The sequence below is a fragment of the Hyperolius riggenbachi genome, chromosome 3 (genome assembly GCF_040937935.1).
Source record: "Hyperolius riggenbachi isolate aHypRig1 chromosome 3, aHypRig1.pri, whole genome shotgun sequence".
Taxonomy (NCBI): domain Eukaryota; kingdom Metazoa; phylum Chordata; class Amphibia; order Anura; family Hyperoliidae; genus Hyperolius; species Hyperolius riggenbachi.
In genome coordinates this window covers 289,001,600-289,073,688 of record NC_090648.1, presented here as the reverse complement: position 1 = coordinate 289,073,688, position 72,089 = coordinate 289,001,600, and the positions used below count along the sequence as shown (strand labels likewise).

General features: G+C 44.0%; 1 long non-coding RNA gene across 1 annotated transcript; it reads left to right on the top strand.

Moving 5' to 3' along the window:
* Positions 1-29,901: 29,901 nt before the first annotated feature.
* LOC137561426 (uncharacterized) lies at positions 29,902-58,225 on the top strand. Its single transcript, XR_011030006.1, has 4 exons — positions 29,902-30,087; positions 31,887-32,030; positions 35,957-36,087; positions 58,031-58,225. It is a non-coding gene; the product is annotated as an uncharacterized lncRNA (long non-coding RNA).
* Positions 58,226-72,089: the final 13,864 nt, after the last annotated feature.

Here is a 72,089-nt window from a genome sequence, read left to right as displayed (position 1 = left end):
GCCATTAGCAATTCCCCCTTTGCTGGACACCATCTACTCCACCAGTTTGCCGGATTCTGTCCCGGCAATATGAAAGGAAGGGAGGGGTTCCTCCAATAAATGTAAAATATTTTATATTTCTCATCATGCAGTGTGAAAAAGGCTGCTATTTATTATTATAAGTTAGAAAATAGATTTCTGAAATCTTGAATTTTTTGGGTTCACTTTAATGGTAAGGGTGGATGACAGTTGGGCAGAAAACTATATTTTGCAATTAAGTGATGGGTAATAATAGCAAGCGCAAACTCTCCTAACACTCAAATTTTCCCCTACTCAAGTTGGGAGTGAAATAGAGCCAGCAGCCTGCAATTAATTAGCTAGCAGCTGGGTAATTAACTGGCAGCAAGAGGCCTTAATTAAATAAATGTAATATACTCCTTGGGTCAGTGCAGATTTGCCTGTTGGAAGAATTTTTCCTAATCCTTAATAATAACATTGCTGCATATTCTTAGTGTCCTCAGGGAAGTGCTTGCACAAAAAAATCCCTGTGTAGTTTCATATATATACTTTTAACATTAGAAACCTGGCTTTATTTGATTAGGTTTACAAAATTGAGATAAGGCTAATCTCAATATCTTAATATTTCCTGCTGTCTTCTGATCCTGACGAACTGCTTCACTTACCCCTAAACTCACTTCCTGTCCTGCACTCAAACTAAACCTTTCTTTTCTTCCTTGCCACCATCCACTCCTCCAATTGCCTCAACTATATAGCAAACCTGAAGTAAGAGAAATATGGAGGCTGCTATCTTCATTCCCTTATAAACAATAGCAATTGTCTGGCTGTCATGTTGAGCTTTTGGCTTTAGTTGTTTTTGAGTTACATACCTGCAGCAAGCATTCAACCAGCAGAGTCAAACCAGAATCAAATGATCTAATCTGCATTTTATAAGCTGGGAGGATTCGCCCCAGGGTGTATATGGCTCTTGTAAGCCATAGAAAACAATAAGTGGTCTTATCTGGGGTGAGGAATGGAGTGGCTGGATAGTGTAATGGTTAAGGGCTCTGCCTCTGACACAGGAGACCTGGGTTCGAATCTCGGCTCTGCCTGTTCAGTAAGCCTGCACGTATTCAGTAGGAGATCTTGGGCAAGTCTCCCTAACACTGCTACTGCCTATAGAGCGCGTCTCTAGTGGCTGCAGCTCTGGCGCTTTGAGTCCGCCAGGAGAAAAGCGCGATATAAATGTTCTGTGTTTGTTTGTGTGTGTTAAGAATATATTTATTGGGCACAAATGACGATGCATTTCATGACTATTACCAGCTTTCTCAGGTCAAATATAACAGTGTCTTTTCAGAGAAGCATGATGGACTAGGAGCGCCTGCATTAAAGCTCTACTACAGATGCTTCTAGTCCAGCATGTTTTTTTGAAAAGACATTGTTATATTGACCTGAGGGAGCACGTAAGACTCGTGATGAAATGTGTCTTCATTTGGGGGGGTTTGTTTTGTTTTGATTGGAGAGTGAACAACCACCTTGTAGAGAAGAGTCCAGAACTATTCACGTGGAGACAGTATTCTTCACAGGCTTTTGATTTTGGTTGCCCTTAGCAACCCACCTTTGTAAGTAATATTCTTGTTGCTCCTTATTCCGGCATCAAATAATACTACACTCCATTGCAGCACCTGGTTTTCTGTTCTTTTTTTTTACTTTCTGGATCTGGAGATCATCTGCGGGAGCTCCTCACCGGACATATTGACTACATCTGATCTGCATGCTCATTCTGTGTCAGTGACTTAAATTATTAGAGGCAGCGAAATTGAAAAAAATGAATATAGCTGCCTCCATATTCCTCTCATTTCAAGTGACCTTTAATACCTTGCTTCCTAAATGCTTACCACTTACTTAAAGGGGTTCTTTCGCGAAAAAAGTAGGCAGTTAAAAAATGTGACAGATGACAGGTTTTGGGCCAGTCCATCTTTTTAAGGGAGATTCTCAGGGCTTTCTTTGTTTTCAACAGCATTTCCTGAACAACAGTTTAACTGCCAAAATAGCAAGATACCAGCCGGCCTCCCTAATCACTTGCACACTATTATGTCAGTTAGATTTTGCAACTGTTGTTTAGGAAATGCTGTTGAAAACAAAGAAAGCCATGAGAATCCCCCTTAAAAAGATGGACTGGCCCAAAACCTGTCTTCTGTCACATTTTCTTAACTGCCTACTTTTTTCGCGAAAGAACCCCTTTAAAGGAACACTATCAATACCGAAGTGTTCTAAAATGCCAATCCTATGTAATAATCCCTAATTGTCCCTGCGTAATCCTCCTCATGGTTGTGTGTCCCTGGGCTTTTTGCACTGGGCATGTGCACAGCACAGACAACCGTTGGGACAGGAGCCAGTGAGCCGGGCAGGCATGGGTGCGGCGGGTGGGTGTGCCTACGTGCACTAACATGCAGTGGTGGTGGCAGTGGTATCGCTACCTAGAGCTCATTTTAAATGGGCTTAGTTAGACTAGTGTACAAATAATGTCTAAGTAGCTGTGTAAAAATGTTCCTACTTTCATGTTAAATATCAGAGGCAAAAGCTTGAATTTGTTGTGTGTAGGTTGTAGCTGTATTTGTAAGAATTCATTAGCAAAGGTGAGTCTGTGCTGTGTGAGGTATGTGACACAGTCAGTGTTGTTCTTGCATGTCAGACTACAGAGTTCTGAAAAGCTGCGGTGTCAGGTTTCACACACAATTACAAATATTTATGCTGCACTTAAACAAGATACATTTCCTCTATGCAGACAGCTCAGTCAGAGACACAAGCAGCTGCAGTTCAGCTAGTGAGACATATCTCACACACAGGGTTAACAGATGTAGTTTGAGGGAATCTCCCTCCCCTCATGGTTCACTGGTCCATCAGATTTGGCCAGATTTGGAATCAGTTACGAGTGAGAGGAATTTGATACAGTAAACAAAAGAGATAAGCAAGTTAAATGTATACATCATTATCTAGGAGCACTTCAGGAACTCTCTCAATCCCAGGTTTGAAAAAATGTGAATCGATAGTGTGTGTTCCTTTAACCTTTCAACTTTACCTAACCTTATCCTTTTAAATTGTCTCTAACCAGCACTTGGAGTACTTTTTAACCCTTGCTTTTTTCTGACTCTGATTCTCAATCCTAGCATAATACTACCCTAAACCTTACATTAACAATTTTATATTACCTCCAATCCCAACCCAACCTTCTTTGACTAACAAAATGCATGACTCTAGTGGTAAATGGACAGAGAGCTCTGATCATTGCTTCTGATACAGTTTGCATTTAGAAAGCAAGAAATGCTACTACAAATTGTAGTATGATGTGTATAGGTCAGCTCTGGCAGTTCTTCATATCATAGAAAAGATACCAAGAGTGTTCTAAGAAGGAAAAATAAAGTGTGTACAGATGTTTAAATAGCCTTCATAGGTGCATACACAGCGCATGGTTCTTTCTGCTATTCTCTGTTGCCAATAGTAGAGAATTGGACCGTGTTAGCCATGAGCTGAGGCACAAAGTTTTGAATTAAAAAAAATAGAATTTATTGGCTAACTTAAAAAGATTTACTATATACTGAAAGCTTATTCTCAAATCTTTTAAAGTTGGGCAATAGATTGTATAATCCTAATTCAAAACTTTCTGCCTTAGCTTCCACCACTAGAAGATACTTTGTTTCAATTCCTCTAAACTGATCTGCATTGATCTCTTTCCTAGGTTATGTGAATCTTGGCAAACGAGCTTTAAGATATCATAGGAAACAAAAGAGACCCTGGTTCTTAAGGATGGAAGACAGCCTTGCCAAACTGAAGCACCCCATTGCACTATCACAGCAGTACAATAAAACCCATTGAACTCCACTGCGAGTGAAATAAGTATGTATTCTGTAAGTCAGAATATGACAGCTTCCCACAGAGCCGTTTCACACAAGTGTGTTGCTTTCCGACCCCGTATCTCACAGTTAGGAAGTTGCTCATATTTATTTAATTATGACATGTGGTCCATCTTAATTAATTTTCCTATGCTTTTATATATAACTGCTGCTGTTATTACAACTTTATTTTACAGCCTTTATCTTAAACCGCTGAAGAAAGTAAAACTGACAAGTCATACAAAGTTACACTGCCAGAAATTTAAACACTCGCCTTTTGCAATAATCAAACAAATTACTGAACAGATTTAATTCCACTTATATCCAGATTTGAGGTGCAGAAAGGTAGTCATTTTTTATGAAACAATACATGACCTGCAAGACTGACAGACTGAAAATAATAATAATAATAATAGTAAAATCTCATGGTTATGCATTTGGTATAGTGGTCCCTTAGTGCCAGTAAGCTGAGATTTACAGAATTGCCTCTGAGAACTAATGAGAAGAATTTCTCAGGGGAATCTTTATCCAGAGCTCTTGGAGTGCACCTTGGGGACTCATTCCATGTCTGTCACCTTTCTTGTCTCATTGACACTCTGTTTCTCCACCACCATTACACTGTGCAACCTTTCACTTTACACCTCACGATTAGAATATTAAAACGAGAGAATACCACACTAGCCGGCCTTTATATTAGACTTGTTTTTGACACTTACCATACAAATTGCCACTAGAATATCACAGAAAGGAATTTCTCCATTTGAGGAGCACATTTTATTTTACTGCTAATGAAATTCTATCAAAAAAACATTCTCCATGCCCGTGATTCATTTAGAGGAAAGTATTTTGAAGTAATAACTCTTGATGAATATGCCTTAGTAACCACTGAACTCTTTCTGGGCTATAACACAATTTACATTTCCTTTGATTCACTAATCTTACTCTCATGGTAAATGAATGGTGATATTTAATAATTGCAGACAATTAATCTCCTTTATACCAGAGGGGTAGAAAAGTGTATTGTAATAAAGCAATGTGTTCCAAGTCTTTTAAAATCAAACAGGTGAGTCTCTAGTGATGATTATTATTAAAAATAAAATAACCTTTTCCCTTTTAAAGGAATATTATGAAACATAGAATTAATGTATTATCTTTCAAGCATGCCATTCTGTCTTTTTTTCAATGAGTATACTAAGTTAAGGCAAGTTTACATTCCCATGCTGTACTCAGTGCTCAGTAATGTTGTTCAGATTGCTCAGACTGAACTTAGACATACATTGTATTTGACTGATATGAGTTGATGGAGAACTGCCTGAAATCATCCATTCTATCCAATAACTGCTTTCAGTGAACTTGAGTTCTTTGGATTGCTTCCAAATTAAAAATAACTTGCTTCCACTAATCTGCAACATTAGGTTTTGCTGCCGAATCTTAAACGCTCCCCTACAACTTAAACCAATTTGGGATGGCAGGCTCTGGCCCCTTTAAGGACAGGAGCCTTTATTACAAATCAGTATTTCCTGATCACTGTAATTGGCTCACAGTGATCAGGAGGTCAGGAGACAATGAAAATGGCCCCAGGCCAATGTACAGAACTCAGCTTTCTTTAGACAACCGAGGTCTGTGCCGACGGGCATGCGATTGCGTCCCATGCATGAGAGCCACCAGTGTTAAAACTGTGCCGCACCAGGCTTAGGCAGCCACAAGTGTGGCATAGTTCTAACATGCAGCAGTCCCAAACCAGTTAAAAGAATTAATATTTTTCAGTTTCATGTTCAGTTTTACTGAGAACAAGTAGAGGTGGCCAGACTATCCCTCACTGGTCTTCATTCGTGCCATGCATCTCTCATTTCCATGTGACCTCCCGCCACTCACCCTACTCTTATAGCAGCAAGCCATTTACAAAGATATCACATGATCTGAAGCTTGTCATTAAACATTTCTGCTATAATAGTGATTAGATTGTGCCCCTCTGAGGGACTGTCAGTGACATAACTCAGGAACGATGCATTGCACTGATGCGTAGCATAGTGCAAATGAAAGTCAAGACTCTTGACTTTCCAATTATATGATTTTCAAAGGGGAGTAAATATCTATGAAACAGGGAGCAGTCAAATTTGGTAGATAGTATAATACATACAGGGGCTGGACAAAATAATGGAAACACCTTTAAAATCAACAAAATATATTTTAATATGGTGTAGGTTCACCTTTTGCGGCAATTACAGCCTCAATTCTCAGAGGTATTGATACATACAAATTGTGAATTGTTTCCAAAGGAATTTTAGCCCATTCTTTAGTGAAAACACACTCCAGTTCTTTTAGAAACAATGGCAGTGGAAATCGACTTCTTACTTGAATCTCTAATAACGACCATAAATGCTCAATAATGTTGAGGTCTGGGGAATGTGGTGGCCAAATGAGAAGGCTCAACTTCATTAGAATTTTCCTCGTGCCATTCTTTAACATTTCTAGCTGTATGGATTGGGGCATTATCATCTTGAAAGATGGCTGTTAATTCTTCCATGAAGGAAAATCATTGGCCTGGTGGATTTCCAAGAAATAGCACCCCAGATCATCACAGAACTCCCGCCATGTTTTACGGTTGGGAGAAGACAGTCTGGATGAAATGCTTCTTTCGGCTGTCTCCAAACGTACACTCAGCCAGAGGTTGGAAATAAGGTAAACGATGATTCGTCAGAGAAAATCACATTTTTCCACTGCTCGAGGGACCAATTCTGGTGGTTTCTACACCACTCTAAATGGCCACAACTGTGCATTACTGAGGACGTTTTTCCTTCTCTTTTAAAGGCATTCATTACTTTTGAGACAGTACCTCTTGAAATGCCAAGCATTCGGGCAGTTTCTGTAACAGCAGTACCTGCCATACGAGCACCAACAATTTGGCCTCTTTGAAAGTCTGAGAGATCTGGCATTTTTATAAATTATAACCAACTCTGGTTTAAATATCTGTAAAACACTATTATTTTAATTAAACATATAAGATAACAAAAATAATAAACAAAAAAAATTTAACATATGTCAAGTTTTGATTGTTTAAAACATGTTCAACGATTATGATGCCAAAATGTTAGGCGTTTCCATTATTTTGTCCATCCCCTGTAAGTACCATTGTAAGTTGTGATGTCGTTACTGCAGAGTGCTGCTTTTCTTTTCCGATAAGGTAGAAGCTCATAGTGAACTGGAATACAATAGTAATGGAATGGCAAACTGAGGTCTAAGTTGGTTCACACAATTAATTTCCACTGTAATGTTTAGTTAAAGTATCTATTAGTTCTTTTGTAGCTGTTAACTGTATTCAAAATGTCCAATCTATTAACCTCTTACTGTTTCTGGACGTACCCTCGTATGTCCAGATCTGTGCCTCTCTGTTTTCCTGGACTTACAAGGTAAGTGCAGTGCAGAATGCTGCAGTTCATGCGCTCCCACTTGTGCACTAGAGATGGGCCGAACTATACGGAAAATTTTTATGGCGAACAAGGGGTGTCCGTGTTCGCCCGCTCAGGTGAATACACAGCGTCTTTGCGGTTGTTTGCAAAGTACGGTGCGTTAAACAAGGCGTTTTGTCTGTCAGTGTGAAGCGGGCGTAACCCTTACACTACCTGATGGACTTGTACACACGCCGGACGTCCTAAAGCACTTTATTCCACCTATTTAGCAATGTAATGTGATTTCTTGCTGCACAAGAGAAAGGGATGTGTGCTCTGATCAGTCAACTCCTGACTTAAATACCGGCTGCCTCAAGTCTATTGACTAATTAAAATGGCAAAGTGTTTGCATATTGCATTCGCCCACCAGAATATGCAGGATCTAAACTATCCACCTGCGCTTCCTGCAGGAGTTGGCCCACGCAATATACATTGCATCTCAACAGGGGTGCCACGTGTAGGCCTCCTTGTACTCCCAAGAAATGAAGGGCAGCGCAGACACCCCCACAAAGCATCCATTGCCTGGGAGCGCTGCAACTGCCTCTCAGGGAGGGGGGAGCGAGAGAACATGGCTGGTACACCCCCTGTACATGGCCGATGCCCGGGGGGACCTCCCATGCTGCCCCCCAAAGAATAAATTTCCTACCTTTGGGAATTTACTTACCTGTGGTGCAAATTGCATGTCCTGGGAGCAAACACACCGATAGTGGGGCGAGGGGGGGGGGCAGGGCACAGACAAGCCCCCCAGACGCTGTCACCACTGGGTGAGCCCATTTCCACCCCCCCAACACACACACACAATACCCCAGGAAGAAAGAAACACAATTGTATGCTGCACAAGAGAAAGAGATGTGTGCTATGACCAGTCAACTCCTGACTTAAATACTGGCTGCCTCAAGTCTATTGACTAATTAAAAAGGCAAAGTGTTTGCATATTGCATTCACCCACCAGAGTATGCAGGATCTAAACTATCCACCTGCACTTCCTGCAGGAGTTGGCCCACGTAATATACATTGCATCTCAACAGGGGTGCCGCGTGTAGGCCTCCTTGTACTCCCAAGAAATGAAGGGCAGCGCAGACACCCCCACAAGGCATCTATTGCCTGGGAGCGCTGCAACTGCCTCTCAGGGAGGGGGGAGCGAGAGAACATGGCCGGTACACCCCCTGTACATGGCCGATGCCCGGGGGGGCCACCCATGCTGTCCCCCAAAGGAAAGATTCCCTACCTTTGCGAATTTACTTACCTGTGGTGCAAATTGCATGTCCTGGGAGCATACACACCGATAGTGAGGTAAGGGGGGGGGAGGGAGAAGACAAGCCCCCCAGACGCTGCCACCGCTGGGCGAGCCCATTCGCACCCCGCTGTAATGCGATTTCTGCTCTTTAGAGATTTAAACACGACTCTACGTCGACTATGTAATTTTTGGTGGGACTTTTGCCATGGATCCCCCTCTGGCATGTCCCCATCCAGGTGTTAGGCCCCTTGAAACAACTTTTCCATTATTTTTGTGGCCAGAAACAGTGCTTGTAGGTTTAAGACTTCGCCTGTCCATTGAAGTTTATGGAGATTCGCCAGATTTGCCTGTCTGCAAACTTTTGCGGAAATTCGCGTTTGCCATCTTAAATTTGATATTCAGCCCATCTCTAATGTGCATGTGGGTGCTCCTCTCACATGTGCATTTGCTACCAGTAATCATTTACATAAAGTTAGGTGAGTAAAAAAAATATGTTTTCTTTTTTTTTTTTTTATAAAGTAACAGTGAGACCATTAAAAAAATAAAGTGTTTTTTTTTTTTTTTTATTTTATCCCCTACCAGACTAAAAAAACCTCTTCTGTCACCTATACTTGGCCTTAAGAGTCATGGATGCCTGTAATGGCTGACACCCATAGCGATCGTATGCGATCACTATGGCAACAGCTTGGGGACCCAGTGCTGTTTAGATGCATCAAAATGTTGTTGCCTAGCAATGCATCTATACGGTACTGGGGTCCCCAAACTGTGAACCCTAGCAATTGCATGCAATCACTACAGATGCACAGGCTAGCGATAATGATACATTACATGCCCAACTAGTGAAGAAATATGGCATGTAACATACTGTTTTAACTGGGACGAGCCAAGTAATGTATTTTGGGCTTTTATTAATAACTGTGGCACTTGTCATGTAAAAATTAGGGGAAACATGAAAACATGCATAATGTTTACATTTATGCCTAATTTTCTTTGATAAAGTACCCATGAAATAAATAAAAAAATACTCTGAAAAAAATATTACCAAAAGAACACCTAGTTTGTCCTGAAAAAAAAACAGTGGCCTCAATTCACTAAGATCATGCTGGAGATAATAAGGCAAGAGAAAACTTGTCACCACACAGTGAGAAAGTTATCTCATCTCTTCATTCCTTAACCACTTCCCAACTGAGGGGTTTTACCCCCTGACCACCAGAGCAATTTTCACCTTTCAGCGCTCCTTCCATTCATTCGTCTATAATTTTATTATTACTTATCGCAATGAAATGAACTATATCTTGTTTTTTTCGCCACCAATTAGGCTTTCTTTAGGTGGGACATTATGCCAAGAATAATTTTATTCTAAATGTGTTTTAATAGGAAAATAGGAAAAAATGTGGGAAAAAAATTATTATTTTTCAGTTTTCGGCCTTTATAGTTTTTAAATAATGCATGCTACTGTAATTAAAACCCATTAAATGTATATGCCTATTTATCCCGGTTATAAAACCGTTTAAATTATGTCCCTATCACAATGTTTGCCGCCAATATTTTAGTTGGAAATAAAGGTGCATTTTTTTCAGTTTTGCGTCCATCCCTAATTACAAGCCCATAGTTTATAAAGTAACAGTGTTATACCCTCTTGACATAAATATTTAAAAAGTTCAATCCCTAAGGTAACTATTTATGTATTTTTTTTTAATTGTAAATTTTTTTTTTTTTTTTTAATTACAAAAAAAAAAAAAATTGGGGAGTGTGGGAGGTAAGGAGTTAATTTTTTGTGTAAAACAAGTTTATTTGTGTGTAAAAAATGGTTAGGATGTAGTTTTACTATTTGGCCACAAGATGGCACCATTACCAATTTGTTTCATACGACCTGCAAGCGTCCTTCTGGACTCTTGCAGGAAGTAGAAAGAGGCTGGGACTTTGTTATTTTTTCACAATGATCGGGCTGCTCAGCCGAGCGGCAGCAGATCATTGCGGGGCTGAGATCAACGAACGGGAATGGATTTTCCCGTTCATTGATCTCCGGGCGAGCGGGCGGCGGCGTGTTTACTAGCGGCGGGCGGCGTGTTTACGAGCGGGAGCGCGGACAGCGGCGGGAGTGCGCAGAGTACGGATTTCTCCGTCCCTGGGGGTGAAAGGATGGAAAAAGGGGCGGAGAAATCCGTACGCGCGGGGGTAAAGTGGTTAAGTTACCTCCTCTGTAGTTAAGTTACCTCCTCTGTAATTAAGTTACCTCATCTGTAGTTATTTTCACATGCAGTTAATTAACAGACTGTCTTTAACTTTAGAATTCTGGAGTTATTTTAAAGATGAAACATTAACTTTAGAGATCTCACCTTAACTTAACCGGTTCAGCCTCACAGCTATTTTCACCTTAACCACTTAAGGACCGCAGTCTTTTCACCCCTTAAGGACCAGAGCCTTTTTTCCATTCAGACCACTGCAGCTTTATTGGTTTATTGCTCAGTCATACAAGCTACCATCTAAATGAATTTTACCTCCTTTTCTTGTCACTAATACAGCTTTCTTTTGGTGCTATTTGATTGCTGCTGCGATTTTTACTTTTTATTATATTCATCAAAAAAGACATGAATTTTGGCAAAAAAATGATTTTTTTTAACTTTCTGTGCTGACATTTTTCAAATAAAGTAAAATTTCTGTATACATGCAGTGCGAAAAATGTGGACAAACATGTTTTTGATAAAAAAAAACCCATTCAGTGTATATTTATTGGTTTGGGTAAAAGTTATAGCGTTTACAAACTATGGTGCAAAAATTGAATTTTCCCATTTTGAAGCATCTCTCTCATTTCTGAGCACCTGTCAGGTTTCATGAGGTGCTAGAATTCCAGGATAGTATAAATACCCCCCAAATGACCCCATTTTGGAAAGAAGACACCCCAGAGTATTCACTAAGAGGCATGGTGAGTTCATAGAAGATTTTATCTTTTGTCACAAGTTAGCGGAAAATGACACTTTGTGACAAAAAAAATAAATAAAAAAAAGTTTCCATTTCTGCTAACTGGTGACAAAAAAAATGAAATCTGCCATGGACTCACCATGCCCCTCTCTGAATACCTTGAAGTGTCTAGTTTCCAAAATGGGGTCATTTGTGGGGTGTGTTTACTGTCCTGGCATTTTGGGGGGTGCTAAATTGTAAGCACCCCTGTAAAGCCTAAAGGTGCTCATAGGACTTTGGGCCCCTTAGCGCACCTAGGCTGAAAAATAAATGTCACACATGTGGTATCGCCTTACTCAGGAGAAAAAGTATAATGTGTTTTGGGGTGTATTTTTACACATACCCATGATGGGTGGGAGAAATATCTCTGTAAATGAGATTTCTTTTGATTTTTTTACACACAATTGTCCATTTACAGAGATATTTCTCCCACCCAGCATGGGTATGTGTAAAAATACACCCCAAAACACATTATACTACTTCTCCTGAGTACGGCGATACCACATGTGTGACACTTTTTTGCACCCTAACTGCGCTAAGGGGCCCAAAGTCCTATGAGTACCTTTAGGATTTCACAGGTCATTTTGAAGCATTCATTTTCTAGACTACTCCTCACGTTTTAGGGCCCCTAAAATGCCAGGACAGTATAGGAACCCTACAAGTGACCACATTTTAGAAAGAAGACACCCCAAGGTATTCCGTTAGTAGTATGGGGAGTTCATAGAAGATTTCTTTTTTTTTTCACAAGTTAGCGGAAATTGATTTTTATTGTTTTTTTCACAAAGTGTCATTTTCCACTAACTTGTGACAAAAAATAAAATCTTCTATGAATTCCCCATACACCTAATTGAATACCTTGGGGTGTCTTCTTTCTAAAATGGGGTCACTTGTGGGGTTCCTATAATGCCCTGGCATTTTAGGGGCCCTAAATTGTGAGGAGTAGTCTAGAAACCAAATGCCTCAAAATGACCTGTGAAATTCTAAAGGTACTCATAGGACGTTGGGCCTCTTAGCGCACCTAGGTTGCAAAAAAGTGTCACACGTGGTATCGCCGTACTCAGGAGAAGTAGTATAATGTGTTTTGGGGTGTATTTTTACACATACCCATGCTGGGTGGGAGAAATATCTCTGTAAATTAAAATGTTTTGATTTTTTTACACACAGTTGTCCCTTTACAGAGATATTTCTCCCACCCAGCATGGGTATGTGTAAAAATACACCCCAAAACACATTATACTACTTCTCCTGAGTACGGCGATACCACATGTGTGACACTTTTTTGCACCCTAACTGCGCTAAGGGGCCCAAAGTCCTATGAGTACCTTTAGGATTTCACAGGTCATTTTGAAGCATTCATTTTCTAGACTACTCCTCACGTTTTAGGGCCCCTAAAATGCCAGGACAGTATAGGAACCCTACAAGTGACCACATTTTAGAAAGAAGACACCCCAAGGTATTCCGTTAGTAGTATGGGGAGTTCATAGAAGATTTCTTTTTTTTTTCACAAGTTAGCGGAAATTGATTTTTATTGTTTTTTTCACAAAGTGTCATTTTCCACTAACTTGTGACAAAAAATAAAATCTTCTATGAATTCCCCATACACCTAATTGAATACCTTGGGGTGTCTTCTTTCTAAAATGGGGTCACTTGTGGGGTTCCTATAATGCCCTGGCATTTTAGGGGCCCTAAATTGTGAGGAGTAGTCTAGAAACCAAATGCCTCAAAATGACTTGTGAAATTCTAAAGGTACTCATAGGACGTTGGGCCTCTTAGCGCACCTAGGTTGCAAAAAAGTGTCACACGTGGTATCGCCGTACTCAGGAGAAGTAGTATAATGTGTTTTGGGGTGTATTTTTACACATACCCATGCTGGGTGGGAGAAATATCTCTGTAAATTAAAATGTTTTGATTTTTTTACACACAGTTGTCCCTTTACAGAGATATTTCTCCCACCCAGCATGGGTATGTGTAAAAATACACCCCAAAACACATTATACTACTTCTCCTGAGTATGGCGATATCACATGTGTGACACTTTTTTGCAGCCTAGGTGCGCTAAGGGGCCCAACGTCCTATTCACAGGTCATTTTGAGGCATTTGGTTTCCAGACTACTCCTCACGGTTTAGGGCCCCTAAAATGCCAGGGCAGTATAGAAACCCCACAAGTGACCCCATTTTAGAAAGAAGACACCCCAAGGTATTCCGATGGTGTATGGTGAGTTCATAGAAGATTTTATTTTTTGTCACAAGTTAGTGGAAAATGACACTTTGTGAAAAAAAACAATACAAATCAATTTCCGCTAACTTTTGACAAAAAATAAAATCTTCTATGAACTCGTCATACATCTAACGGAATACCTTGGGGTGTCTTCTTTCTAAAATGGGTTCACTTGTGGGGTTCCTATACTGCCCTGGCATTTTAGGGGCCCAAAACCACGAGGAGTAGTCTGGAAACCTAATGCCTCAAAATGACTGTTCAGGGGTATAAGCATCTGCAAATTTTGATGACAGGTGGTCTATGAGGGGCCGAATTTTGTGGAACCGGTCATAAGCAGGGTGGCTTCTTAGATGACAGGTTGTATTGGCACTGAAGTGCAGGAATGTTCTCAAATCGTGACCTGGACATGGCAATTAAGTCGTACCAGCAGTAATCAGAAAAAAAATTTCTGTCACTGTGGTGGGGCGGGTGAGGGTTTGGCCGGGTAATCAGAAGCCCGCAGGGGGCATATTAGGGCCTGATCTGATGGGTAGCAGTGACAGGGGATGACGGGGTGGTTGATAGGTGATCAGTAGGTGATTACAGAGGAGAATATATGCAAACAATGCACTGGCGAGTTGATCAGAGGTCTGGGGGGCTAATTGAGGGTGTGGGCGGGTGATTGGGTGCCCGCAAGGGGCAGATTAGTGTCTGATCTGATGGGTAGCAGTGACAGTTGGTGACGGGGTGATTGATGGGTGATCAGTGGATGATTAGAGGGGAGAACAGATGTAAACAATGCACTTTCGGAGGTGATCTGAGGGTGGGTCTGCACGCAATCTGAGGGTGTGGGTGGGTGATCAGGTGCCCACAAAAGGCAGGTTAGGGTCTGATCTGATGGGTGGCAGTGACAGGTGGTGACAGGGGGTGATTGATGGGTGATTGACAGGTGATCAGTGGGTGATTATAGGGAAGAATAGATGTATACAGTACACAGGGGGGAGGGTCTAGGGAGGATCTGAGGGTGTGGGGGGGTGTGTTCAGGAGCCCCCAGGGGGCAGTTTAGGACCTAATCTAAAAAATAGCGTTGAGATAGTGACAGGGAGTGATTAATGGGTGATTAGGGGGGTGATTGGGTGCAAACAGGTGTCTGAGGGGTGGGCAGGGGGGGTCTTATGGGTGCAGTGGGCGATCAGGGGGCAGGATCAGTGTGCTTGGGTACTTACTAGGAGGGCTGCAACCTGCCCTGGTGGTCCCTCAATCACTGGGACCACCAGGGCAGGAGGCAGCCTGTATAATACGCTTTGTATACATTACAAAGCGTATTATCCGCTTTACATGCGGCAGATCGGGGGTTAACAACCCGCCGCCGCTGCTAATTGGCTGGAGGGTTGACGTCGCGGGCGGGCACATCCAGCGTGCGATCCCCGGCCAGCTAGCCCGCAACGAGCCGCCGCCGATCGGCGTATTGCGGTCGTTGCGGGCTCCACTTTGCCGCCGCGTAGGGGTGGTCAGCAAGTGGTTAAAATCACAATCCAGTAAAATATATATAGATCTATATATATATATATATATATATATATATAGATCTATATATATATAGATCTATATATATATATAGATCTATATATATATATAGATATATATATATATATATATATATATATATATATATATATATATATATATATATATATAGATCTATATATATATATATAGATCTATCTATATATATAGATCTATCTATATATATATAGATCTATATATATATATATATATATATATATATATATAGATCTATATATATATATATCTATATATAGGTGGTTGGGGGAGATCTGGATATAAAAAAGATTTTTTTTCACACTAAAATCGCACAGCCTGTCACGGCTGCAGGCTGTGCGTCTCTCCCTGTCACACAAGATCCACAGTGACAGGGAGAGGGAGGCGGAGAGGGAGGCGGAACGGCAACTATGTTGCCTTTCGGAGGGTGATCGCTGTGATTGGCTCACAGCGATCACACGGCAGGGAGCCAATCAGTGACGGCTCCTGCCGATACCCGGAAGCCTTAGCTGTCATAAGACAGCTAAGTGCAGCCGGTTCGGCGCGCACGATCGCGGCGGGGAGCGGCGGCGCCGGTGATAGAGATCTACGCCCTGCCAGCCAGGAGCCCATCAAAACAGGGCGTAGATCTCTATCACCTCGCTCCTTAAGTGGTTAAGGACTGAAGCAATTTTCCCCTGTCAGCGCTGCTCGCATTCATTCGCTAATAGCTTTATCACTACTCATCACACATCAATTATTTAGATCTTGTTTTTTTCACCACAAATTTGGCTTTTGGGGGTGACATTTGTTTTTAGTAACTACTAAAATGTCTATGTATTTTAAAGAGAAAAACGAGGGAAAAAATGAAAAAATACACTATTTTTCCAATTCCAGCCTCTATAGTTTTAAAATGAACAATGCTACTGAACATTTTACCCACACATTTTATCTGCCTATTTGTCGTGGTTATCACAAGATTTAAATTATGTCCCTAGTACATAGTATGGTGACAATATGTTATTTGGAAATAAAGGTGCATTTTCTCTATGTTGTGTTTTTTGTTTTCTCATTGCACACTACCAATGATTACAAGCCTTTATTTGAAAAAAAAAAAAAAAACAGTAATACATCCTCATGACATACATATTTAAAAAACTGAGTCCCTAAGGTAACTATTTAAGTATTCACTTTTAAATTCTGTCACTTTTGGTGTTTTTTACAAGTGTATTAGTTTGGTGCAGAGTATATGAAAATAACAATTGCATTGCTTTTCATTTCATTTGCTGCTAAAACAAAACCACATCACATATGCCTAATCTCTCAAAGACCCCAAATACTATTCTCGTGCTTGTCCCGGTGAAAATGATACCCTATACACATAATCAGATAGCTTCTTGGCCACGCAATACTCTGTTAACCATGAGCAGCACTAATGCAATTTTCAAGGCCATTTTTTGCAACAAAAGTAATACAGTCATTCTTTGTTTGCAAAGCCCCTGGAGTGTCAGAACATTTGAAACAGGTCACAAATGTCACCATTCTGAAAACTAGAGACCCAGGCCTACTGAGATATACATATTTTAAAACAATTGGACTTCTGCGGTTTTGCTAAAATTGAATCATAACTTGGAAAATTGTTTTTTTTGTGCCAAAGTGAAAAAAGATGTAAAAAAATACCAACACTTGACATAGTTTTTGTCTCTCAAAGACCCCAAATACTATTCTCTTGCTTTTCCCAGTGAAAATGATACCCTATACACATAATCAGATAGCTTCTTGGCCACGCAATACTCTGTTAACCATGAGCAGCACTAATGCAATTTTCAAGGCCATTTTTTGCAACAAAAGTAATACAGTCATTCTTTGTTCGCAAAGCCCCTGGAGTGTCAGAACATTTGAAACAGGTCACAAATGTCACCATTCTGAAAACTAGAGACCCAGGCCTACTGAGATACACATATTTTGAAACAATTGGACTTCTGCGGTTTTGCTAAAATTGAATCATAACTTGGAAAATGATATTTTTTACATCTTTTTTTCACTTTGGCACTATAAAAAAATCTGATGACTTAGGCCTCAGTCCTAAAATGTATTCTACAGCTCATCACAGTTAAAATGATACAACATATGCCTTACTTAGTAACAAATGGTTGTGTGCAGCAATCAATTATACCCAATGTGCACTATTTTGTTTTGTTTGCACTAATTGTTGCAGAGCTGTTGTTTGTTTGCATATTCCCAGGAGAGATTGGAATCAAACAAAGACCACACATGACACCATCATAGAAGGCTAACAACCAGGGCTATTCATCAGTAGGTATTTTGTGAGCTACCTTCTCAAAGGAACACTGCAAAAGGAATTTTCACATTGCCCTGGTTATAACAAATCCAAAATGTGGCTAATTTGAATATATCACTTCTCTTCACAGTGATAACAAATACATTGGAACTTCCCATTGGATGTCTTGCAGAATTAGAGAAAAGCCAGAGGCCATAAGTCAGGGGTCAAGCAGATCCAAGAGTCAGAAGATGGGAGCAGCAGGGTCCAAAGTTCAATTTTGAACTTACTTTGTGTTTTCTTTTTCCTCAAAAAATTCAGTTTCCGCCAACACCCCAAAAACATAGGGGTATGCCAAATGTGAGCTCCTTTGAGGGTCTGTAAGTTACATGAATATATAGGAAGGGGGGGAAATGCCAGTCAAATATGTCCAGGTAAAGAAAAAAAAACCCACAAAAAAAGAGAGAAACAAAAACACACAAAAAAAGGAAAAAAATAAATTAGTAATCTGCAAGTGTGTGGTATGCCCTAAAGCACTTGATAACACACAGTGCTGGGGCTGAGGGGCAATCTGGGCAAAAATACCGTGACTCACACCGTCTCTTGTGTTTCACACACACTCTGCATCTTCTCAGGGGGGCTTTTTTCACTTCATTGGGGGGAATTAGTTCAGGGAAATGTCTCTCCCTCAGTCTAATTGAGTTCTCCAAATGGATAGGATCCTGTTGTGCAATTTGGCCAGGGGAATACATTAGGGACTTGTGGACTTGAATCTGGAACTCAAGAAAGGTCATCTGTTGGCTTGTTGGTGTTGTGGTGGTTTTTAGATAGACCACAAATGCATTGTGCATGGTCATCTGCAACAAGAAGAATGTTATTTTTTTGTACCATGCTTTCCTTCTTCTTCTTAATAAATAAGGCGCCAAGACTTGGTCTGATAAGTCCACTGCTCCCATATTTTTTATTGTAGGCAACTATGGCCTCTGGCTTTGTACGTTGTTCCGTTTTGGATGTGGCAAGAACTGTGGCCTCAGTATGGATGGTGGATAGCATCATCACCTCCCGCTTGTCGTGGAACTTTAATGCCAGGAGCTCTTCAGATCTGAGTGCGTAGGACTCTCCTCTGCATAGTTTTTTATTTACTACCTGTGGGGGGAGGCCTTTACGGTTTGCTCTCACCGTTCCACATGCGCCAGTCTGGACTGAGAAGAGGAACTTGAACAGTGGCACACTTGTATAAAAGTTGTCCAAGTAGACGTGGTAGCCTTGGTGGAGAAGTGGATTCAGTAGGTCCACCACTATTTTGCCACTGGTGCTAATGTACTCAGGGCACCCAGCTGGCTGCAGAATGGAGTCTTTGCCTTCATAAATTTTAAAAGTGAAGGTATAGCCAGTGCCACTCTCACATGCCCTATAAATTTTCACCCCACATCTTGCCCTCTTGCTTGGGATGTACTGTTTCATGGAAAGTCTCCCATGAAACGGTACCAGGGATTCGTCCACAGCTATTTCCCGGTGTGGGGTATATACATCCATGAACACTGCACTTAGGTGGGTCAACAGGGGTCTCAATTTAAACAGTCTGTCATGGCCAGGGTCGGTATGATTCACACTTTGCGTGTTGTCATTTAGGTGAAAAAACTTTGACAACAGCTCAAAACGCTGCCTGCGCATTATTGCTGGATAGAGGGGTGCATTATGATAAAGGTCCCTGGACCAGTACATTTTTATCTGGGGCTTTGGGGTGATGCTCATGCTGAGTGTGAGGCCTACATAAGCCTTCATTTCAGGCACGTTGGTGGGGTGCCATTTTCTGGTGATATAGTTGGTGGGGTGGTCAGCTAAAAATTGTAGAGCAAATAAATTAGTTTGCTCTACTAAATGCTCCCACATTGCCTCTGTCGTGAAAAGCTGGAAAATGTCAATTGGTGCCTGATTGACAATGGGCACTGACACACCAGCAGTGGCTGTGAAGGGTGGGATGTTGGGCGCAGCATAATTAGAGGGTTCCCAGGTGCCATTTAACATATGAAGCGGTACCTCCTGCCTGCGAGGTACCTGTGGCTGCCTACCCTGTCTGCGCCTAGCTCCCCCTGGCGCACTGCTGCTAGCAGCAGCGGGGTTGCCCACAGAGCCCTCTGCTGGGTTGCCCACGGAGCCCTCTGCTGGGTTGCCCACGGCGCCCTCTGCTGGGTTGCCCACAGAGCCCTCTGCTGGGTTGCCCACGGAGCCCTCTGCTGGGTTGCCCACGGAGCCCGATGCTGGGTCGCCCACGGAGCCCGATGCTGGGTCGCCCACGGAGCCCGATGCTGGGTCGCCCATGGAGCCCCCTGCTGTGGACAATCCTGATGGTCCCTCATCAGCGGACTCAGGACTTGGGTCCCTCCTCAAGCGGCGTGATGGCGGCCCTTCGGACTCTGAAGATTCAGATCCTGAACCAGAGCCGGACGGAGGGAGCCAATCACTACCTGACTCATCCTCGCTGCTGCTCTGCTGGAGGATGGCAGCTGCCTCCACCACAGAATAGAGCCTCCTTGCTATTATTTAGAAAGGGATAGATAAAGATGAAAAATATAAAGCGATAGAAAGATTTTTTTTTTAAAGTCACAGGTTTTTTTTTTAAAGTTTTTTTTTTATTTTTTTTTTTTTGGGGGGGGGGGGTGTAGAGGGGGTAGAGAGGGGGGGGGGGAGGACAGTAGAGTATAGATAGTAACAGATAGGAAGAAAAAGATCACAATAGATCAGTGATCAATAGATCTGTAGGGAATAAATGGCCAAGGAGAGGGAGAATCAGGGATTCTGGGCAGTTACGGGGTTAAAAATTCAGGGATGGGGGCAAATTTTATTAAAAGAAAGTCCTACCAGTTTATCTGTCAGTCTGTCTCTCAGCTCCTGTCACCACAGAACAGTGATTGATCTGTGTGACAGGAGCTGAGAGACAGAGAGAGGGAAACGTTTTATTTACAAACATTATTAAGAATTCACATTGTTACTGGATGTAACTATGTGAATTCTTTACTTCCTTTGCTCTGATTGGCTCAGAGGAGCGCTGGCTCCTCTTCACCAAACAGCACGGCTTGTAAGCCGTCGGGGACGAGCACGCACCGCGCGCACCACGCGACCATGCGTGCGCACACACGGAAGTGCGCCTGGACGCGGACTCTCGTCCAGATAGACTTCAGCTGCCGCTGCCTGGACGAGCTTGCTCGTCCATATAGGCTGAAGCGGTTAAAATGGTATGAAACCAAGCGTTTCTTCTTTGCTCTAAAATATTATTTACAGCATATTATATACTACCACCATTTTTTTTTACTAGAACAGCATTCAACTAGTTAAACACAGGACTTACAAACTCCCTGCAGGGAAAGCTGGACACATCTGAACTGGAGATAATATTAACTTGTGTTTACCTAATTGTATCAAGTGAAGAATGTAAACACTTCTCTGGCATATTCAGACACTCCAGAACACAGACAGATACTCAGAAAGCATTTCTGGGACATAACAATATGAATAAACCAGTTTTGAATAAAATGCAATGTCAGCTCTCAGAGCAAACACATTGTACTTTGGGAACTTGTAATTTCTAAATGAATAATCATACTTATGCACAAAAGCAAATATGATAACTGTATGGGGGGGCGTGGCTTGGCACTCAGACGGGATGGCTGCGTGAGAGTGAAGCTCCTCCACTGAACCCTTCTATACGGCCTAACCCAAGTACCTTGCACGATGCAGAAAAGCCAAAATAAACCTGCAGGAACCTCCAAACAACCCGGCGACCAAGGAACATTTTCTAATCGCCAGATACCCAACATCTTCAAACCTCAGAAATCGGGGCCTACAACGACGGTGACACCCAATATGGCGCCCACTCCCGCCGATGCTTCAGATCAGAGCTGCGCAACACAGCAAGGGGCGATCCCGGCAGGAGGAGTAGTGGTCGACATGCTCAAAGATATACCCACCACCTCAATTATGCAAGACATAGCGGCGGACATCAAAAGAACCTTTACCGCCGCCATCTCAGATCTAAGGGAGGAGGTGACGAGCATTGCATCCAGGGTAAGCTCACTGGAGCAACGCGAAATAGACCTCACCAAACAAGTTGGAAATCTCCAAACCTCCTCTGACAAACAAGATCTCCGTATGATGGAGTTCAATAGAAAGCTTGAAGATCTCGACAACAGAGGCCGGAGGCATAACATTAGGGTGAGAGGCCTTCCTGAAACCGTCGCATCAGAACAAGTAAGATCAGCTTTATTATCTATCTTTAATAATCTTCTTGGTAGAGACTCAGACTCTCCCATTACTATGGACCGTGCTCATCGCGCACTGAGACTTAGAAGATTTGATGATGAACCACCTAGAGATGTGATTTGCTGTATTACAGACTTTAGTTTGAAAGAAGAAATCATGCAAAAAGCACGCAGTCAAGACGCAATCCTTTTCAACGAGTCTGAGATAAAGCTCTTCCAGGACCTGTCTCCAATAACTTTACAAAACAGGCGCATACTCAAACCTCTCCTAGAGGAACTTTGACGCCGCAGCATCGTTTACAGATGGCGGTTTCCTTTTTGCCTCTCAGCCACAAAAAACGGTAAGACTGCTAACTTACGCCTACCGGCAGATCTGCTTGATTTCTGCCAAATCCTACAACTACCCACCATGAAAATCCCCGACTGGTACACAGATGCGGATCCGCCTCCTCCTCCGGATCGCCGCAGGTCAAGACAGCAATCGTCCTCTGATTCCGACGACGAACAAACACACTCAAATCATACGGATCAACAAGAAAACCCCCCTAAATACCAAAGATCACAGTTCTCTGAGCCGGAAAAAAGAAACCTACGCTCTACAGCTCGAGCTAACGTCCCCGATAAGACACCTCCTCAGAACCAACAAGGAGATGAGGATTCTTGAAGATGTGGTAATTCTGATATTTTCCTGTTTTAGCACATAAATGTGCGATTGGTTCAAGTTACTCCTGAAACACTCACTTTAGTGTTTGATATTAGCACCTTCACGCTCCAGCATACTGTGACTTTACCCTTAAGTTTCATCAAACCACGTTTAAATTTCCTTAGTAGTATCTGTTTTACGCTTTAGTAGATTAACACTCTTTTATCCCATACCAGTAACAGATTTAGCCAATACCACTTAGTGAAAGAAATAACGGTATGCACTAACCAAAGTTTTCTCTTTTCCAGAAGGACTACTTGATATCTGATATTTGATATTTGATGTTTATGTTAATCACTTATCTCTTCGTTGCACTGTTAAAAGCCTTCCAGGCCTGGAAGGGTTTTTGTTTAGCTTTCACGAGATAGCACATTAAAGTGCAACACACTCAAGGTACTCCTGTAACATCCACCCCAGTGCCTGTTATTAACACCTTCATGCTTCAACATACCATGACTCTTTCCTTAAACTTCATCAAACCATGCTTATATTTCCTATTAGTATCTGTCTTACACTTTAGTGGACTAATATTCTGGCTCCCTATACCAGTAATAGATCCAACCAATACCACTTAGTAAAGGAAATAACAGTATGCACTAACCAGAGTCTCCTCTTCCTTAGAATGATTATGTTTATGCCAATTGATTATTCCTTTGCTGCACTGTTGAAAACATCCCAGGCCTGGAGTGGTTTCTGTTTAACTTTTATGAGATGGTGATCAAGGTTGAAATTAACCCATAAAATACTCTCTCCCTAACTGACAAGGTTCCATATACTACTCTAAAAATTTCTGCATAATACGCTAAAAGCCGTGGGGTTGAGTGGTCGACAGGTACTCTCTCCTCCTGATCGACTGTACTAGACCTCTACCCCAATCAGTGAGTGAGCCTTTGACTCCCTCACTGAATCTCACCGGACTTAGTGTTCAGTCAGAAATACATACATAACTGACTGATCCGAATGTGTTTAAGATCCCAATTTTTTTATACCTGGCTGGTAAGCTCTCTCCTTGTAGAATTTTCTCAGTGTCCCACCTCCAAAATGTCCTCCCTCCCCACCCAAACACAAAAGAGCCAGGTACCATGGAGAATATGCTCTTTTAACGTTAATGGCCTTAACACCCCTCAAAAACGCTCCCTGCTTTTCTCCAAACTACACAAGGAGAATATATCACTAGCCCTTCTACAAGAAACACACTTCAGAGCAGACTCCATCCCCAAAATGTCCTCTAAGCATTACACTACCCACTTTTATGCAGCGTCCCCTATCTCCAAATCTAAGGGTGTTTCTGTCCTTGTCCACAAAAATTGCTCTTTTATTAAGCACGACATGAAGATCGATCCGGAAGGTCGATATATCTTCATAAAGGGTACTGTTGAATCAAGAGATGTCACTGTTGCCAATGTTTATGCCCCCAATACGGGCCAAGTAAGCTACTTACTAAAAATTCTTAATTCCTTGCAATCCTTTGCTAAAGGAATGATTATCTTTGGAGGTGATCTAAATGTCTCGCTCCTGCCACTGATGGACACATCAACAGGGCATTCAATCCTTCCTTATAAAGCGCTACGTGCTCTCAAAATAAAGCTCACAGAATTGTCATTGATTGACACATGGCGTCTTCTCCATCCTAAAGGACGCGACTATACATACTACTCTAACCCCAACCAAAGATACTCCAGATTAGATTACCTCTTCCTAACGCAATCTGATCTCGAAATAGTGCACGACGCCTCCATAGGCAACATTGACATCTCGGATCATGCCCCTACTTTTTTAACCCTAAAGATTTCAACACCCAGGCAGGGACAGTTCCGTTGGAGATTGAACCCTCAACTTCTAACTGATGACGAAATACGTGACTCTGTCACCAAGTCACTTACCAATTATTTCAAAGATAATTCTAATACCGAAGTCTCCCCTTTGACAACATGGGAGGCACACAAGGCTGTCATCAGAGGCGAACTTATTAGAATAGGAGCCAGAAAGAAAAGAGAGAAAAAGACACGATATCTGCAGCTAATCACCAAAATCCAGAATGTAGAGCACCAACACAAGCAGACCCTACTAAAATCTACGTTAAATGAATTAACTCAACTCAGAGAAGAATTTCTAAATCTACTCCATAGCGAGGGCAGGAGGAAATTTATGTTGCAGTCCAAGCTATTCTATGAATATGCCAACAAAACAGGCCCCTTACTAGCTAGACTCCTCAGGAAAAAACAAGCCTCCCGTCAAATACAAAAAATTAAAGACACCACTGGTAAACTACACTACTCATTCTCAGATATAGCTAAGACATTCTGCACCTACTATTCACAACTTTATAACCTTAACCCCAACCATACCGCTGCAGAAGGACGGGACATTGAAATAGCCAAATTATTATCAAACTATGGCCTCTCCCCCATTGACCCAGAGATAGCCAAGGAACTTGACAGAGAAATTACACCCCTAGAATTCCTCGCTGCAGTAAAATCCCAAAAACCAGGCAAAAGCCCTGGCCCTGACGGCTTAACCTCGCAATATTATAAAACCTACTCCTCTCTTCTGGCTCCTGCTTTTATAAAAGCCTTCAATAAATTACCTCCTGGAACTGTCCCTTCTAGCCAATTCCTAGAAGCTCACATTACAATTATTCCCAAAACTGGCAAGGACCCCACCCTCTGTCAAAGCTACCGGCCAATATCCCTGCTGAATTTAGACGCAAAGATACTAGCAAGGATATTGGCCGTACACCTACAAGAAACTGTACAAGAGAAAGTGGGGACCGATCAAGTGGGATTTGTTTTGGGAAGGGAAGCACGAGACAACACGTACAAAGCAGTTGGGGTGCACGCTTGGCTTTCTCGGCATTCCGTGGAGGGTATGTTGCTCTCCACGGATGCCGAGAAGGCCTTTGATAGAGTGGCATGGGACTATATGTTTGCGGTCCTATCAAACTTTGGACTGGGCCCCTCCATAATGACCTGGCTCCATTTAATGTACTCCAATCCAAACGCCAGAGTTCTAGCCAACGGATTCCTTTCAGAGCCTTTCCAGTTAAAAAATGGAACACGGCAAGGCTGCCCACTATCACCCTTGCTATATATACTGACTCTGGAACCCTTCCTGGACATGGTCAGAGCAAACAACAGCATTAAAGGTGTCACAATAAACGATAAGGAATATAAGATTGCAGCATTCGCTGATGACTTATTATTCTTTATAACTGACCCTCTAACATCCCTTCACAACCTTATGGTGGCCTTTAACATCTTTGGCCATATTTCAAACCTGAAAATTAACTACTCCAAATCGTGCGCTTTAAACTTAACCTTACATCCTCACACCTTAGACAAATGTAAAGACCTGTTCCCTTTTGGATGGGAACCAGAGTCACTAACCTACTTGGGTATAAAACTTCCAAGCAAACTGGAAAATCTCTACAACTTAAACTTCGCACCATTGGCCCAGAACCTTTCTAAACTGTTTGAAGATTGGAATGGTCTGACATCCCTATCCTGGTTTGGGAGGGTAGCAGCAGCTAAGATGACAGCCCTACCTAAATTTCTCTACATCAGTCAGGCACTACCCATACAACTACCCTCCTCATTCTTTAAAGAGATCCACAAACAACTCCATCAATTCATTTGGGCCAAGAGAAAATCTCGCTTGGCAGTGAACACCTTAAGACGCTTAAAACCGGATGGAGGCATTGGCCTCCCCGATTTTAAAACCTACCACTTGGCCGCACAACTCTCTAGAATCATAGACTGGTCTGCACATGCAGAGACAAAAGATTGGGTGAAACTTGAACAAACTTTCATAGACTCAGACCTGAGAACTCTCCCTTGGAACCCTGGCTCAGCACCAAAACTTAAAGAGACTTACCATCCTCTGATCAAGGCAACAATTAGAGCATTTAATGTCTCCTGTAAATACCAAGCCCTATCTAACTCGCCAGGCCCAATGACTCCAATACTAAACAATCCCAACTTCCCACCGGGGCTAGATAAAAACTACTTAAGGGGATGGATCCCCTTACACCCCCCACGCCTGGGTGACTTTGTGTGCCAAACACAAGTAATGGACCACGAATTACTTAACCCTCTAACCTCTCCCACCCCAATTTCTGCTTGGAAATACAGGCAACTTTCACACTTTTTCAGGTCTAACGAAATTGCCCCCGCCCTCAAAAAAACATACACCCCTTTTGACCAAAATTGCAACTCACCAGGCCCACATCGCCACACAGTGTCGTGGCTATACAACCTCCTTAGTCCTGTAGACACTTCAAAACTTTTCCCTTTCCAAAGAGAATGGCACCAAATGTTGGGTAAAGAATTTACTGATGATCAATGGGAACAACTTTTCCTTAAAGCACATAAAACCACTTTAAACGCTTATGCACAAGAACAAAATTATAAATTCCTCACATCCTGGTACCGCACTCCAGCTAAACTACAGAAAATATTCCCTTCTTCCCCCAATCTCTGTTGGAGATGCCAGCAAAACAATGCAGACTTAAAACACATAGCATGGGAATGCCCCAAAATTCGTCCCTTTTGGAGGAAAATTCATGAACTTATAAACACAATATCAGGCGATTCACTTCCATTTCTACCCGAAATTTTCCTGCTTCATGCCTCCTCAGACCATTTGAAAGCCTACAAAAAAACCTCTATCCCCCATTTGATTAACGCTGCTAGAGCACTAATCCCATCAATGTGGAAATCCCCCTCCATCCCAACCACCCTTCAGTGGATACAGAGAGTTGAGCGGACCAAAGAAGTAGAAGAAGCTATTCTAATAGCTCAAGATAAAGCCGACAAAATCACACTCCTCTGGGCAACCTGTTATGACTTCCAAGACACAGACACTTACAAATCAATCAAACAACCCACCTGACAACCCAAACCTTCAGGACGACAATAATGACTGCCAATAGCGAAATGACACATGATGTACTGAAGAACCTGACCCCTCCCTAGACATAGAACCCACCCCCCTAACTCAATCTACAAGGTGACACAGACGATCTTATCCATCACCCTACTTGGGAAACACATAATACTAGCCAGGTACCAACATTATTACCCCGCTACCATACTGGGACACACCCACCTATAGCCAAATCCACTCCAGACTGATGGTAAATATCCACACTTTCACTCTTGCTTCCTTAAAAGCTACCAATTGACCCCAGAACTCCAAACTTCAGCCTCTCAATATTGAACTCCTGTAATCCATGAGTGCCTCAAACAGCACTACCATCAAGCTCATGTATCAAAAATTGTATAAGTAAGCTGACTTACACTTGTTTAAATGTTTAAATGTTGAATATTATTGTATTGCCACTCGAAATCTTCAATAAAACTTATTGAAACAGATAACTGTCTGGGATATAAAAAGTAGGAAAACATGTTTTAATTGAATATTATGTCAGAGTTTTACACCGCTTTAAAGACAGAAGAGATAACTTTAGGTTTGCCTGAGGTAAAATGTTTCCTGAATACTACATGCCTTATCACCATGGTGATAACTCTCGAAATGTTATTAAAGACAGGAGATAAAGTTAGTGAATTGAGGCTAATGTATGTATCACTTTCATGGCATAGGTAATAAAAAGTTATTGCTGTATCAGTAATGACACAGCTGATATGCCAAAATTGTCAGGAACCTTAAAGGATACATCCAAGGAGCATAAAAATAAAAAAATGCACTTACTTGGGGCTTCCTCGAGCCCCTGGCAGATGTCCTGTGCCCTCGCCGCATCTCCGCTCCCAGTTGGTAGCCCGGAGTCCCCTCCAGTACCAGAGGCCTATTTGCATTCTAGCGTGCATCTCATGTAGTCATGCTGACGTCATCCGGACTGTACTGCACAGGAGCAGTAGCTCTGCGCCTGCGTATTACAGTCCGGATGATGTCACTGCGACTCAGTGAGCCGCATGCTGAAGCGCAGAAGAAGCCGATCTGGAAGACAACCTGGTGAGGTTGGCTTCTCCACCGGAGGGGACCAGGAGCCACCGGAGCTGCAACGAGGGCACAGGATGGCTGCCAGGGGCTGGAGCAAGCCCCAGGTAAGTGGATTTTTTATTTTTATACTCCTCGGCCCTTCCCTTTAGGGGGTAAAACCTGAAAATGAAGTGGTTAAGTTATTAAAATGATTACAAATATTTCTGAATGGATTGGGACTGGAAACCAGCTACAGCACTGAAATTTGTAGTCTAGATAAGAAAGTGGACAGAGCATAAAACAGACAATCAATTTACATGGGAAAATGTAAACTGTAGCCATTCTTACACTGTTAAGGGAAGGGCACAGTTGCTCACTGAGTGACTGGGATTAATATTCAGAAAAGTTGGTGGAGCCTACAAAAGCCAATCAAAATTCACCTATTGATTTTCAAGTAGAATATTTAAATTGCTGCCCTTCTTATAATGTTAATGGCAGATACCTTAAGCCTGGAACAGTTGGTCATTGGGTGACTGGGGTTCGAATTAAGAAAAGGGAGCAGAGCCACATTTCATTTCAAAGGAAACATTTTAATTATTGATGCCAAGGACCCAAAACCTCATAAACTTGGTCACTGAGTGACTATGTCAAGGTTAGAAAAAGAGGGTGGAGCCAACAGTCAAATACATACTTGGGGAACGCCGGGTCTTCCACTAGTATATAAATAAAAGTCTAACACCCCTCCCCCATTACCCCATATGCTAATATGAATTTCTTCCCGCCTCCTGAACCTACCACTCAGCACAAATCCCTTCCTAAATGTCTAACCCTATGACCCCTCTCATTGCAAACTTTTAGCTGGGTGGTTTTAGCTCTGTGTTTTGGGCCAATATCCTGTTGCAGGATCACTGAGTTGGAACTGAGAAAAAGCTTTCTAACACTGCACAGTATGTCTTATGCAGCAAAGCATCCCCAAAACATAACTTAACCTCCTCTATGTTTCACGGTAGGTATTGTGCTCTTTTTTTAAAAGCTTAATTTTACTTCTGTGGAAATAGCGCTGGCAGGACTTTCCAAAAGGCTCCATTTTTACTCATCTAATCTAAGGATATTCTTTTGAAAGGATTGTGGATTGTAAATATGCATTTTAGCAAATTCCAGTTTGGTTAATTTAGTCTAAAACCAGTCCACCAGTCCACTACCAATAAGAAAGCAGATTGCACAATCACTTTATGTCTCTGTTGTACTGTGCATGGCTTTTGGTGCAAGGCACTTCCACCCTTTTCTCTGCTCAGTGGAAGGGGGAAGTACAGCACTGATAACAAAGACAGGATTATTAAAATCCTGGCTAAACAGGTTTGCAGTTTGATATTGCTGCAGCATTTTCCATGGTGTTATCCCTGCCAGTTTACCTGTCTATTTGTCTGCCTGTCAGTTGACATGCCACTCCTGTCAGTTACCTGCCAGTCCAGACCACAGTTTGTCATCCTGGTCTGTGTCAGTCCAGCCTGCAGTCCATCATCCTTGTCCCTCTTAGTCCTGTCCACAGTTTACCATCATGCTCCCTGGCAGTCCTGTCCACACCTTGTCCTCTGGGTCTCTAACTGTGTTATCAACTGTTGTCATCTTGTTCCCTGTTGACCCAATCAGTAGTAAGTAGACTCTTCCTTGCCTTATCCACACTGCAGGGTTGGTCATCCTGTCACTGGTGGGGGGGAAGCAGTCCCAGAGGCTGCAACCTGGTGGTCACTAGCAGCGAAGTCACTAGTGGCACTAGCTGTCACTAGCAGCAACCCTTGAGGGACACTTTCATGGAGACCAGTGGATACTAAGACTCCACACCCTGGGAAAGCCCCATATTTCCCCCAGTGCTGGGATCAACAGTGGCCCTGATTTGACAGTTTCCAATGCAGCAGGCACACTGTCTAGTTTCTGGGTGCTTGGTGAATTGACTTATGACAAAGTCACATTAGTCACAGCAGTCAACATAAGTCACCAGCACACCAGTATTTCATCAAATGCTTCACACTTTTATTGTGCAATCATGTCCACACAGTAACCATGTTATTGTGTGGACATGATTGCACAATAAAAGTGCAAAGCATTTGATGAAATACTGGTGTGCTGGTGACTTGTGTTGACTGCAGGGCCCTGATTTGGTGATAAGAAACTTACATGCAGCAAGTTTTTTTTATTACCTGAAATTGAATCAGGCCTTTGTCTGGTTTGCGCTTTCAAAGATTGCCTGAAAGATTTGATGTTAAAAACTCAAGTTAGAGTACTTCTGAGTACTAGTATGATTGATGTGCTATGGATTAATTCTAGTTTTTCTGCCTTCTTCCATGTGACAGCACACACAGCCCGAACCCTTTTCCATGAGATATGATTCTGCTCCTACCATTCTTACTGGCGTCCAGATTGTTGAGTGAAGCCTGGCAACTGGAGTCTTCTGTCTGAATGATAACATTGGGCACATGCTCACACTTACAGGTGCCATGTTGGGGGGTGGGGGTCGGTGGCTTTGGAAGGCACTTGAAGATATATAAGTTGGAGGTGGCAGCACAGAGCAATAGTCATGCTGCTGAGATGAAGCCTTACCATTTACTGAGAGGTTATAGGTACCCTTTAAATGGTGGGGAAAAAAATATTTGAAACTAAAAGTATTACACATTTTTTACAACACATTATACCAGCAATGCACCCCAGATAGTCATTAAACTACTCAGGACACTAATGACTTTACCCCACGGCCATCACTGAAGCAGTGCTGGGCCGAAATTACGCATGAGCGTAATTACGCATCGTAATTCAATGTAAATTTACGCGTAAGCGCTACGCGTAAATTACAGTCTTACGCGTAATTATTTACGCGTAAGCAGTAAAGTGGTATCGTAATTACACTGTCTACCGTAATTGCTAGGTATGCGTAATTTTACGAACACTTACGCGTAATTTTACGCGTAATTACTAACGTACTAACATCCTAAGCAACCAATAGTATCTTCTCCCGCCCTTCAGTATAAGCGTACGTTTTGACGCATACGAATGATACGTACGCAATAACTGTCACATTGACGGCTATTGCGTACATATCGTCCGTATGCGTAAAAAAATACGCATTAATGGGTATTACGGCACTACGCGTAACATCATAGTGTAAGCGCCTACATTACGGTATCCTTACGTGTAACTGCGTAAGTTTACGCGTAATTACAGTGATGTACCGTAGATAATTTCCTACGCCGTAACCGTAATTGCGTAATGCGTAATAGCGTAAAATTACGCGTAATGATCCGTAAGCGTAGATTTTTCCATTACGACCAGCACTGCACTGAAGCACCATATCTTGACAGACGTGATAAAGCATGATGCACCAAGCTAGTATATGATATGATGATGCAAGAAGTGTCAAATCCAAATAAATTGTCACACAGTTTTATACATATTGCAGGCGCAGTACTACTCTCCACCGCACTGCACTTGCTCAGACTGGCCACAACTGACTGAGCTTACGGGACCCGGTACCGGAGCTGGAGAAGACTGAGGACGATGGCGTAGGAGTGATCCGTGTGGATGGGGCTGGAGGAAGCCCCAGGTATGTATAAAACTTTGAATATATTTTGTCTCTGGTACACTTTAATACCAGCCACCAAACACCAGGAAAGCATTTTTGAAGCAGTGTGGAAAAGGATTCTGATTCCATATCACTGAGAGTGAGTTAATACATACTGTAGTTACAATATGCTTTTGCTTTGAAAAATTGCTTAACACAACATTTTTGGTATGGAAAATATTATGCTAACCTAGAGTTGGATAAATAGATTTTTTTCACACCTCCTGTTATGATCACACTGATAAACTGCTTTCTCAAGCAGTAATTTGTACTTAAAGGCAACACTTTGTTTGTGAAGTAGTAATGAAGCTGTGTGCCTATATACTCTGTAAATGCAGAAGATGTCAGTTATGAAAACGTAATAAATAAATACATACATACATACATGCTAAACAATAATATCCTGCTTAGCCGGCTTGCTAGAAAAAGTATATCAATGTTTTGTAGCTGAAACATTTGAATATATACATTGTGGCCCAAATGCAATTCTCTTTTTCACCTGAGTTTTCTCCTAGGTGTAATTTACGCAACTTGTAAGTAAAATGCAGTTTAAATCACTAGCAAGAAAATAAATAATTACAATTATTTTTGGTAGTACTTTCTCACCTACTTTTTGGTACTTTTTCCATTGCAAAATGCCTAAAACTTATTTTAAATCGAAGATGAAAAATTATCTCCTAGGAGAAAACTCAGGAGAAAAAGTGAATTGCATATGGGCCTGTGGGCCGTATGCAATTCACTTTTTCACCTGAGTTTTCTCCTAGGAGATAATTTTTAATCTTCGATTTAAAATAACTTTCCAGCACTTTTCAACTAAAAAGTACCACATAAGTAGGTGAAAAGGTACTATCAAAATTATTTTGAGTATTCTCTTGCTTTCTGATGGCTTAAAAGGCATTTTATTGCCAAGTTTAAAAATATCACCTAGGAGAAAACTCAGGAGAAAAAGTGAATTGCATATGGGCCTGTATGTGTTCCTAGTTGTTCTCCTTTACAGCATACCTAATGTGACATTTGACATGATGAGATAAACATAGGTACATGTAGTACTAGCCCTACTAAGAAATTGTCTGAAGTCTATTTGTGTTTTCCACTGCAGCAAGAGCTTTTAGCTATGTAAATTAGCTTATAAAAAAGCTTGTCAAATCAAATCTAATGCAATTTATAAAAAAGGAAGTATCCTTGATCAATGTTCAGTCATTCTGCTGATCAAATGTTAATTGCTCAGCGGAAGAACCATGAGAGCATGGTTCTGTAGCTTTGTACTGCAGTAAGTCATACAAAGCTTATTGCTGCGCAGAGAGAGGGAAATTATATCAAATATTTGCTAAGATCTATCTAGATATACAGAAAGACATTCATTGCTTAGCTACCACATCTATATAGTGTATGTCCAGCATTAGTAAATCAGGGCCTAGCTGTATGTAAGGATAATGATATATACGGCCACAGTAAATGTTAGTGCTATATAAAGGCACAATTGCAGTGCTGCTTTCATCTTGTATACTATACATTCCATTTATATGTTTAACCTCCTGTAGATCTCCATGCGGGCAATGCATGGTCCTGCACACAAAGAACAAATTACTGACATTTTTTAAAAACTGAATGGTGGCATCTTTTAAAAGTTGTACTTGTATTCAGCATGGCAGAAAACGGAGAATGTAAAGACCAAACACTGAAATTCACAATAACCAACAAGAAATGATTTTTGAACTGACTTTGCTGAATTAAGTAAAATATGCTATAGATATATCTGCACAGCACAGCTCTTGCTGCACTCTTACTGAAATGCTTGAGATTTATTTTTCGTCTGTACTAAGAAAATACGTTAGAAATAACTGTTATGTTGTTTCCGGTCTCTACTGATGTTCTAAGCTGAGTTTAAATTTTCTATGTCCCAAGCCCATGTTAATACTAACAATTTACTCTGAATACTAACATAGGTACAAAATAAATAATTGTTTCCGGCCAGGCAAAAAAAAGAAAAACACACACATAATACACACACACACTAAACTAAAACATTGTCTTTGCAGCACATTGTGTCTCTAATTAGAGTGGAAGGAGGCAGAAGCTTGCTGGTGTCAGTCCGTGTTTAGCATGCCCTGGAGCTTTAAGCTAGTCCTGTGGGTATCAAAGTGCACTAATTAAATGAGGGGTCCACAATGCAGTACTAAACATCAGAGTGACAGAAAAAGTCCAGTGTCCTCAGTGCCTTTGAGAATCTATGGCCCACGCTAATTACCCATTGTTCAATTGACTTCCCATTTCACAAGCAATGAATGGCTCCTTCTTAACCCCCTCCCCCTTTTTCTATTTTACCATCTTTGCCTTGGCCGCCTAATTAATCTTATGGAAATCTCCCGAAGCCAGATTCCAGCAAGGTTGCCCCTATGTTTATAATTTGATTTGTGATGATAAAAGTGAAGGCGCCTGGTGATGGAACAGTGTCATTTTCAAAACTCTTGAGAATCATAGAGGCTATCAATCTTACCAACGTGCATAGCAAACTGATATCCTAGAAAATTAACTTCAATTAATAACAGAAATCCCCTGACAATCAAGGAAGTAGAGCTTCTTTAGAAGAAAACCTTCAAAGATATCTTTAGCTTGTCTTTTATATGCAGACATCATTTTTATGTGAATCTCAGTAAGAGGCTCACGTTATTCCACAATCATATGCAGTGCTCATTTAGCTAGCATTGCTTTATTTATATATCAACAATGTGTACAACGGTCTCATCTGTCTTAAGTGGTTAATATCAATAATTTTTTGGCAGGACCTTTCTTAAATAACATCAACAATAAGATATATTTTCATAAATACGGTTCTTTTAAAAAGTAATTTTAACTCATTAAAGACTAATTGAGGCTAAACATAATCAATTAATTTAAGCCCAAAAGTTGTACATACAATTTTATGAATTGTTTATGCTTTACTAAATGGGTGTAAGGGTACTATAAGATTCAAGGCACTTGAACCTTTTAGTCTGTTGCTGTTGACATCATCACCAGGGATGAGAATCATCAGCCTTATAACGTCTTTTAATATTTTTCTTCCTCCAATTACAAATGCAGATCAAACGCCCAGATTGCTGTTAAATACAGAAGCAATTCTAATAATATTTGTAGTTAGTTGTTGGATAACATAAATCTAGCACTCAGTTAAGTTTTAAACATAAAACTGAGTCCTTTCTGGAGTGAAAGTCATGTGCTGACAGGTGACAACTGAATACATATTGGAATGGCATTTTCTTTTCAACAAGTGTCATTCAGAAAACCCTGTTTTTGCTATGTCATTACTCTAGATCCCATCTGCAAATACATTTATGAAGATGCATTATATGATGTAAACTTTTACATTACACGTGAATAACATGTAATGATGACATATACAGTATTTTGCACTTTGCTTATATACAAACAGGGACCTAACTATGGTCGTAACAGCCATAGCAGCAAAAGAAGTGGAAGGGGTGAAATATGTTCTTGTCAGTTTTTTATTCCCACCCTACCTCTCTGTTGACTCTATGCATTGGTGCATAGCTCAGGAAGGGGTGTGGGATGTGGGCATGGTTAATCCAAATTTTGCTATGATCACCCAGGGGTCATACTTTTCTTAGGGCCAATTTCCACTACACACAGATTGGATGCAGAATTGATGCAGAATAGATGCAGAAAAACTGACTACAATCAATGCCTATGGGAAAATTTGCATCAGAAAACTCACATTTAGTGGAAACAGGCCCATAGGCTTTCATTGGAGTCAGTTTTTCTGCATCCATTCTGCTTCCAATCTGCATGTAGTGGAAATAGGCCCTTACTGATTGCTCCTATATATTACTGAATCAGTGGCAAAATTCACCCTTAAATAGATGACATTTCTGATATGGTATATATTACAGGCAACCAGCAAGCTCCAGTGCACAGCCTGACAAAGGTGTTGCAGGCATAGAAACAGCATGTAGGAATGTTCCTCATACTTGCCACAGTGCTCTGCCTCTCTGCTGTATGTCCCCAACATTGCATTGGAGAGGTAAGCAGCAGCCACCACATATTTCTGCACTCTCTCTTTTAAGCTGCAATGTTTTAATGGCTTAAGTTAAAGTATATCCAGCTAAGTTAATGGCTGCACTTGGGCACCAGGAGGAAGGACTTAAATAACTGCCCTTGGGGACAATTAGGGGTTAATGACTGCACTGCATAAACTATCACAGCCACTAATCCCACCTGGCCCACAAGTGAAGCTAATAACTTCTCCAGGATCCCATGTGCCGAGTGCCGACATTAACCCTTTTAGTCCTCAAGTACAGCTCCACTTCCCCTCCTTGCAGTGTGGTCAGTATCCCTCTCCCCTCCCTAGGTAGTTAGAACATCCAGTATCTGCCCCCCTGATTATCAGAGCCACCATGATCTGTCCCCATCTCCCCTCTCCAGGTGATCAGTGACCAAAATCTGTTCCTCCAAGTAATCAGTGCAGCAAGTATCTGCCCCCTGCTTCCCCTTTAATCATTGTGGCCAATGTATGTCCCATCTGCCAAACCCAGGTAATCAGTGTGACCTGAATCTGTTCCTTCATCCTAAAATGGTGATAAGTGTGCCCAGTATCTGTGCCCACATCCCCTTCCTTGTGTCACCATGCTCTAAGACATCCACTCCCACCCTCACTCCAAGGGGGCTATGCTTCTATTTCCCCATGTGAGTAATTAATGCAGACTGCAGTAGCGTAAGCCAAATACCAAGTCCAGTGTGCTGTGTCCTCCCATCTCACTCACTGATGCTTGTCATCAGGGCCACCGATAGAGCATCACATGGGAGAGAAGTGTGTGGGGCCTGAGGAATTCTGGGGCTCAATTAGAGCTGCAAGTTCTGAGGGGGATGCTTGCTGGTGTAATATAGATTCTGACTGTCAATCAATAGTAGCACTAGCTTGCTGTCTCTCCCACAGAACTCCGCTATCACTGCCACCCCATTACGGGAGAAGTAGGTGAAAGATGAGGAGGAGGACCGATGTAACTGAGTGTACACTGCACTGCAATTTAAGTTTCAGGGTTTGCCTGCTGCCCTCATGAGGCTGAGGAGGGGAGGAGGACTAGTGGACTCACTGAGGATGATTGCCTGACCTGCTTGTCCTTGCCCTGCAGCCAGCAAAGTGTATTAATGCTTAAAATAAGTATGCCGCTCAGGCAATAGTATTCACTGTGCATTTGTATCTTTTGTTTGGCAATGTTTAATGGACACGATATCAGTTGTCATCAAGGTATTTCTTTATCTATATTTCTTCTCTCTGCATTACCATTATCATGATTAGTAGAAAACTTGATTCAGAGTTGATACCCAACAAGATATCCTCTGTGGTGGGCAACTCCCTTTTGTGGAATTTATTACAACTGATAATATACATTTTTCACATACATATAACTATAATGTATGCACTTTCATCATTATACTGTATACAAAGCAGGTGTTACATAGTTTTTTTTACTTTTCATTTATATGTTCTAATTCATAAAACAAATAAAATTCCAAATTCCTTCTCAATCATCTACTCTTTATTTTAATTTTTATGCAGTTTCTCATATTTTAGTTCTATTGCTAAGTAAAATCAAAACAGTGGGGTACATTCTGAATGTGATATCTTTTACAATTTTAAAAAGCCACTGTCTACTAAATGAGGTTAAAGCAAGTTTAAATAAAGTAATTAAAAAGAAAAGTGCTTAACCAGTATAAAGCTTACTTTGGATGGAAAGGGAAACATTTCTCGAGAGGGTAATAAACTATGGAATAACATCAATTAACAACATTCTAATTTAATTAAGAGGATTCTTGTAACTTAAACTTCCAACAAGATATCGCTTTTCATATGGGCTTTGAATGTGAAAAACCCTCAGATCATATTAATGACATGTCAGTTTCAAATTTAGTCCATAATGTACATGGAAATGGGATCACTGTTGCCTGAGCATTTTTTTAAGCTATTGAGCAAACCATAGTTTGATTTTAGATTTATTTACACTGGTATACAGCCAAACACAAGCCCTAGATCTTTCATGAAAAGATTATAATTATAAATTGTAAAATTTTACATTGTCTCACTTTAATAATTATCTATGGTTATCACCAAGTCAGAGAAAGCGCCATTTTAGTAAACCTTAAAGGACTTACGAGTCCAAATAGCAAAAAAAATGTAAAGTACCTGAATTAAATTTGAATGCACGGAAGACACCATCCGCACATGGATGTCTCCTGTAGCGTGGATCGGGGAGGCCCTAGAGCTGCGCAGCCGCACTCACGTCTATGCGGACTGCGCAGCCGCGGCCAGCTCCGGCGGCCATTTTAGTGGAGACAGGAGAGCCCGACCCGGGCTGTTGGGTCGGGAGCGGCACGGGGGGACTATTGAACTGCGGGGACCGGCGGAATGGCACGGAGGGCGCGGATGGCATCCTTAACTTGATATGCCACTGTAGGCAATATAGAAATACACAGGTTAATGTAAATTTGTTGGCAAATGTGGTCAATGAGTTAAATACATGTACAGTTGCTTGTGGCACAATTTTCAGCTGATCATTGTCCACACACCAACAGGCTTATCTCCCCTACTGCACCCCATGTATTGTCTAGGCTAATGTAAGTAAAGATCAATAAATGTATGTTTGCAGTGCTGCCCTCTCCTCTCTTTATGCAAAAACTGAACTGGCTCTGGCACACATGCAAGTTGAGAGCTTAGTCAGGCAACAATGTGTGATGATTAGGAGAATCCGAATAAACTTTATATGCTATCATAGGGGAATGTACCTGGAATTGGTTTTGGCACATAGAGGTTTTGGTAATGGTAAAATATAAAACATGCAGGCTGGGTACAGTGAATATGCATAGGGTAGACAATACACATACAACAACATTGGCTAATGTGATAATACACAGTGGACAGGCCAGAAAGTGTGGTTTCGCTGGGGTCATAGTCAGTGGTGGCCTGGCTTCTGGAAGGCATCCCTGTGCGCAGAGGCATCGTTTTGTGAGTAGGTAAAGCGTCTTTTAGCTTATTCCCTTAGGTAAGGTAGAATATCTGGCTGGTCCCATTTTAGGGAATTGGCCATATAGCCATCATTTTGGGGCACACGGATGGGTGGAGTACCTTGTCCCTCAGCACTCATTTGTGCCTCATGAGCTGGTTGGCATGGCAGATAGCGGAAACATTGTTCACTGAACCCATTGCCTACTGACCACCAGAAGTGTTTCTCAATCCTCAATGCATCCTTCGCACATGATCAGAAAGAGGCTGGAGATCTTTTTATTCCTACAGCTCCCATGATGTGACCGAATTACAGTGCTGCCTGTCACTGGCATCTTTGCATGACGGAGTGTACTTCCACATTTCAAGGGGGGGGGGGCGCAGGTGGGTATGTAACAGTGGTCATCTAACGTGTGCGACTTGTGGCTTGGGCCGAAAGGTGCAAACTCTCATATGCATGCATGGGCATTCGCTTAACACGTGTATGTGTGTACGCATTCCCGCCAAATGGCCTATGTAAGCTGAGGAGTGTCAAGAGCAACTTGCTGTTGTATTGCAGCTAGTGTGTTACTCCTGTGACTTGACTAGTCGCTGCCCTGATTTCTTGTCTGATGCTTACCCTGGCTTGTCTGAGAACCCAGCCCCGCTTTGTATAACAACCTGCTCCGATGCTGACCCTGGCTTTTCTGAGAACCTGATTAGTTGCCAACCTCTGCTCCATCCAAGTACCTGATTTATTGTCCACCTCTGCATGTCTGCCTACCTGCATGGTTGCTGAACCCTGGCTTGTATTTCCTGACACTGCACCTGCTTCTGCAGTTCCTGTTGTTACTGGTGACAGTTTAGCCTATCCATAAATATATGATTCCACATCTGCACACCAATTCATTTGCCACTGGAGTGGCCAGTTACCAAGTCACAGTCCAAGCCCTCCTGCCTGTTATTCATCTTAGCTCCCTGTTCACACTCCAAGGACTGTGGGTGATGACCAGACCTATTAGAGGAGCTGCCCTTATCTCATTGGTCTCCAAAGATTCAGGTGCGTGCTTCCCGGTAACTTGACACTCCCATTCAGTGGTTTTACCATAGCATACAAATAACTGCAAGCAGATTACTGCAAGAGGGGACTGGGCAAGGAAATGTATTTGCAGTGATTTATTTTCAACACTTCAGCAAAAGCAGGGTAGTTTTTACTAAATGTCCCAAAAGTAATGGATAGTTGTAAAACCTCAACTTACACAATTACTAAAGGTTTACTTTAGAAAAAGGTGCAAATAATTCTGTCAGCGACCCAGAAACATGCTCCCAAAGCAGACTCATTTCCACACATCTCCAGGTTGTGTTGGCCTGTCCAATTTATTAATCAATGGGTCTCCAGTGCACAACACACATTGGACTCTAGTCACAAAGCTTCTCATAAATGACTTATTTATCACCTAATTGATAAAAATAACATTTCAGCACATTTACAAGCACAAAAATCACTCAAAGTAAGTTGTTCCTTTATTTCAATATTACTTTTCTTACCTAAATTATATTATATGTTTGCTCTTTGGGAGCTTACAATGTAATGTAGATAAGGTGAAAACAGAGGAAAACAGGTGAAAAGGCTTTGTGCATCATGCCCATTATATCAAATGACAAGGGCTGTAAACAAAAGGAAGGATTTACAGGTATGTAAAAAAATATGAATTTTATTAAGTAATACCAGTAAATGGGCAATAAACAAAAGAACTTTGAAAGTATCTTTCTGAAATATCTAACTAGGAATTTTGGCATGTATCCAACAAGAATAGGCAACCCTGAGGAATATTGTGCTATTAAAAAAATGGAACAGCAGTCTCTATGGACTATTTCATGCTGCACAGAGAGTGACAGCTCAGTGGGGTCTTCTGAAGCCAAACATACTGATATGGAATCTCTAGAGCTCATTTCTGGGAATGTACAGTGGAACATACGCTTTGATCTATATAACAACTATAGGTGTAACTACTGGGGGACCAGCCCCTGCAGTCATATAGGGGCCCAGGGCCTTGGGGTGCCTCCCCACCCAAGAAGTGTGGGGGGAGCCATGGTAGATGCATGTTGTGGGTGGGTAGTTATGGTTGTTACACTTGTTTATGACCCCTGACAGATGGGTCCCTTGGTTATGAACGTCATCACAGGAGCACCTATTAAGGTTTTGTTGGGGGCTCACACTCTGGAAGGCTTTTCTTTGAACCATGACTATCAGAGGGCATCCGTTTAACAAATACTATTAGCTGTGCCAGGTGTGTCTGTTCCCTAAAGAAAAAAAAAATCTCTTAATACCTGTAACAAAGACAGCAAGCTGGAAACAGCAATGGATTTCATAATTGATACCTGTCACTTCAACACAAACAAATATTTGATTTACAGACCTCTTGTTAAAATGTAGCACAGGATCTGGCTCTGTGAAACACAAATAGTTGGTAACTAATTTGGTGACAAATAGTTGGTGACTAATTTGGTGACAAATAGTTGGGTGCTAAAATATAGAACATTATCTTCTTGGGGTTGTTGGTTAAAAGGTAAACATAGTTTTATGTAGCAAAAAATGTGTGTGTTAACAGTTAGGTAAAAAATGCTTACCTTGTGGACATTTGGACAGCATTACTGACAAGTGACAAGCTTACTGACAAGCTTGAAAATTCAGGCAGAAGTTCCTTAACCACTTCCCAACTGAGGGGTTTTACCCCCTGACCACCAGAGCAATTTTCACCTTTCAGCGCTCCTTCCATTCATTCGTCTATAATTTTATCATTACTTATCGCAATGAAATGAACTATATCTTGTTTTTTTCGCCACCAATTAGGCTTTCTTTAGGTGGGACATTATGCCAAGAATAATTTTATTCTAAATGTGTTTTAATGGGAAAATAGGAAAAAATGTGGGAAAAAAATTATTATTTTTCAGTTTTCGGCCTTTATAGTTTTTAAATAATGCATGCTACTGTAATTAAAACCCATTAAATGTATATGCCTATTTATCCCGGTTATAAAACCGTTTAAATTATGTCCCTATCACAATGTTTGCCGCCAATATTTTAGTTGGAAATAAAGGTGCATTTTTTTCAGTTTTGCGTCCATCCCTAATTACAAGCCCATAGTTTATAAAGTAACAGTGTTATACCCTCTTGACATAAATATTTAAAACATTCAGTCCCTAAGGTAACTATTTATGTATTTTTTTTAAATTGTAAATTTTTTATTTTTTTTTTAATTACAAAAAAAAAATTGGGGAATGTGGGAGGTAAGGAGTTAATTTTTTGTGTAAAACAAGTTTATTTGTGTGTAAAAAATGGTTAGGGTGTAGTTTTACTATTTGTTTCATGCGACCTGCAAGTGTCCTTCCGGACGCTTGCAGGAAGTAGAAAGAGGCTGGGACTTTGTTATTTTTTCACAATGATCGGGATCGCGCTGCTCAGCCGAGCGGCAGCAGATCATTGCGGGGCTTAGATCAACGAACGGGAATGGATTTTCCCGTTCGTTGATCTCTGGGCGAGCGGGCGGCGGCGTGTTTACTAGCGGCGGGCGGCGTGTTTACGAGCGGGAGCGCGGACAGTGGCGGGAGTGCGCAAAGTACGGATTTCTCCGTCCCTGGGGGTGAAAGGATGGAAAAAGGAGCGGAGAAATCCATACGCGCGGGGGTAAAGTGGTTAAAGGGGAACTTCAGCCTAAACAAACATACTGTCATTAAGTTACATTGGTTATGTTAATTAGAATAGATAGGCAATATCATTTTTTACCCACCCTGTTTTAAATGAACAGGCAAATGTTTGTGATTCATGGGGGCTGCCATCTTTGTCATGGGGGCAGCCATCTTTTTGGTTGAAAGGAGGTGACAGGGAGCATAAGACACAATTCCAACTGTCCTGTGTCCTGATAACCCCTCCCAGCTGCATGCGCTAGGCTTCAAATGTCAAATTCAAAATGTTAAAAAAAAATTGCACCAAAACAGCAGAACGAGAACAACAACATCAGAAATCCCATCATGCTTTGCACAGCATCAGGGGAAAAATGCCCGGGCAGTTTTCTTCTGTGCAGCTAAAAATGAGGCTTGTATAAGAGAAACAAAGTTCTGATGCTGTGAAACTGTAAAATAAACACCAGGCCTTTTCAGTGCTGCTGAGTCGATTTTTAGTCTGGAGGTTCACTTTAATGGGGTCTTCCAACAAGTTAGGCAGTGTGCACATTACTGTAGGGAACAAAGTATACTGGGATGCTCAACACTATCAATGTTCATCAATTTAGTCAATAAAAAATGTGAACACACATATACGAAGGTGGAAATATGCAATATCCTGCATTATTGTGCAGGTAGGGAATGTCTTTTACAATATTGCAATGGCCTTTACCATATCAGGTGCTAAAGGATTGTGTGATCTTAATAATGTTGGATAATACAGCTTAGAGCACAGGTTTCAAACACAAGGTCGAATGTGTCCCTCTTTGTCATTTTATGTGGCCCTCTAGAGCTTCATATATGTCTCATTGTAAGCAGTAAAAGAATAACCACCTACTGCCTTCCCAACCAGAGGAGAACACCAGCGACAGTGTTTCTGGTTGAAATGTTGTCAGTTTGAGGTGGAGTGCAGCAACAACCCATAGGACCCCTCAGCAAAATTAACATGGGGCCCCATTTTGGCATCCAAACCCCCTTGAGTGGCAAGCTTACCAAAAAGACTATGGAGGAGGATAAGCTTGGCATCCTTGCCGCGGGCCACATTTCATCTTAACCCTTTTCTGCTGAAGCAGCAGTGGGGTACGCCAATTAGCTTGAGAGTGTTCAATAAATGTTAAATTTTAATAAACAGTTTGGCCCACAACTTAGACTAGGTTTTAGATTTTGGCTACTTATGTGATTGACTTTGACACAAATGGTTTAGAGTAATGTAGACTGTCTCTGATGCATCTGTTATTTAATTCTGCATTTTTTTTAAAGAGTTTCCACTATCAGTATAGGCATAAGATGACACATTGCGTAGCATATCAATCGGTCTTAAATTTCATCAAGACCAGTACCTGGACTAAAATATTTTGGGTTTTTTTGGATGGAGCAGAAATTAGATTCTTTATAAGCAAATGACATGCCTCCTGGCAGAACTGTATGAGATAAACTATTAATTCAATTTCATCAATGCTGGTAACTGGACAGGACTAAAATATTTGAATTTGGAAAGTGTAGTCATCAACAGTCTTGAAAATGAGATTTTTTTTTAGCAAATAACAACCGCATAATAATAATAATACTAATAATAATAATAATAATAATAATAAAAATAACACCAACAACTATTATTATTATTATTATTATTATTATTATTTTTCAGATATACAGAAGGACTTCAACATCTTCTGTAGTGTTGTAAAAAGGTACATAGCAGAGGGTAGTGAGGACCATACATGCATAAATATCTCAGTGCAAAACACAATCAGAATGCCCAGCAACTCAATTACAAAATGCATACATAGCTCATGTGTGGTTTAAAAATAGTTAACAATATCAGCACACTAATATTATGCAATAACCTTTGAATTCAGTAACATCAATCCCATTAACTGGGTTGATGCAAAATATTTTACTAATTCTGGTTGATCTTAGTCCTGGTTGATCTTAGTAACTTGACATAAAGATGTTTTAAATTAATATCACAGATACCCTTGCCCCCTTTCAAGCACAGACACACACATATTAGTTGTTTCAGTGACTTTTTTGTGTAAAACTATTTTTATAAAAAATTTTTAATAAAACAAACACAGAAAAAAACAAACACCAACATGCAATCTCCCTGTTCTCTTGCCACCTGGCCGATCCCCTCCCCCACTCTCCCAGTATGTAACAGACAGTCATCAAATATCAATTTTATGCAAAGACAACCAACGTTTCCATACCCTGTAACATTTTTAGGAGAGCCCCTATTTTCTTATAAACTTTTGTATATAGGAAGATCAGCACTAACCCTTTGTGTAAACGCCAATATTGACAGTGGAGGGGACTTTTTCCAGTGCATGGCCACCATTCTTCTAACATACATTAATAATAATTTTATCAAAAAGGCCTTCGGGTCTGAAAGCGTTATGTCCCAAAAAGCACAAAGAAGTAGTGCTGTAGCAGTATAAGGTATGATGTTATCGAACAAGGAAAACAGCATATCATGAACTCCTTCCCAGAATTCTTAAATACTATTATAGCTCCCAAAAATATGAATTAAATCGGCTCTGTCTTCCCTGAAGCTCCAACAGGCCGCATGCTCACCCCTCCCCATCCTTGACAGCCTGTAGGGTGTCATATATGTCCGATACAGAAACCGCAGGGAGACCAGTTTATGCCTAGCAGCTACAGGTGTGGTAACCATATTAGCAGTAGCTTCTACTCAATCCTTCTCTGTCAAATCTGACACATCCCTTTGCCAATTGCCACACCTTAAAAAGTTTGTTTATGGATCCTGCTTCTCTATGCACGAGTAAGGTGTATAGTTGTGAGGTAACCCCGTCACCCCAGAATGAGGAACGAGATCCTCTAAGGGGTGAGATTGCAACAATAGGTCAGGTGTCCTGAACTAAGTATTGAAAGCGTGGCATAATTGGATATATCTAAACAGCATGGAGTTTGGTAAGGCAAACAACCTTTTTAAATCACTAAATTCCCGAAGAGAATTGCCCTCTGTGATATCCCGGAGTTTCACTATACCCCTATCTGCCCACATACTTGGGTCAGGGACCATGGTAAACTACCAAATTCGAGCATTATTCCATAGCAGATTATGTGGCGACCACCGATCCGCTCGGGATAAATATACTCCCGCTACCTCCCATACTTTAGTAACTGTTATCATGTAGTCAGAGAAGGAAAAGCCTTGGGTCCTCGATAGGGTAGGCTAGAGAGGGCTGTAAATAAGCCCAATATGGCTGCCGCCAATACAGTAGACGGATTATATTGTGATTGAGCAAACCACCAATAAACAGACGTTAGGACAGCAGACCAATAATAAAATGTAAGCTTTCGAAGTGCAATCCCACCTCTGTCTACAGGCAGCTGTAAGCTGGCCAGTGTTATCCGTTGGTAAAAGGAAGCCCAAATGAATGACTCAACCAACTTATCCATCTCAGAGAAAAAATGGGTAGGGAGCAAGACAGGCGTATTGTGGAATAGATAAAGAAATTTGGGGAGTATACGGTCTCAGTGACTTTTAATTGCATTGTGTGTTGAAAAAATGGATTCATTAAACATTTTATGGTTGGAAATGACAGGAAGAGGTTGACTGGTAAAGTAAGGATGAATGGGAGGGAAGAATGTAATTATACAAATGTACATTGGGGGCCTAACCATGCTATTAACACATTTTACCTGATGAAGTGGTCCTTGACCACGATACGCATTGAGCATAGTCCACTTTGAAATTGACACCAGCAGTTGTTCTCGGCTACTGACTGCGACTGGTTGGGGTTTTATGTCTATTTGACTAGTGTTGCATCCAGTTCTTTTTACAGGTCTTTTTTCTGCCATTGCCTTGACCTAGGGAGTACATTTAATTTAAATTTTGCACAATTGCTCACTATTTTTATTAATTTTATTTATTTATGGCACTCACTGTATAGGTAGAAAAAAACAACGTTTTGTAAAAAAATAATACCTTTTAATGGCTAACTAATAGAGTTAAATGATGCAAGCTTTCTGGGATCTAGTCCCCTTCTTCTTTTTTTCTACCTATATACAGTAATTTGTTTGGCTAACACGGTATAGAAACTTTTTTGGTGCTCACTGTTTAATTCTTCTTGTATTCAAATAAAATATGGTTTGAGCACAGGCACTTTATAGATTGAATATAATAGATTTTGTTCACTTATACACTTTATGTAATGATTGCAATCAGTCTTACGGGCCAGATTTCTTTAAAGGCAACCAAGGCCAGGTCCTTGAGTGGCTGCTGCCCAAGAGGGCAGCTGGACATGAAATAGAGATTGCTACATATGAAAGAAAAGGCTGCAAATGGGGAGAAACACATGAAAAGGGAAGCTTATGTTCAAGAGAGCCATGCATGAAAGGGAAGGTCTGCAGTACAGGGATGATAAGCAGCTGACTACCAAAATCAGCCCATCAGCAAACATACAATTGGCACAACATTTCTCTATATCATATCAGCATCTATATGACAATAAACACCTCAATAAGCACGGAGTGAGCCTGCTGGCAAAAGAGTTTAAAGACCTTGTGCTTAACAGGCCCCTGGCGCCCAGACCCCAGAGAGCTGCAGTACTAGCCAATCCAAGCCAGACTACCAGGCACGTGCAGAGGGGGGTGCTCTGGGTGCCCAGGCACCCCCCCCCCCTTTTTAAAATCAGTAAAAAAAGGCCCCTCTGATCGCGCAAAATAAGCCCCGCCCCCTACCGCGGTAAGCCCCGCCCACCCGCGAGAAGCTCCGCCTCCTCCTGGGGCACTTTCAGGTGAAGAGGTCTGGATAGGAATCCTAGTGTGGCATACTGACCTCACCCTCCACCTAGGACCCATACTGACCTCTACCTCCCCAAGCACCCATAGTGACTTCTTCCTCACCCACAGGGACCTCTCCATCCACCTAGCACCCACAGTGACTTCTCCCTCCCCAGCACCCACAGTGACCTCTCCATCCACCTAGCACCCACAATGACCTCTCCCTCCACCTAGCACCCACAGTGACCTCTCCCTCCACCTAGCACCCACAGTGACCTCTCCCTCCACCTAGCACCCACAGTGACCTCTCCCTCCACCTAGCACCCACAGTGACCTCTCCCTGCACCTAGCACCCACAGTGACCTCTCCCTCCACCAGCACCCACAGTGACCTCTCCCTCCCACAGTGACCTCTCCCTGCCACAGTGACCTCTCCCTCCACCTAGCACCCACAGTGACATCTCCTTCCCCAGCACGCACAGTGACCTCTCCCTCCACCTAGCACCCACAGTGACCTCTCCCTCCACCTAGCACCCACAGTGACCTCTCCCTCCACCTAGCACCCACAGTGACCTCTCCCTCCACCTAGCACCCACAGTGACCTCTCCCTGCACCTAGCACCCACAGTGACCTCTCCCTCCACCAGCACCCACAGTGACCTCTCCCTCCCACAGTGACCTCTCCCTGCCACAGTGACCTCTCCCTCCACCTAGCACCCACAGTGACATTTCCTTCCCCAGCACCCACAGTGACCTCTCCCTCCACCAGCACCCACAGTGACCTCTCCCTCCACCTAGCACCCACAGTGACCTCTCCCTCCACCAGCACCCACAGTGACCTCTCCCTCCCACAGTGACCTCTCCCTCCGCCTAGCACCCACAGTGACCTCTCCCTGCGCCTAGCACCCACAGTGACCTCTCCCTCCACCAGCACCCACAGTGACCTCTGCCTCCACCTAGCACCCACAGTGACCTCTCCCTCCACCTAGCACCCACAGTGACCTCTCCCTGCACCTAGCACCCACAGTGACCTCTGCCTCCACCAGCACCCACAGTGACCTCTCCCTCCCACAGTGACCTCTCCCTGCCACAGTGACCTCTCCCTCCACCTAGCACCCACAGTGACATTTCCTTCCCCAGCACCCACAGTGACCTCTCCCTCCACCTAGCACCCACAGTGACCTCTCCCTCCACCTAGCACCCACAGTGACCTCTCCCTCCACCAGCACCCACAGTGACCTCTCCCTCCCACAGTGACCTCTCCCTCCGCCTAGCACCCACAGTGACCTCTCCCTGCGCCTAGCACCCACAGTGACCTCTCCCTCCACCAGCACCCACAGTGACCTCGGCCTCCACCTAGCACCCACAGTGACCTCTCCCTGCGCCTAGCACCCACAGTGACCTCTCCCTCCACCAGCACCCACAGTGACCTCTCCATCCACCTAGCACCCACAGTGACCTCTCCCTCCACCAGCACCCACAGTGACCACTCCCTCCCACAGTGACCTCTCCATCCACCTAGCACCCACAGTGACCTCTCCTTCCACCTAGCACCCACAGTGACCTCTCCCTCCCCCAGCACCCTCAGTGACCTATCCCTCCCACAGTGACCTCTCCCTCCACCTAGCACCCACAGTGACCTCTTCCTCCACCTAGCACCCACAGTGACCTCTCCCTGCACCTAGCACCCACAGTGACCTCTCCCTCCACCAGCACCCACAGTGACCTCTCCCTCCCACAGTGACCTCTCCCTCCCACAGTGACCTCTCCCTCCACCTAGCACCCACAGTGACCTCTCCCTCCACCTAGCACCCACAGTGACCTCTCCCTCCACCTAGCACCCACAGTGACCTCTCCCTCCACCAGCACCCACAGTGACCTCTCCCTCCCACAGTGACCTCTCCCTCCACCTAGCACCCACATTGACCTCTCCCTGCGCCTAGCACCCACAGTGACCTCTCCCTCCACCAGCACCCACAGTGACCTCTGCCTCCACCTAGCACCCACAGTGACCTCTCCCTGCGTCTAGCACCCACAGTGACCTCTCCCTCCACCAGCACCCACAGTGACCTCTCCATCCACCTAGCACCCACAGTGACCTCTCCCTCCACCAGCACCCACAGTGACCACTCCCTCCCACAGTGACCTCTCCATCCACCTAGCACCCACAGTGACCTCTCCATCCACCTAGCACCCACAGTGATCTCTCCCTCCCCCAGCACCCACAGTGACCTCTCCCTCCCACAGTGACCTCTCCCTCCACCTAGCACCCACAGTGACCTCTCCCTCCCACAGTGACCTCTCCCTTCACCTACCACCCACAATCACCTCTCCCTCCCCAGCTCTAGCAGTGATCCTGCCTACCCCAGCACCCACACTGACCTATCCTTCCCCCAGCACCCACAGTGGTCTTTCCCTCCCCCAGAGGCTACCCTCCTGTCCCCTGCAGCACTTACAGGGACCTCCCATCCCAAAAGCAGCGCCCACACTGATCTCTCCCAACACACAGCATCCACAACTACTCCCTCCTCCAATAACTACAATGACCTCTCCCAGCACCCACAGTGACCTCCCCTTCCTCCAGCACTCATACTGACCTCTTCCTTCCACAGAACCCACAGTGACCTACCCTTCCACCAGCACCCACACTGACCTCTACCTCCCCCAGCAACCACACTGACCTCTCCTAGCAGCAACTATGCTATTCATAGCAGTACCCACAGTGACCGCCCACTCCCTGCACCCACCGCAATCCCACCAATATTCAGCACCCACATTACACTCAACCAGTAACCCCCACTATAGCAAGCACCCAGTACTTGCACCAAGCAACTTTCACCCAATACTTATATCCGACCTCCATATGGCACTTAGTACTTGCATCATTCACCCTATAGCTGGCACCCAGTACTCACACCCACTTGGCACAGTACTTGCACATTATCTGAACTCACATAACTAGCACCCAAAGTACCTGCACTCAGAATCCACATGACACACAATGCCCACCCATAGCTAGCACCTAGTGCAGGCAATGCACCAAGTATTCGCACCAATGTACCTGCACCCAACACCCACATGTTTCATCTGCAGTAGTTCCAGTTGCACTAAGCCTCCACTTGGTGCCCAGCACAAACACCAAACACTCACATATGACATCCAGTACTTGCACCCAGAACTCACAAGGGCTTGAGTAACTGCAATCAACACCTACATGATGCTTGACACCAACCCATACAGCCAGAATGCACATGACACCCTGTGCCAGCACCCAGATCCCACATGGCACCCAGCTTCTGCATTTAGCACCCACATGACAACAAATACCCCACTAGCCAGCACCCATTACCCAGATGTTACCATGTACTTGCTCCCAGTACCCACTTGGCACTCAATATTTGCACCTAAGACCCACATGACACCCTATAACCCCCATAATCAACACCCACATGGCACAGTACTCACACAGCACAAAGTTCCAAAGCCATTATATGCACCTAGTACCCATCCATGGCCAGCACTCAAATAGCAACCAGTACCCACCCTTGGTCTGAACCCATATGAGACTCAGTACTCTCCCATGGCACACATCCAGACCACACATGGCACTACCTACACTCATGTCCAACACTCACATGGCTCCCTGTATCAATTAGCACTCACATGGCACCCACTATTGTTTATCGCCTTCTGCTACTCATTCAGCACCCAATATAGCATAGCATCCACTGCAAATAAACACCCAATACAAACTGGACCTTGGTACCCACAGCAGCTTGACACGGACTGTACTTTGGCACATCGGCACCCACTGCAAATTAGCACAAACTGGACCTTTGCGTCTTACCACCCACTGCATCTGTGCACCCACTGGACCTTGGCACTTACTGCAGTTTTGCATCTACTAATGCTTAGCAACCACTGCATATTGGCAACCACTGCTTCTTTGCCTGAAAAGAAGCTTGGGTGCTGATCTAGAGGGACAGAGGTCCCAGTAATGAAAGGTGAATCCATGCCTACATCAGGCTCCACTGTGCCCACTCTAATAGTGCGCACCTATGACTGCTGATTTGAGGGTGGTGGCACCAAAGAAGTTGGTTGGAAGAAGACACAAAGTCTGCCTGATACTTCTATAAAGGTGTGTGTGTGTGTGTGTGTGTGTGGTGGTGGTGGTGGTGGTGGTGGTGGGGGGGGGGGGGGGTTAAGACTGCCTAGTGCTTTCTGGAGAAGGGGTAATACATACACAATTTAGCACGATTTATCGATTAGGGCCCCTTTTTAAAATTTGAGCACCCCCCCTTGAGAATCCTCTGCACGGCCCTGCAGACTACCCCAAAAAGGCACCACATAAATGGCTCCTTAAACTAAAATGTGAATCCCCAGAGATGGCAACAAAGGAGGAACCCACCCACCACAAGACCTACAACAGAGATAACATCACAGAGCACTGACATGGCAGAAGAAGTAAGGAAACTGTGGAAAACAGACTGCCCTATAAACAGCTAATTACAAGGTAAACAAAAACAAACACAACATGAAACCCCTCATAATTAGCAGCTGGAATATTCAAGGTTTGAGTGCTTCAGCTTTTGGAACCAAAATAAATGACCCAGACTTTGAAGAAAGACTAAGAAAGGTTGACATACAGATTCTCCTAGAGACATGGACCCAAACAGAGGACGAGTAATCAGTACCCATTGGTTATCGGGAATTCACTGTCGCAGCCTAGAAACACAAACATGTCAAGCAGGGTCGCTGCTCAGGAGGGATTATAATCTGGTATAAGGAGAAGCTTCAAGAATACATCAAACCAGTGCAGAGAGGGAACAGCCACATCTGGTTAAAGTTAAGCAGCTCCATCATCTCCTCTCAGACTGACATTTACCTCTGTGCAGCATATATTGCACCAGCAGAATCACCATACTCTAATCCAGAGAGCTACCAAGTCCTACAAAGGGAAGCTGCTCACTTCCAAACCTTGGTAAAAATACGTATCTACAGTGACCTAAATGCCAGAACAGGAACAGAAAAAGACTACATCACCTCAGATGGCAATTTCCATATATTTGGACCTGAGACCCAGTACCCTGAAGCCATACAGAAAGATAGAAACAGCTACGACAGCACAGTCAATAAGTATGGGAAACAACTGCTGAACCTCTGAAAAGGTCTAGGACTTCACATCCTAAATGGCTGGACCAAGGGGGACTCTCCAGGGAGATATACACAGGGCCGGAGCTACCATAGGAAAAAATGGGCAATTGCCCCAGGGCCCCAGAGCCTGTAGGAGCCCCCAAGGTGTCCCTCCCCATCTTAACTGCTGCTCCCCAAGGACTCTGCAGAGTCTGTTAAGTTGGGAGGTGATTGGGGCAGGGTCAGCAGCCAGCTCAGGGGCCCAGGAGGGAAATTTGGCTGCAACAAAGGGCCTCTAATGACGCTTTTTGGTCGGGGGTGTCTGTTGGGGGGCCCCCAGGCTAATTTTGCCCTAGGGCCCAATTGTTACTTCAACCGGCCCTGGATATACACTAAACTCCTATGTAGGTAGTAGTGTGGTGGACTATGCCATCAGTTATATGGACCCTGCAAGCATCCGTGCTCTCATAGTCACCCCACAATTACATCTGTCAGACCACAACCAAATCCTACTATACATCAATTCCTCAAGCAAACCCTCTGTACAACAACATCCAGTAAGCCTGTGTAACCTACCACCCAATTTTAAATGGTCCAGAGAATCAACCATAAAGTACATGGAGACTCTCAACAGACCAGAAGCAATACAGCTACTTCTGGACTATCAAACGTATACCTACAACCCTGATCAATAAGGTGTGCAGCAAGCAAAGGACTTCAACCAGATATTACACACCATTGCAGAAATGGCCAACATAAGAAGGATTGCCCAAAAGAGACCACCAAAGGAAAACTCAAACAAATGGTTCGACAGTGAATGCAAGTCACTAAGAAACAACCTACGAGCCATATCAAACAAAAAACACAGACATCCAAACAATATAGAATTGAGGACAGCACATGACGCTGCACAACCTCAATATAAAGCAACCATTAAAAAGAAAAAACAAAACCACGTCCAAAATTGACTCAAACGGCTTGAAGAATCTCTGCAAGACAACTCCTTTTGGGAGACCTGGAAACAAATTGGCAAAAACCCAAATAAAATAATCAGCACATCCAAAATGGCCAAGTCTGGCTACAATACTTCAAAGACCTATACAGAGATATTCCTATAAAAGAACTCAGCCCAGAACAAGCACAAATATTCAGCAAATTAAGGAACCTGAAGGAGAAGGTGAAAGATTTTCAAAACATCTTGACACACCTTTCACACTAGAGGAAATAAAAGAGAAGATGAAATCCATGCAAGGCAAAGAAGCTAGTTGCACAGATGGAGTCCTATCAGAAATGATCAAATCTGGCACCCCAGAAATCCATGCTGCAATATGGAAACTATTCAACCTGGTCCTGTACGCCGGTTACTTCCCTGAAGTCTGGAATGAAGGACTTATAACTCCCATTTACAAGAGTGGAGATCGCTATGACCCAGCCAACTACAGAGGCATCTGTGTGAGAAGCACACTGACAAATCTGTTCAACAGCATCCAGAATAAGAGAATCCTCACCTTTCTCACACAGCACAATGTTACCAGTAAGAGTCAAGCAGGTTTTATGCCAAACCATTGCACCGCCGACCACATCTACACCCTGCACACCCTTATCAAGCACCATGTACACAAACGAAGAAAGGGAAAAATATTTGCCTGCTTTGTGGACTTTAAAATGGCTTTTGACTCAGTGTGGCTTCCAGGTTTGTTCCTGGGACTCCTAGAGAGCAGAATAGGAGGGAAAACATAAGATGTCATAAAGAGCTCATACACTGGAAACAAGTGCAGTGTGAAAGTGAATGGGAAAAGAACACCTTTTTTCCTCCAGGGTCGGGGGGGAAGACAGGGTTGCAGCCTGAGTCCAACACTTTTCAACATATACATCAAAAAAATAGCCTCAGCCCTAGATACACAACAGTGAAATTCCTACTGTACGCAGATGACCTCTTACTGCAATCACCAACTAAAGAAGGTCTACCAGACCGCCTAGAAATCCTGGAGAAATTCAGCACAACATGGGCACTCCCCATTAATCTGAAGAAAACTAAAACCATGGTGTTCCAGAGGAAAAACACAAGGTCAGCGCAGAGCCCATCCTCTACACTAAATGACTGTGAAATCAGCAGAACTGATAAATATAGAGGCCCTGAAAGCCAAAGCTTGCAGAACGTTCTATGCCATCAGGAAATAACTTATTATATAGGAGAGAACAGAGGCACCAAAAGGATAAAAGGGGTTTTAAAGGAATTTAAAAGCCACATTTTTGGGGGGTAATTAGAGGAGGCAGTGGTGGACTTACCTCCCCCAAGCAGACACAACAGGACTGTACATTCAGTCTATTTATTAACGAACTCCAGATAAAACAAAGCAACACGTTTCATGGATCAGCGCCCACTTCCTCAGGCAATAGAAAAAGGAGTTACAACATCTAGCAAAACAAACAACACTCTGTGCCTCTGAGAGAGCGACTTATTATTCTTGAGTGGGGTCAGGATAATCTCCCCACCTGCCTGTACAGTGGTTGCCTATTGGTGACCCATGTTTGTGAGTATAATAACTATTACTCTTTGTCATTATCCCCTTTGTCAATACATACTACACTATTGGGGCTCTTGGTGTTCCTCTGTTTATCTCGTTTATCAGAAAATAACTGTACCACCTCAAACCAGCAGTGAAGGTCTGGCTGAAAGTCTTTGACAGTGTCATCACCCCAATCCTACTCTATAGAAGCGAAATATGGGGCCCCATCACCTACCCAGATCAATCAAATTGGGAATCTAGCCTCCCAGAAATATTCCACCTGGAAATCTGCAAACACCTCCTCCAGGTCTATCGGAGTACCTCAAACAATGCCTGCCGAGCTGAGCTGGGTAGATTTCCACTACTGCTTCAGATACAGAAGAGAGTGTTGTCCTACTGGGCCCATCTACTGAGCAGCAGGCCCAACTCGCCCCACTACAAAGCCATGCTGCACAATGAAGACCAAGAAAAGCCATGTGCCCTGAAAGAAAATGTCAACTCTCTGGTCCTTCCAAACTCAGATCCACAAGTCCCATCCAGCGCTGCCCGCAAGGCCGCAACTACGAGAACGGGCTCTCGCCGCTGACGTCATTGGAGCCGGGCTACGCAGGAGAAGTGCGCCCTCTACGTATCGCTCCATACACTCCTGCAGAGATACGCAAAGAGCGCACCTCTGCTACGCTTAGACTGGCTCCGACTGACGGAACTGCGGGGAGCCGGTTCTCGTAGCTGCGGGCAGTGCTGGATGGCGGTGTGGGATCGATCAGCGCGTATGGGGCTGGAGGAAGCCCCAGGTATGTATACCTTCTTTTTCTCCTTCAGCCATGGTTACCTTTAAGAAACTGATGGAACTATTTGAAGACTTTCACGCAGTAGAGAATGAGAGAAAACACTGCATTCTACTAGGAGAAGAGAAATCCACAGTGACAATCGCTGCACACTATGTCACAGCATGCCACAGACTAAGAGGAGCATACATGAACTGTAAATGCCCCCCCCCCCCCCCAAAATGTCCATGAACTGCTAACTCACTGCACCCCCACTCCATCCCATCCCATGTCCCTTATTCCCCCTGCTTTGGCAATTCCTGTATTAAAACTTGGTCATGCCAATAAAGCTATCTTTGATTTGATTTGATATACATGGAAGAGGGCACAGCACAGGGAATGGGAGGGACACTGCTGCACTTAGAAAGGGAGTCCCAATATACCTGGCCTGGGGCAAAAAAAGTATAAATCTGGCTTGTTTTAGGGTTACTGGTTGCCAACTGAAGAGAAATTAATCATCCTATGTGTTTATTGGTATGGGCCAGCTGGACTCTTCTCTTTGATTTTAATTTGTTTTAAGTAAAATATTTTACACTTGTTTGGCTAAGTAACTAATGAAATAAATATTTTGATTGAATACATTATTGTAGGTTCCTGCATTATTCCTGGTCCTAGATCTATTACAGTGGTGCACGCATACAAATTGCATGTCCTGTTACAGTGAGTGATAGTAGAATGTTGGTATAATTACCCATATTTTACTATCATGGATCAGGGATAGTAGAATAATGATAAAATTACCGAAATTCTACTATAGAGCTTTCCTTGCACCCATTTTACTAAGGCGCCCCTTTTAAATGTACGGGTAAGAGGATAGTCGGCTTTGTCAAAAGCTAAAGAAAGAGCAAAAAAGAAACAATATGGAATCATAGCATTTAGGTTTAGTGTTTAATACGTTTTTGCTACTTAAAGAGAATCTGAAGCCACATTAAAAATGGCTTTTTAGCTTATATTCAGCAGGGGCACGTTTGCCCCTGCTAAAACGCCGCTATCCTGCGGCATAACGAGGGGTCTTACCCCCCAAATCCCCCCTGCAAAATCCACGACTTTCTTGGTCGTGGATTTTGCTGCCCCTGTGCACTTCCATGTGAAGCAGGGCTATGAGCTGTAGCCCTGCCTCACACGCGTCTGTCAGTGGCGGATCTCCGCCTCTTCCCGCCCCTCTCAGCGAAGGAAGACTGAGAGGGGCGGGGGAGAGGCGGAGATTTGCCGCTGACAGATGCATGTGAGGCAGGGCTGCAGCTCAAAGCCCTGCCTCACACGGAAGCGCTCCCCGGGCACCACGGAGGGGATTTGGGGGGTAAAGACCCCTCGTTATGCCGTGGGATAGCGGCGTTTTAGCAGGGGCATAAATGCCCCTGCTGAATATAAGTTAAAAAGCCATTTTTAATCTGCCTTCAGATTCTCTTTAAAGGAAAACTTAAGGCAACTATAAAAAATGAGATTTACTCTCCTGGGGCTCCCCTCAGCCCCCAGCAGCCGATCGGTGCCCTCGCAGCCCCGCTCAGATGCTCCTGCACCCGCCGGCGAACACTCCCGGTATGGCCGTCACCGGCCGACAGGCATGGAAACGCGAGTGATTCTTCGCGTTCCCAGCCTGTATATTGCCCCCTATGCTGCTATTGCGACCAGCTGGCCGCAATAGCAGCATAGGGGGCGATATACAGGCTGGGAACGCGAAGAATCACTCGCATTCCCATGCCTGTCGGCCGGTGACGGCCAAACCGGAAGTGTTCGCCGGCGGGTGCAGGAGCATCTGAGCGGGGCTGCGAGGGCACAGATCGGCTGCTGGGGGCTGAGGGGAGCCCCAGGTGAGAAAATCTCATTTTTTATAGTTGCCTTAAGTTTTCCTTTAGGCAAAGGAAGTTTCAGTAGAATAAAGAACACTATTTATGTCTATGTTGTTTCTCAGTTTTGAACTTTTGTAACTCTCTTTTTTCAGATAATGCACTAAACTTTTTAAATAAAGGAAAACTATATATGCTGACTCAGTCTTAAATATTAAAATAGATAAACTAATCTTTTTATCTTCAATACTTCTTAAACAGACCATCAATGCACAAGCAAATAGAGAAGCAAAATCCCTGCAGAGCAACTACAAGTGCTGGAATACAGAGGAAATGAAAGATGTTGTTTTTCTATGACTGCCCTTTGTTGAAAGTTAAATATTCCTTTGCTTTGCTTCCTTGTGTATCTTGTATTAATTGGAATTTGGAATGTTAAAAAAAGACATAAAAAAAAGTCTGAGCTTGGGAAAAAACAGTGCTTCTAGCATTCTTTTTAAAATTCAACTGTACCACTGAATTGTTATTTATATAAACAAAAAAGCCATTTATTTATTTTTATATATATTGTTTTTATCATAAACTACGAAAAAAAAATGTCAATACTTTCCTTAACCATAACAATATAATTTTAATTTAACCCATTTTTATGTTATTTTTTTTTTCTAATTAAAGTTTAATATCGTGTGAAGCTGTATAAGCTAAACAAGAGTTTGCTTTCTTAAAACAGAAAGAATTAGCGATAATTCAGTTTGGAGTGAGCTTGAGCTGTCTCCCAGGGCATCACTGCTGAATATATGCAAATTAACCATTGATGCTGTATAAGATGTAATACGTTCACAGGTGTCACAGGCAAAAGCAGGGAAAGTGGTTGCAAGATGATTTGGGCACTTCCATAAGCAATGTGTGGCCATGACAGTGCCAAGTATGTAATATGGGTGCCAGATGTGCCAAATGTCTGCTATAGTATAGCCCAACTCAAGCTAGTTGTACGGGTAGTCCCTAGCAGCAGTGCAGCCTAGGGACCATGGCTAGTGAAGCTTTTTCCATAATGGATAATCAGCTATAGTATAGGCAAGTGCTGTTTGGCTTTGGCAATTTTGCTGCGGGTGCCTGCAGTTTGTTATTAGGAATTAATTCTTGGCTATAGTATAGCCAAGTGCCAGGGTATTAGTTCGGGCACCATGGTTCGGCTAAAGTGGATGCCAAGGCTTACATTAAAGTGGTGGATGCTCAAGTATAGGGGAATTACTAGTTAGTATCTGGTGTAAGTAGGGGAAAGTTAATATGAGGTTTGCATTAGATAATGCAATAGTAGAATATCAATAACATTAACAATATTCTACTATCGGCAACATCTTGTGCCCAGGTGCGTCCCTAGGGGGTTAGATCCTGAAAACTTCCCTGGATCTGTTTCCATGGTGCGCCAAATGTATCTTTTCATGGCACCTATGCAAGTGCCCCTAACGTTTTTGAAGAGACAGCAGTGCAATCTTGTGGGCGGCACTCACCGCTAACTAACAAGTATCACTTGCAGCCAGCCCAGCCTCCTTCTCCCACTGGGCCACTGCTATGGGATGTAAAACCCCCCACAACCATTCAATAGCGGTGTATCGAACGGTTCGCCAGCGAACGGTTCCAGGCGAACATTGGTGGTTCGCGTTCGCCTGCGCCAGGCGAACTTTTATGGAAGTTTGATTCGCCCCATAATGCACTATGAGGGTCAACTTTGACCCTCTGCATCACAGTCAGCAGGCAAATTGTAGCCATTCAGGCTACAGTAAGCCCTGGAGCCCCACCCCCCCCTTATATAAGGCAGGCTCCGGCGGCCATTACACTCACTCGTGTGCCTGCTAGTGAGAGGAAAGGGACAGCTGCTGCAGACTTGTTCTTCTAAGGACAGATTAGTTAGGTTCTTGGCTGCTTAGTTTGCTCCTGGCTGATTGTTATTGCTTTATAGCACCCTAGCTTTTGTCAGAGCTCATCCTGTACTTTTTTTTTTTTTTCTGTGTGTCAAACTGACACTTTTGTTGCATGCACAGCCTTGCTAATTGATAGTGTGTGTGCCACTGCCAGCAGCCCAGCACATTCAGTGACTGACTGCCTGTGTGTGTGACAGGGAGCTGCACATTGTACTACCCAGTACTGCATATACCCAGTACCTGTTGTGTTTACTTAACCAACCTCATCACTGCATATACCTAGCTTTGTGTTGAGTGAACCCAGCTCACTGCATCCTACTACTACCTGTTGTGTTTACTTAACCCACCTCATCACTGCACATAACTACCTGTAGTGTTGAGTGAACCCAGCTCACTGCATATACCTACTACCTGTTGTGTTTACTTAACCCAACTCATCACTGCACATAACTACCTGTAGTGTTGAGTGAACCCAGCTCACTGCATCCTACTACTACCTGTTGTGTTTACTTAACCCACCTCATCACTGCACATAACTACCTGTAGTGTTGAGTGAACCCAGCTCACTGCATATACCTACTACCTGTTGTGTTAAGTGAACCCAGCTCACTGCATCCTACTACTACCTGTTGTGTTTACTTAACCCACCTCATCACTGCACATAACTACCTGTAGTGTTGAGTGAACCCAGCTCACTGCATACACCTACTACCTGTTGTGTTTACTAAACCCACCTCATCACTGCACATAACTACCTGTAGTGTAGTGTGAACCCAGCTCACTGCATCCTTCTACTACCTGTTGTGTTTACTTAACCCACCTCATCACTGCACATAACTACCTGTAGTGTTGAGTGAACCCAGCTCACTGCATATACCTACTACCTGTTGTGTTTACTTAACCCACCTCATCACTGCACATACCTACCTGTAGTGTTGAGTGAACCCAGCTCACTGCATATACCTACTACCTGATGTGTTGAGTGAACCCAGCTCACTGCATACACCTACTACCTATTGTGTTTACTTAACCCACCTCATCACTGCACATAACTACCTGTAGTGTTGAGTGAACCCAGCTCACTGCATATACCTACTACCTGTTGTGTTGAGTGAACCCAGCTCACTGTATCCTACTACTAAATGTTGTGTTTACTTAACCCACCTCACCACTGCACATAACTACCTGTAGTGTTGAGTGAACCCAGCTCACTGCATACACCTACTACCTGTTGTGTTTACTTAACCCACCTCATCACTGCACATAACTACCTGTAGTGTTGAGTGAACCCAGCTCACTGCATATACCTACTACCTGTTGTGTTGAGTGAACCCAGCTCACTGCATCCTACTACTACCTGTTGTGTTTACTTAACCCACCTCATCACTGCACATAACTACCTGTAGTGTTGAGTGAACCCAGCTCACTGCATATACCTACTACCTGTTGTGTTTACTTAACCCACCTCATCACTGCACATAACTACCTGTAGTGTTGAGTGAACCCAGCTCACTGCATCCTACTACTACCTGTTGTGTTTACTTAACCCACCTCATCACTGAACATAACTACCTGTAGTGTTGAGTGAACCCAGCTCACTGCATATACCTACTACCTGTTGTGTTTACTTAACCCACCTCATCACTGCACATAACTACCTGTAGTGTTGAGTGAACCCAGCTCACTGCATATACCTACTACCTGTTGTGTTTACTTAACCCACCTCATCACTGTACATAACTACCTGTAGTGTTGAGTGAACCCAGCTCACTGCATATACCTACTACCTGTTGTGTTGAGTGAACCCAGCTCACTGCATCCTACTACTACCTGTTGTGATTACTTAACCCACCTCATCACTGCACATAACTACCTGTAGTGTTGAGTGAACCCAGCTCACTGCATACACCTACTACCTGTTGTGTTTACTTAACCCACCTCATCACTGCACATAACTACCTGTAGTGTTGTGTGAACCCAGCTCACTGCATCCTACTACTACCTGTTGTGTTTACTTAACCCACCTCATCACTGCACACAACTACCTGTAGTGTTGAGTGAACCCAGCTCACTGCATATACCTACTACCTGTTGTGTTTACTTAACCCACCTCATCACTGCACATAACTACCTGTAGTGTTGAGTGAACCCAGCTCACTGCATATACCTACTACCTGTTGTGTTGAGTGAACCCAGCTCACTGCATCCTACTACTACCTGTTGTGTTTACTTAACCCACCTCATCACTGCACATAACTACCTCTAGTGTTGAGTGAACCCAGCTCACTGCATACACCTACTACCTGTTGTGTTTACTAAACCCACCTCATCACTGCACATAACTACATGTAGTGTTGAGTGAACCCAGCTCACTGCATCCTACTACTATCTGTTGTGTTTACTTAACCCACCTCATCACTGCACATAACTACCTGTAGTGTTGAGTGAACCCAGCTCACTGCATATACCTACTACCTGTTGTGTTTACTTAACCCACCTCATCACTGCACATAACTATCTGTAGTGTTGAGTGAACCCAGCTCACTGCATCCTATTACTACCTGTTGTGTTTACTTAATCCACCTCATCACTGCACATAACTACCTATAGTGTTGAGTGAACCCAGCTCACTGCATACACCTACTACCTGTTGTGTTGACTAAACCCACCTCATCACTGCACATAACTACCTGTAGTGTTGAGTGAACCCAGCTCACTGCATATACCTACTACCTGTTGTGTTTACTTAACCCACCTCATCACTGCACATAACTACCTGTAGTGTTGAGTGAAGCCAGCTCACTGCATCCTACTACTACCTGTTGTGTTTACTTAACCCACCTCATCACTGCACATAACTACCTGTAGTGTTGAGTGAACCCAGCTCACTGCATATACCTACTACCTGTTGTGTTTACTTAACTCACCTCATCACTGCACATAACTACCTGTAGTGTTGAGTGAACCCAGCTCACTGCATATACCTACTACCTGTTGTGTTGAGTGAACCCAGCTCACTGCATACACCTACTACCTGTTGTGTTTACTTCACCCACCTCATTACTGCACATAACTACCTATAGTGTTGAGTGAACCCAGCTCACTGCATACACCTACTACCTGTTGTGTTGACTAAACCCACCTCATCACTGCACATAACTACCTGTAGTGTTGAGTGAACCCAGCTCACTGCATATACCTACTACCTGTTGTGTTTACTTAACCCACCTCATCACTGCTAGAGTTGGGCTGAACCTCCGATTTTAGGTTCGCGAACCTGGTTCGCGAACTTCCGCGGAAGGTTCGGTTTGCGTTAAAGTTCGCGAACCGCAATAGACTTCAATGGGGATGCGAACTTTGAAAAAAAAAAATAATTATGCTTACCACAAAAGTGATGGAAAAGATGTTTCAAGGGGTCTAACACCTGGAGGGGGGCATGGCGGAGTGGGATACATGCCAAAAGTCCCCGGGAAAAATCTGGATTTGACGCAAAGCAGCGTTTTAAGGGCAGAAATCACATTGAATGCTAAATGACAGGCCTAAAGTGCTTTCAAACATCTTGCATGTGTATACATCAATCAGGTAGTGTAATTAAGGTACTGCTTCACACTGACACACCAAACTCACCGTGTAACGCACCGCAAACAGCTGTTTGTGTAGTGACAGCCGTGCTGGCGAGAGTGCAGGTTTTGGTGGCTTTTACAGCCCATATGGTCGCCTGGCTGATGTAGCTGAATGACAGAACAGTGACTGTCCAGCTGATCAAATTTGGTCTGACCACAATGAGGCAACGACGTTATTATCGTGGGTGTGCCCCCCGAGACACTCATCTAGGCGCCGGTCATTGCTTCATTGTGATACGCAAGCCCCTTCACCACGGCAAGGTAATGATCACGAAGGGGAATGGGCGCCTGTACATGCCTTTTCTTTTGTTGTTGCAGCTGCCCGCAGTGCAGCCAGAAAAATTAGGCAGTCATGTACACGCACCCGACAAATTATTACAGCGGCCGCTGCTAGCAGCGGCCTAAAAAATTCAGCAATCCGCCTGGAGTCCCGGACCCTGTTGGTGGTGGCGGAGAAGGTAGTCAAGCGGCCTGCAGGCAGACATGCTGTGTGGAGGGACTGGGAGCGACTTAGTCTTCTTGGGGCAGGCCAGGCAGCCAGTCACACGGCGTGCAGGCAGAGATGCTGTGTGTGCGGGGACTGACTTAGTCTTGGGGCGGGCAGCAGCCCTCCGGGATCCATGCCTCATTCATTTTGATAAAGGTGAGGTACTTAACACTTTTGTGACTTAGGCGACTTCTCTTCTCTGTGACAATGCCTCCAGCTGCGCTGAAGGTCCTTTCTGACAGGACGCTTGCGGCAGGGCAGGAGAGAAGTTGGATGGCAAATTGGGACAGCTCTGGCCACAGGTCAAGCCTGCGCACCCAGTAGTTCAAGGGTTCCTCATCGCTGTTCACAGCAGTGTCTACATCCACACTTAAGGCCAGGTAGTCGGCTACCTGCCGTTCCAGGCGTTGGTGGAGGGTGGATCCGGAAGGGCTACGGCGAGGCGTTGGACTAAAGAACGTCCGCATGTCCGACATCACCATGAGATCGCTGGAGCGTCCTGTCTTTGACTGCGTGGACACGGGAGGAGGATTAGTGGCAGTGGTACCTTGCTGGCGTTGTGCCGTCACATCACCCTTAAAGGCATTGTAAAGCATAGTTGACAGCTGGTTCTGCATGTGCTGCATCCTTTCCACCTTCCGGTGAGTTGGTAACAGGTCCGCCACTTTGTGCCTGTACCGAGGGTCTAGTAGTGTGGCCACCCAGTACAGCTCATTCCCCTTGAGGTTTTTTATACGGGGGTCCCTCAACAGGCAGGACAGCATAAAAGACGACATCTGCACAAAGTCGGATCCAGTACCCTCCATCTCCTCTTGCTCTTCCTCAGTGACGTCAGGTAAGTCAACCTCCTCTCCCCAGCCGCGAACAATACCACGGGAAGGTTGAGCAGCACAAGCCCCTTGTGATGCCTGCTGAGGTTGTTCTCCTGCCGCTGTCCCCTCCTCCTCCTCCTCCTCCCCCAAAAAACACCTTGCTCATCATCCTCTGAGTCTGACTCGTCTTCTGCACACGACTTCTCTTCTTCCTCCTCCTCCCCCCTCTGTGCTGCCGCAGGTGTTGAGGAAACAGCTGGGTCTGATGAAAATTGGTCCCATGCCTGTTCCTGCCGTAACGGTTCCTGGTCACGCTCATTCACAGCTTCATCCGCCACTCTACGCACAGCACGCTCCAAGAAGTAAGCGTAGGGAATTAAGTCGCTGATGGTGCCCTCACTGCGGCTCACCAGGTTGGTCACCTCCTCAAACGGCCGCATGAGCCTGCATGCATTTTCCATCAGTGTCCAGTTGTCGGGCCAGAACATCCCCATCTTCCCAGACTGTTTCATTCTACTGTAGTTGTAGAGGTAGTGGGTCACGGCTTTCTTCTGTTCTAGCAGGCGGGAGAACATGAGCAGGGTCGAGTTCCAGCGAGTCGGGCTATCGCAAATGAGGCGTCTCACCGGCATGTTGTTTTTGCGCTGAATTTCCGCAAAGCGTGCCATGGCTGTGTAAGACCGCCTCAAATGCCCACAGAACTTCCTGGCCTGCTTCAGGACATTCGCTAAGCCAGGGTACTTTGCCACAAATCTTTGAACCACTAGATTCATGACATGTGCCATGCAGGGTATGTGTGTCAGCTTCCCCATATGCAAAGCGGCAAGCAGATTGCTGCCGTTGTCGCACACCACGTTGCCTATCTCCAGGTGGTGCGGGGTCAGCCACTCATCCACCTGTTTCTTAAGAGCAGCCAGGAGAGCTGCTCCAGTGTGACTCTCCGCTTTGAGACAAGACATGTCTAAGATGGCGTGACAGCGTCGTACCTGGCATGCAGCATAGGCCCTGCGGAGCTGGGGCTGTGTAGCTGGAGAGGAGAACTGCCACTCAGCCAAGGAGGAGGAGGACAGCGAAGAGCATGTAGCAGGAGGAGAGGAGGTGGCAGGAGGCCTGCCTGCAAGCCGTGGAGGTGTCACAATTTGGTCCGCTGCGCCCTGCTTGCCATCGTTCACCACCAGGTTCACCCAATGGGCTGTGTAGGTAATGTAGCGGCCCTGCCCGTGCTTGGCAGACCAGGCATCCGTGGTCAGGTGTACCCTTGACCCAACGCTCTTCGCAAGAGATGACACCACTTGCCTCTCAACTTCACGGTGCAGTTGGGGTATGGCCTTTCTCGAAAAATAAGTGCGGCCTGGCATCTTCCACTGCGGTGTTCCGATGGCCACAAATTTACGGAAGGCCTCAGAGTCCACCAGCCGGTATGGTAACAGCTGCCGAGCTAACAGTTCCGCCACGCCAGCTGTCAGACGCCGGGCAAGGGGGTGACTGGCCGAAATTGGCTTCTTCCGCTCAAACATTTCCTTCACGGACACCTGACTGCTGCTGTGGGCAGAGGAGCAGGAAGCGCTCAAGGGCAGAGGCGGAGTGGAGGAGGGTGCCTGTGAAGGTGGAAGGGAGAAAGCGGCAGAAGCAGATAATGCACCTGATGGAGGAGGAAGAGGAGAAGGAGGGTGGCTTTGCTTTTGTGTGCTGCTGCTGCTTTTGCTCAGGTGGCCATCCCATTGCTGTTTGTGCCTTTTCTCCAGGTGCCTTCGTAAGGCACTTGTCCCTACGTGAGTGTTGGCCTTTCCATGGCTCAATTTTTGTTGGCAGAGCGAACAGATGGCTTTGGTCCGATCTGAGGCACACACATTAAAAAATTTCCACACCGCTGAGCCACCCTGGGATGTGGGCACTATGGGGACCTCAGCAGCTGATGCTGAAGGGCAAGTTGGCTGGCTGTACATAGGTGGCGATACATGGTGCCGGACTCTGCCACCAGCTGTTTCTGACGAAGAGCTGCCCCAGCTTCTTTCAGCAACTTCTCTCCTCCTACTACTCTCTGACTCCCCCTCTGAACTGTCCCCCTCTTCATCTCCTCTATTGGGAACATACAGAGGATCCCTATTACCGTCATCATCGTAGTCATCCTGCCCAGCTTCGCTTGCCTCAGACAAATCCAAACTTGCACCATCAGTAGGTCCTTCATCCTCCTGACACGTTACATCCATAGTGTTGCCGCATAACTCAGACATATGAGCTGGTGAAAATTCATCTGGCTGTAACAACAATGGCTGTGCATCAGTGATTTCACCACTAAATAATTCTTGCGAAGTGTCAAATGCAGCGGAAGTGGTGCTAGTAGTAGCGCTGGTGGCTGAGCAAGATCAGGTGTTCTGTGTCGCTAAATACTCAACCACGTCCTGACAATCTTGGGAGGTGATGGGACGTGCCTTCTTCCGAGCACTGTACTGTGGGCCAGGTCCACATGAAATTACATTTACACGACCTCGCGCAGACCTGCCGGGTGGCCTTCCTCTGGCTCTGGCACTACCTCTTCCTCTACCTGTTTTGTCCATATCGGGTATGCACGGAGTGGTATATCACACTGCGTGCACTCACGTAGGTAGGTGGGTTCACTTAACTGCACAGGTATGCGCACTGATGCGGTGGGTTCACTGAACAGAACAGGTATACAGTGGCGGGTTCACAGAACAGGTATGCAGTGGCGGGTCCACTGAACAGAACAGGTATGCAGTGGCGGGTTCACTAAACAGAACAGGTATACAGTGGCGGGTTCACTAAACAGAACAGGTATACAGTGGCGGGTTCACAGAACAGGTATGCAGTGGCAGGTTTACTGAACACAACAGGTATGCAGTGGCGGGTTCACTGAACAGGTATACAGTGGCGGGTCCACTGAACACAACAGGTATGCAGTGGCGGGTTCACTGAACAGGTATACAGTGGCGGGTCCACTGAACAGAACAGGTATGCAGTGGCGGGTTCACTAAACAGAACAGGTATACAGTGGCGGGTTCACTAAACAGAACAGGTATACAGTGGCGGGTTCACCAAACAGAACAGGTATACAGTGGCGGGTTCACAGAACAGGTATGCAGTGGCAGGTTCACTGAACACAACAGGTATGCAGTGGCGGGTACACTGAACAGGTATACAGTGGCGGGTCCACTGAACAGAACAGGTATGCAGTGGCGGGTTCACTAAACAGAACAGGTATACAGTGGCGGGTTCACTAAACAGAACAGGTATACAGTGGCGGGTTCACAGAACAGGTATGCAGTGGCAGGTTCACTGAACACAACAGGTATGCAGTGGCGGGTTCACTGAACAGGTATACAGTGGCGGGTCCACTGAACAGAACAGGTATGCAGTGGCAGGTTCACTGAACAGGTATGCAGTGGTGGGTTCACAGCACAGGTATGCAGTGGTGGGTTCAATGAACAGGTACACAGTGGCGGGTCCACTGAACAGAACAGGTATGCAGTGGCAGGTTCACTGAACAGGTATGCAGTAGTGGGTTCACAGCACAGGTATGCAGTGGTGGGTTCACAGCACAGGTATGCAGTGGTGGGTTCACAGCACAGGTATGCAGTGGTGGGTTCACAGCACAGGTATGCAGTGGTGGGTTCACAGAACAGGTATGCAGCCAGACAGGAACAAGTTAAGCCTAACTAATCTTTCCCTGAGAGACAGTCTGCAGCAGCTCGCCCTACTCTCACTAACGCAGGCAGCACACGAGTGACCGTAATGGCCGCCGCTGCCTGCCTTATATAAGGGGGGGTGGGGCTCCAGGGGCTAGTGTAGCCTAATTGGCTACACTGGGCCTGCTGACTGTGATGAAGAGGGTCAAAGTTGACCCTCCATGTGCATTATGGGGCGAACCGAACTTCCGCAAAGGTTCGCCTGTGGGACGCGAACGCGAACCACGGAAGTTCGCATGGAACCGTTCGCAGGCAAACCGTTCGGCCCAACTCTAATCACTGCACATAACTACCTGTAGTGTTGAGTGAACCCAGCTCACTGCATCCTACTACTACCTGTTGTGTTTACTTAACCCACCTCATCACTGCACATAACTACCTGTAGTGTTGAGTGAACCCAGCTCACTGCATATACCTACTACCTGTTGTGTTGAGTGAACCCAGCTCACTGCATACACCTACTACCTGTTGTGTTTACTTCACCCACCTCATCACTGCACATAACTACCTGTAGTGTTGAGTGAACCCAGCTCACTGCATCCTACTACTACCTGTTGTGTTTACTTAACCCACCTAATCACTGCACATAACTACCTGTAGTGTTGAGTGAACCCAGCTCACTGCATACACCTACTACCTGTTGTGTTTAATTAACCCACCTCATCACTGCACATAACTACCTGTAGTGTTGAGTGAACCCAGCTCACTGCATATACCTACTACCTGTTGTGTTTACTTAACCCACCTCATCACTGCACATAACTACCTGTAGTGTTGAGTGAACCCAGCTCACTGCATCCTACTACTACCTGTTGTGTTTACTTAACCCACCTCATCACTGCACATAACTACCTGTAGTGTTGAGTGAACTCAGCTCACTGCATATACCTACTACCTGCTGTGTTTACTTAACCCACCTCATCACTGCACACAACTACCTGTAGTGTTGAGTGAACCCAGCTCACTGCATATACCTACTACCTGTTGTGTTTACTTAACTCACCTCATCACTGCACATAACTACCTGTAGTGTTAAGTGAACCCAGCTCACTGCATATACCTACTACCTCTTGTGTTTACTTAACCCACCTCATCATTGCACATAACTACCTGTAGTGTTGAGTGAACCCAGCTCACTGCATACACCTACTACCTGTTGTGTTTACTTAACCCACCTCATCACTGCACATAACTACCTGTAGTGTTGAGTGAACCCAGCTCACTGCATATACCTACTACCTGTTGTGTTGAGTGAACCCAGCTCACTGCATCCTACTACTACCTGTTGTGTTCACTTAACCCACCTCATCACTGCACATAACTACCTGTAGTGTTGAGTGAACCCAGCTCACTGCATATACCTACTACCTGTTGTGTTTACTTAACCCACCTCATCACTGCACATAACTACCTGTAGTGTTGAGTAAACCCAGCTCACTGCATATACCTACTACCTGTTGTGTTTACTTAACCCACCTCATCACTGCACATAACTACCTGTAGTGTTGAGTGAACCCAGCTCACTGCATATACCTACTACCTGTTGTGTTTACTTAACCCACCTTATCACTGCATATAACTACCTGTAGTGTTGAGTGAACCCAGCTCACTGCATATACCTACTACCTGTAGTGTTGAGTGAACCCAGCTCACTGCATATACCTACTACCTGTTGTGTTGAGTGAACCCAGCTCACTGCATCCTACTACTACCTGTTGTGTTTACTTAACCCACCTCATCACTGCACATAACTACCTGTAGTGTTGAGTGAACCCAGCTCACTGCATACACCTACTACCTGTTGTGTTTACTTAACCCACCTCATCACTGCACATAACTACCTGTAGTGTTGAGTGAACCCAGCTCACTGCATATACCTACTACCTGTTGTGTTTACTTAACCCACCTCATCACTGCACATAACTACCTGTAGTGTTGAGTGAACCCAGCTCACTGCATCCTACTACTACCTGTTGTGTTTACTTAACCCACCTCATTACTGCACATAACTACCTGTAGTGTTGAGTGAACCCAGCTCACTGCATCCTACTACTACCTGTTGTGTTTACTTAACCCACCTCATCACTGCACATAACTACCTGTAGTGTTGAGTGAACCCAGCTCACTGCATATACCTACTACCTGTTGTGTTTACTTAACCCACCTCATCACTGCACATAACTACCTGTAGTGTTGAGTGAACCCAGCTCACTGCATCCTACTACTACCTGTTGTGTTTACTTAACCCACATCATCACTGCACATAACTACCTGTAGTGTTGAGTGAACCCAGCTAACTGCATACACCTACTACCTGTTGTGTTTACTTTACCCACCTCATCACTGCACATAACTACCTGTAGTGTTGAGTGAACCCAGCTCACTGCATCCTACTACTACCTGTTGTGTTTACTTAACCCACCTCATCACTGCACATAACTACCTGTAGTGTTGAGTGAACCCAGCTCACTGCATATACCTACTACCTGTTGTGTTTACTTAACCCACCTCATCACTGCACATAACTACCTTTAGTGTTGAGTGAACCCAGCTCACTGCATATACCTACTACCTCTTGTGTTTACTTAACCCACCTCATCACTGCACATAACTACCTGTAGTGTTGAGTGAACCCAGCTCACTGCATATACCTACTACCTGTTGTGTTTACTTAACCCACCTCATCACTGCACATAACTACCTGTAGTGTTGAGTGAACCCAGCTCACTGCATATACCTACTACCTGTTGTGTTGAGTGAACCCAGCTCACTGCATATACCTACTACCTGTTGTGTTGAGTGAACCCAGCTCACTGCATCCTACTACTACCTGTTGTGTTTACTTAACCCACCTCATCACTGCACATAACTACCTGTAGTGTTAAGTGAACCCAGCTCACTGCATACACCTACTACCTGTTGTGTTTACTTTACCCACCTCATCACTGCACATAACTACCTGTAGTGTTGAGTGAACCCAGCTACCTGCATCCTACTACTACCTTTTGTGTTTACTTAACCCACCTCATCACTGCACATAACTACCTGAAGTGTTGAGTGAACCCAGCTCACTGCATCCTACTACTACCTGTTGTGTTTACTTAACCCACCCCTTCACTGCACATAACTACCTGTTGTGTTGAGTGAACCCAGCTCACTGCATATACCTACTACCTGTTGTGTTTACTTAACCCACCTCATCACTGCACATAACTACCTGTAGTGTTGAGTGAACCCAGCTCACTGCATCCTACTACTACCTGTTGTGTTTACTTAACCCACCTCATCACTGCACATAACTACCTGTAGTGTTGAGTGAACTCAGCTCACTGCATATACCTACTACCTGTTGTGTTTACTTAACCCACCTCATCACTGCACACAACTACCTGTAGTGTTGAGTGAACCCAGCTCACTGCATATATCTACTACCTGTTGTGTTTACTTAACTCACCTCATCACTGCACATAACTACCTGTAGTGTTGAGTGAACCCAGCTCACTGCATATACCTACTACCTCTTGTGTTTACTTAACCCACCTCATCATTGCACATAACTACCTGTAGTGTTGAGTGAACCCAGCTCACTGCATACACCTACTACCTGTTGTGTTTACTTAACCCACCTCATCACTGCACATAACTACCTGTAGTGTTGAGTGAACCCAGCTCACTGCATATACCTACTACCTGTTGTGTTTACTTAACCCACCTCATCACTGTACATAACTACCTGTAGTGTTGAGTGAACCCAGCGCACTGCATATACCTACTA